Genomic DNA, 72089 nt, shown 5'->3' with positions numbered 1-72089 from the left:
CCAGGAAAAGTCCCTTGTGTAAAAGCTTGAGAACCAACCTTAAGGATAACTCGATTTTGAAGTCCTAATCTTGCCTTTGTGAGCATGGGATATATTTTGCACAACTTAGTTATCCCAATGAGACTCTGATAATATGTCCTTCTAGTAAAAGTACGTAGAGGGTGTAGCTCGGCATGCACTCTTAGACTACTATAATGTATTGCTAACGATAATACACTAAGTGTGATGTTTTTACTTGCACCACATGCATGATAACATATAGTCTGTGTCTATTACATATGCATTATAATTCTATCTGTTGTTGAATGCACCAAGTATGATGATAATGTATAACTGTATATGTTATATATTATTATATGTGTTGTTTGTGTTTGACTAGCCTGTTTGCATTCTTATTCAGTGAGCTAGAGTGAGATATTTTTCACTCCCTTTTTCTTTGTGTTGTTTCCTTATGATTGTTATAGGTGATCATCAACATAGTGTTGAAGTTGGTGATGAGGTGTAATCCTCAATGTTAGGTCACTCTGATAAGACATGTGACAATGAAAAGTAGTTAAGATTGTTTAGATTTGATTCATGTTATTTACTTAAGTAGTTTAATTTTTATTTTCGTTGTAATTTGTTATTTTCACAAGTTAGTTTATGTTATCAATGTGATTCTTTTTACCTGTGTGGAATTTGTATTCTTTTATTTATACAATGTAATTTAATTTTATATTATATTATGTGATATGGATGAAGGGTAGAGGGTATCACATATATGCATGTTTTATGAATACTTTTTTTCTCAAAGAGAAAAATTTAAATGTAATTATTTAAGCATTTTTAATTTTGTTCTCTAATTAAAATTACAATTTTATGTTGGGAATCCATATAATAATAGTATGCATTAAAAGTCAATATAGGTTATTAAAGTAATTTTCTTTTATAATTGTAAATTTTAAATTTTAATGGGAAAATAAAAAAACATATAATAATATATAATTTTTTTCCTAAATAAAAAGAGAGAAAGAAATCTCGTGGTTTCCTTGTTAAAAATGTTAAAATTTCAGATTAATAAAAATATTACTGTGAAATACAGTAGTACTTTATTATGGGGCATCAATTAAAAGTTGACCATGCCATTTCAATGATGCTATATTTGAATGAAAATACTAAAATAAATAGGAAATTTTTTTAATAAAGAAAAAATTTAAAAATTAATTTATATATATAAATGTACGAGATGCATCAAGTAAAAATAAATTTTATATAAAATAAGAAAAATAAATATTAATATATCATAACGATGAAAATTAAGATATATATATATATATATATATATATATATATATATATATATTATGTTTTTTTTTTTAAAGGTCAAGACTTCTTTAAGTAATAACGTGTTTTAAATTTTAACTTTTTATGTACAGTTATGTAAATTAAACGAATGAAATGGTTTTCTTTATTTGCATTGTCATTAAATATACACTATTAATTTATTATGTATAAAAATTAATTACATTAATGACTATCTTAAAATAATACCTTTAATAAATGCTTCTCCCTCTATTCTTATATCTAAGATATAAATATTTAATTTAATAAGATTAATAAAAATAATTAATTTAATTGATAATAATAAATTTATTTTATTTTTATAATTTTTTAAAATTATTTTTATTTTCTCCTAATTAATGTATATTGTTTCTTTTAATTTAACTGGTTAGAATACATATTTTTTGTTATTTCTCTCTTCTAATTAATATTGCTCTTTCTTATAATTAATTAAAATATATATCTTTTAAATAATTTATATTTAATATTTTTTTTACCAAATTAAGAAATCATATCTTAATTATGAGTATTTTATTTTAAAATAATTATTAATCCATTCTTATTTATAAAACTCAACTTAAAATAATTGTTTATTTCTTTATATAAGATTCGATCCCTAATTTGATAAAATACTATAAATTAAAATTAATTCTCTTAATTTTATAAAATATATTAACTATAAACTCTTTAAAAAGTATGTATTTTAATTGGTTTGAAGATTAGCAAGTATTAATTATAAAAAAGTAATAATATAAAACATTTAAATTAATTGGTTAAAACTTATAACATACTATATGAATATTAATTAGAGAAGAGAAATAATGTAAGGATAGTTTTTAAAAAAACATATAAATAAGACAAAATTTATTATTAACTAAATTAATTATTTTTATTAATCTTAGTAAATTAGGTAATTAAAATTTAAATCTTATATAAAGGAATAAATAATTATTTGATGTTGAATTTTATAAATAAAAACAAACATAATATTTAACATTTTATCTATTTTATAATAAGTATCATATTAGAATAAAAAAATATTATCATAAAATAAGTGTTATATTAACTATTCAATGTAATATTAATTATTTCTTTTTTATTTACATCCCTTAATAATAATATTACCTAGAAAATGATTGTTGTGTTGTATATTTTTGACAAAAAAATTAATTATAAATTACATTTGTAAAATCATTATTGTTTAACTGCTTAGTAATATTTTTTTTTATCTATATAAAATAATTTAGGACATTTTATTATGAAAAAAAGGAAGTAATTATTATATTCAATAATATAATAAATGTTATATTTAAAGTTAAATCTCTTTAAGCATTGGCCTTCGAGAACACAACAGTGAAGATTAAGATTACAAAATTACCCATTAGTCGTTTAGGTTATTTTTTTCAATGAGATGGCAAAGGATAAAAGTCTAAAACTGCTTTCAACCGAAATACTAGGTTGCAGGTCACCAGTCTTACCACCAGTATTAAGGGTCTTAATCTTGACCAAGCTAATGACTATTATCAAAGTATTCATTAAGAAAAATTAAAATATTCAGCGAAAATAAAAGACAAAATTTAAAGTATTTTATTAAGTATTTCTAGTTATAAAAAATGATTGAACATTTTTTTTTCACTTGTATTTCTTTAACTCTTTTTTTTTTTTTTTTTTTTTTATATTTAGATAAACATATTCCCAACGTTAAAAAACAAAATCGCAATTAATATCTTTTTCCAAAAAAAATATTGTTTCAGGAAAAAAAAAAAACTCGCAAAACACATTTTTATTTTGTATATGGTAAAAAATAAAACATATAAATGCTTCTTAAACACGTAGATATAAACTTCAAAGAATTGATGGAGTAGAGTAAGGCACGATTTCAAATTTGACAAATTTTCAGTATTCTTTCCCTTAAAATAAAAACAACATTCCCTCTTGCTCTTATTTAAACAACGTACAACTTTTTAAGAGATATACATTTTCTTTATCAAAGTTAATTAATAAAATTTCCAATAATATTTTATTAATTGTCATATCATTTTATCATGTAATCTTTAAAATTTTAAGTATGTATATCATAACAAAACATAAAATTTGCATCACTTAAATATCTTGATTAAAACTTTCACATCATGCTTTCAGAAAAAGTTTTATTAAAATAACTTATATTTATTTTGACAATTTATTTAAACAACATTAATGTGTTTCATTTATCATTTAAACAGATATTTACTTATTCCGATGCTTAAAATGTAAAAGTATTTTTGTTTCCTTATTAGATTAAACGTGATTCTTTTACCTTACTATTATGTCACGCCATATAAAATAAAAATTATTGATATTACAACTATCATGTTAAAATGAATGATTTAGTATTTTTTTTTATAGTAATGCATACAAAACCAATGCTAGAAGAAATATCATTGGTTTCTATTTTTTTACGCTAACAACATTTTTCTATAATATTTGACATTCTTAATTAATTTTCAAGATAAGTTACTCATACACAGATTATTTTTGTATTATTTCTTCTAATTCGGCTTTAATATACATTCACTTCATGTTCTAAGTTGACCTAACACTTAAAATGGTTCAAACTACCGATTGAAATCGGTTCAGTTAATGAACTGGTCTAATGATCTTCCTAGATGTCCTACTTGTATAAAGGGCAATATAATCCAACAACATAAATCACATAACTGCAATTGAGATTTGTGAAATAAAATTATTTTAAACTATTTTATTAACAAATTAATTAGCATGACGGCCTATCCGGAAAAAAAAAATATCACATAACATCCTACGAGAATTATGGAATAAAATGATTTAGAAACATTTTTTACACATGAGAATTTGCATGATCGTGAGAAAAACCACAAAATATCACGTAGTTAGTATTTAAGCACGTGCAATAAATGTATTAAATGTGTGTATATGTTTGTATATAACTAAAATTTACAATATGTTAAATATACAGATAATAATGTTAAATATACATATAAATATTATGTGCTAAATATAAAAATTATATTTAAAATTTATATAAATAAAATTTTTTAATCATATAAATTATACTTTAGATTTATGATATATAATTTATATTGTAACATAATAATATTTTTATTTATTAATCAATTATTTTTAAAATGTTAAAATTAAATACATAAATTATGATAAATAAAAAAATGAATTAGACAAAAAGTTAAAATAATTCTTACACACTTCTTTATTGAAGAAAAATTCTTAAAAATATTTTTGTACAAGATGATTGTTTGTCTTTAATATATAAAAATTGATTACAAACAAAAATTAAGAAATAAAAATGATTTTAAACCATTTCATTAACATGAAGATTTGTACGTGTTAGATCAGAGAGTTTGACATTGGGGAGTACTCTATCTATGAATAATGAGTAAACCATATAAATGAGTTTGATACTACATCTCAATCCTAAACTTTAAGACATTAGATATGTGAGTCTTTTCTCACTTATATATTACTCAACATATTTAATTATAATTAATATGAGACTCACTTCACACTTGAATTCCAACGATACGTACATTAAACAATAACATGGATAAATAAAAAAAATATAATTACTAACATAAATTAAGAAATAAAATGATCTTGAATCATTTTATATTATCCTGAGAATTTACATATTAATAAACGATAACCTAAGACACAAGTATGTAAAAGCTAGAAGAATAAAAAATAAAATAAATTTTAATCATTTTATTATCACAAGAAATTGCATGAACATGAATGTTAATAAGAAGTAAAAATTTTAACCAATACATATATTATTCTCTATTTTTTTTACTTCTTATTAATTAAGTTTTAAAGTTTTACTTCATTGTTACTAACTCATGGAGACTAAAATATTCACTCCCTTATAATGGGTGATTTTTAATCCCTATGAACTTGTGTAAAATACTTGCAATTAAGTTAATATATCAATTTGATAGTTATACTTATAATATAAAGAGGACACATTTTTTACACGTCAATGTAAACTGATAGTTATAGTTAACAAAAAAAAGTACATATAACATAGCGAGTAAAAACATTAGATATAAAAGATTAACGTGATCATCAAAATCCTTTTTACATGTACTTTCATTGTTTCATTGTTTAGAAACAAACATCAATAATCATACGAATTAACATCTTCATCCAATATTACCCTTGATAATAACAATGTATAACAACATCACTTGCTTTAAATTTAAATTCTATGGTACGACACAAAAACAATCTTTCTTCTAAATCACGAGAAAAAAAATTTAACTTAAAATTCACCTCCATAGATTTTCTAGAATGAAACGGTTAATTTGTGTATGTACTAAACAATCTTTCTTCTAAATGACGAAAAAACCCCGCAGCAGTCACAAAACATTTCCCTACCTCAAGCCATTCATTGCACACACGTAACTACTAATTATACACCACTTAAAATGTAAAACTCCTCCAACACAATTATCGTGCATTCCATGTTTTCTCCTTTTTTATCTTCATCTCATTACATGTACACGAAAAAGGAAGCTGCGCCACGCACGTGTGGTCCGCACGTGGTGATGCATGCTGACCACAGCAGACAATACCAGTACCAACCAGTAAAAGTAAACATCAACTTCACCGTTTACCGTTCCACCAAAAGAAAACTCACCGGTTAACGTCGACAAGGGTAAAACGGTAACTCCACCCCCACTTCAGAATTCACCCACCCCATTCCGAAAGAAAAAAACTTTATACATATAATACTATAATGGTATAATAAAAATATATATATATATATACACAGCTCGCAACTCACACCAACCTCAATTATACAAAACCCTGAAGAAAGACACACACAGCCATTGTTGTTTTCCATTGATTGAGCGAAAGCTTTGTTTTTTCTGCGATAATTTTCAATTGGGTGGAAGAAAGTCCCAAGCTTTTAGTGAAAGAGCAAGGATCTGAGAAGAACGATGTGTGGAGGTGCGATTATCTCCGACTTCATTCCGGCGGGGCCTGCGGGCCGCTCCCGCCGCGTCACCGCCGATATCCTGTGGCCAAATTTGAGGAACGGGAAGCGGTTCTCGAAGCCGGTGCTGGACGATGACTTCGAGGCTGGCTTCAGAGACTTCAAGGATGACTCGGAAATCGAGGAGGACGAGGAGGAGGAGGACGAGGATTTGATCATGGTCGGTGTCAAGCCCTTTGGTGGATTTTCTCACTCTGCTAATGCCTCCAAGCCTCTCTCTCGTGGTAAATACCTGATGACCCTTTCACTTGGAGTTTTACTTTCTGTGTTGTTGGTTTTCACATGCATTCCTTGCTTTGGTGTTTTGCGTTTCTTTTGGTTGTTGGGGGTGGAAAAATTGTGGCTTTCCCCCCTTTCTCATGATTGTGCCTTGTTTTTATTCTCTTTTAAAAAATTATTTTTTTAACTCAAGAATTTGGATTTTGATGTATGGTTTCCCGGGATGTTAATTTCGTTTTGGATTTTTTTGTTTTAATTTTTGGGAGTTCTGTTTATGGAGTTGGTGTGGCGAATTTTATTGAAAACGTTTTAGATCTTGTGAGTATCTTGAAGGATATTTTGTGTGATCTTCAGGAATGGTTCGTTTTTCTGGTTGAGGAAAAATTTAAGGGAATCATTTTTTGGGGCTTGGTGTCTATGTACTGTGCATGAAATTTGGGGATCCAATTGGAGTTGGTTTCAGTTACCTGTTTAGCCGTTTCAAACAAAATTGTATTTTTTTTCAAGGGTTTTTGATGTTAATTTTGTTATTTTGGTGGTGAAGCTGAACGTTTTCCCGGGGCTTAAGGGGATTGATTTTTTTTTAATTTTTTTTTTATATAAAAAATTATAGGTATGGACGTTTGATCTTTTAAAAAAAAAATTGAGGATCCTGATTTTACCTCTATTATCTGTTTCATTAATTGTTCATTATTTGATCCAATTTTGGCACTTCATTGAGTATTGCTAGTTCTTTTACATCTGTTTTGGTTATTGATCTAGTATGTGGTTTCCTGTTTGTGGGCTAAATAATGCTGCATGATTTTGATCGCTCGCTAATTAATCCATGAAATTGATATGATTGTTGTTTAATTTCACCGTGCTGTTATATTGTTATTCAAGCTTTGCATTTTTCTTCTTAATAACATGCAACTATAGCTGCCTTTTTTGTATAGGTTGGGTAATTGGATGGTAACCATATCTAACACAGTTTTTGGTAATATATGTCTATTAGTTCCTTTACTCATGTTGCTGATTTTCCTTTTACCTTGTTGTGGAGTTGTCCAATAGACCTGAATAGTTTTGGAAGAAATGGGAAAATAGATGTCAATCTTTGTATATGTGTGTTTTTGGTATGTGATATATTTATTTTTAATGATAGTGTATATCTATTTTCCCCTATTATTGATGTTATTTTCCAATTATGTTGAAGGATCAGCAAGTGTGAAATCTGCTGAATCAAAGGGGCAAGCTGAGAAGTGTGCCAAGAGAAAGAGGAAGAACCAATATCGCGGGATCCGTCAGCGTCCATGGGGAAAGTGGGCAGCTGAGATCCGGGACCCTAGAAAGGGGGTTCGTGTTTGGCTTGGAACCTTCAACACTGCTGAAGAAGCCGCAAGAGCATATGATGCTGAAGCAAGGAGGATTCGCGGCAAGAAAGCCAAGGTGAACTTCCCTGATGAGGCTGCAGGTGTTTCCTCAAAACGCTACAAGGCAAATCCAGAGGCACAGCCAATGAAGGAAAGTCTCAGCTCTGTGAAGCCAAAAATGAACTCAATGTTCAATTTTGGTGACAATCTGGAGGGCTACTACAGCCCTATGGATCAGGTGGAACAGAAGCCAATGGTTAACCAATTTGTTAACACTGCCCCATTTGCCGGAAATGGAGTTCAAGTCTCACCTGTGGTTACTCCATCTGCTGATGTTACTGCCTACTTCAGCTCTGAGCATTCAAGCAATTCGTTCGATTATTCTGACCTTGGTTGGGGTGAACAAGGCCCCAAGACTCCTGAGATCTCATCCATCCTTTCTGCTCCTTTGGAGGGTGAATCTCAGTTTGTGCAGGGTGGTGCTGATGAGAAGAAAAACACTTCTCAGGAAATGATCCCTGTGCAAAATGATTCTGCAAAGACTCTATCTGAGGAGCTTGCAGACATTGAATCTCAGCTGAAGTTCTTTGAGGCCCCTTTCCTTGATGGAAACTGGGTTGATGCTTCATTGGCGTCGTTGCTCAGCAGCGCGGATGCAACTCAGGACAACCCTATGAACCTTTGGAGCTTTGATGACCTGCCTTCCATGGCAGGAGGAGTTTTCTGAGCAACTTCTTTGTTTATGTAAATAAAGCTACAAGTCAGTGATTTTCATTCTGTTTTTATTTTTTCTCTTTCATTTTGTTTGTGTTCTTCTCTTAGTGGAAGCATCCCTGCATGTTTCTGGAAGTAGATTATTATTATTATTGTTATTATTTGTCCATTTGTATTGCTTTCAGGAATTGTGGTCGTGGTGTTGGTGATGAAGTCACAGCAAGTAACCCGCTTAAGCATATGTGGAGTTGATTATCTTGTAGCTAATGCAGTATAGGACTATATAGTTTTTTAGGTATCCTTTGTCAACTCAAAGACCTCGCTTTCAGGGGATTTTCTGCTTGATGTTCATAAGGATTATGTTATATATGGTTCTGAGACACAGTCTTGACTGCTGATATAAATTTTAACTTGGTTGTTTTCATTGTGACTTCTTTATGGTCCATGATTTATTTGGTGGATGATTTTATATTGCTGCAATTTTTTTCCCTCTGGTTTGGTTACTTGTGGCATCTTTACTAGCTATTTATGGATGTGGAAAAATTGTTTCATTTTTAACCCAATGTTTTGTAATTTGGCTTTGTTGGAGAGTTTTAGTCATCATTGGATCAAATGCGACCAAGTTTATAATCGTTTTGAGCCTAACTTGTTGAAGGTTGTTTTGTTAGCCTTTTCATTTTCTAAGACCTTTTGAATCTGAGAAGTGAAAATTGCCCACTTTCCTTGGAAACTTCAATGACTTGAGTTAAGCGGGATAAGTCTCTTTAAAGAGATAAAAAGTTTTTTTTTTTTTTTTAAATAATGTTGTGATTATTTTTTACATTTACCAATTTCAGATACAACTTTGCTTGTCGGAAGCTTAGTTTTTCCACTAGTAGTTTTGATTTTGGACCAGCTTTTCTCCATGCTACATAATTTGGACCAGTTTCAGTGTACATAAAGCTCCTTGGTTTTTCTAAAAGTACTTGATAGAATAAATAAAAGAGCAAATTATACTAATTCTATCCTTGATACTACCTTCGTTTTAAACTTTTACAATAAACTTTTTAAAAAATATTATCCAGGTTAGTTCTTTTTAATTGTTTAAAATATATCATTCGGACTCCTTTGGTACGTTACACTGTCTGTCCATGTTTTACTCACATTTTTTTAATGGAAAAATACTCGATTGATACTTTTTACATTCTATTAATCCTCTTAAGTTTTGAAATTAAATTCTATAAATACTAATCCTCTTTGATATGAAAAATATTGTACCGTGTACTTTTATAGGTTGATTATCGTAACCTCAGATGAGTTGTTGTAATTAGCTATAAATAAAACTGAAGTTGACGAGGATTTGGAAAGATAAGATCCTCAAGAGTATTATAAAAGATATTTTCTTCAGTTTTTGATTTCTCCTTCTTCCTATAAGTGCAAGGCTAGAATATTTGTTGCGTACAAGGTTGAGTAATTGCAATGTTGTCACTGCAGCAGGGACGTACTTCAGAAATTGAACTAGGTTGCTTGTGGGACTTCAGCCAGTGCCATTACTTTTCCTTGGGCAAAGGTCAAAACTTTGGGTATGTATTTTCTTTTACTGCATCAGATCTTAGCTATTTAAGAAAAGATTTTACTGCATCAGATCTTGGCTATTTAAGAAAAGAATGAATATAATGTGTTTTGATTATAAAGTAGAGATTTAAAAGATTTAAAGGTAAGATTTCAATGCTTGAGAATTTCAACTTTTTTTTTTATTTGAGAAAATCTTTTTTTCAGATGTTTTTATTTTTTAGCTATGTTTTTATTAATAATTACAAAAGTTGTTGAAATATTTTATTATTTTTCATGTTTTTAAAAAATGATAAACTTAGATGTAGATTTTTAGGAAATTTTCTATGCTGTTTTTTTTCTTCTATTAGAATCGAAGTTTTTCTTCTATAACTTGTGTTAACTTTTAATGCAATTTTTTTCCTTAAATTATCAAGGTAACATTTTTTATTTTAATTGGATAACATAAAAAAATATTTAAGAAATTACATATAATTTTTTGTGTCTTAGGAACTTAGTGAAAAAGGAAAATTATTTTTTGTCTTTGTTTTCCAAAATATAAAATATTTATCTATATTATATATAAAAGGAGTATTTTTTTTATGTGCACAATTTTTGGACAACTTGATCCCATAATTACCTTTCAAACCACTTTTGTAACTATTTTTTTTATTTAATTATTTTTATTTTTTTACTTTTCCATAAATTTCACTTTTAAAAACTTTTAAAAAAGTGCTCAAACTTTTCTTACAAGTTACAACTATATCTATCCAAAAAAATTTAACTACTCAAAACTTTTTATTATTAATAGCTCATTTTTATTTTAAAAAAATACAATGATGTATAATGTTTCCTTTTACACCAATTACTAATAAAGTAAAAGATGTTAGAAGTTTTAACAATGATAATAGTAGAGACAAGAAGAACGCTAACAATACACTCTATTTAACACACTCATTTTTATTAGTTAAAATTGATTGAAAATCACAAAATCTAGAGAGATAGTCATTAAATAAGGTATGAGATCTCCTAAATGTTATATTTTTCGATATATTTCAACTAATGAGAAAGTATTTAAAAGAGTGTGTTGCTAACATTTCTTCTAACAATAGTTGTGATGATGGTATGATATGATAACAAGTAAAAGAGTGTGAGAGATAGTATATTAAAAAAAAATGGTAGTGATAATGATAATAAAGGAAAGGAGGTAACAAAAAAGATGGTAATGATTCTCTTTATTAGTTGTTCTAGTGCCTAAAAATTGAAGAGTCTTTCATAACTAGACAAATATAACATGAATTATAGTACCTAGAGTCTTGAGCAACAATCTTTTAAAACATAACATATTATTTTAGTAAATCATCAATTTATTTCTTAAAGTATCACTCTCAATAGTATTTAAACTATATCAAAATTATATAAATTATTTTTAAAATATCTTTCTTTTCGTTCCATAATAAGTATCGTTTTAGATTGTTTTACATAAATAAAGAAAAACTAATGAATAAATTTTTTTTACAAAGTTAATCTTATAATTATTCTTTTTTTTATTTTATTTTATTTTAGAAATGATGCAATATAATAACTACTTTCTAAAGAATATTACTAGGAAATATCAATAGAAAAGAGACAATTAATACTACATTAAAAATTAATGTAATATTTATTTTAAGATTTTTTTAAACACAACACTTATTATAGGATGAATAAACTATAAATTATGATATTTTGTTCCTTAATAAAAAACTTTAAGTTAGTCTTAAATATTAGTAGTTATAAACTGTGTGATTGAGTTGATGAATATTCAATTCTTCAACAATCACTAATATAATTAGATTAGTTTGTATAGAAGATGATATTTCAAAGATTAAATCGTTAATTTTTTTAACACTATCCAAGCATATGTTTAATTTATTCACTTCCCAAGGCAACTTAATGGTAAGATGAGTCAATGGTTGCATAAAATAAAGCAGAGAGCATTTTTGAAAACCATATTCTTGGCCATTACTAGATGGAGATCACGAAGGCAGGTTTGTATAACGTTACCATCATGTGGGAGGCAGCAGTGGACATGTGACATGGTCTTCCTAAACCAATGAAATTCATCTGCCACCTTGTACTCTCCAACATTAGGTAAGGAATGGAAAGTGTCACTCACGGCTCTAACATTTAGGTTTACCCGTGTCACCAAGTTTAGGTAGACTCAGGACACTGTGACACACACATACAACACCATCCTCTTTCGGGATTGCAAATTCCACTCTACTTTGGGTTGCGTACCATGCATCTTCGTCTCTACCATTTTTTTTCCTAACTTCCTTTATACAACACACACTCCAATAACATTATTATCAACAATCAAATTATTATCATTCAACAATTTATCGCAAGTATCTCTATTTGATATAAAAAAATGAATTTTTAATAAAATTTAACAACATATATTATATATTATTATAATTTATACTTACTCATTAAGATATATCAATATATATTTAAATAAAAACAAATTTTAATGATAATTAATATTGTATCATTATTGAGTATATGACTAGAAAGACAATTTTTGAGTAGTGTGTCAATTAATGGATGTGTACCATTCGAACAAAACAAAGAATTAATGAGAGGGTCTCGTGATTGTCCTACGTGTCGTGTAACCAAAGGCATAGCAGCAGTTGGATAGGATACCCCACATTGATCAATAGTAAATGCACTCCTAAATGTTCACTTATTCTTTCTCTTTCTTATTTGGGTAGGGGTTTATGTTTGTTTTACATTAGCTTGTTTTAGTGACATGTATTAATAGCCTAGTCAAGTGCATTGACTCTTATTATGGAAATGAAAAGGAATTCGAGAGAGTTGATGAGTTGTTTTTTCCCCGAATATTTCTATATTTCTTTGTGGGCGGCTAGGGAGATTCTTGTTTTGGTGAAGACGATGGAAAATCAAACTAGAGTCTCAACGTGCTTGCATTCAATATCAATATCGTTTCGTGTGGCTAGACTAGGAAATAAATTGACCCTCGAATGACGTCAAATACAATATAGCAATACTATTATTTTGTTAACCATATTTCAGTAATCTTTCCCCAATAGGAAAAAATGTAGTATATTGTTTGGTGTGCGTTGAATACTTGAATTTATACCGTTCATGAAAATCGCCTTGAAAGTTAAGTGAAAAGTGACAATAGTACGTGATTGAAGTCCACCTATTTTAACAAATTAAAAAAGCCACAAAATAATTTTCATGTCATCTTGACAGAGAATTGAAATATGTATATATATTAAACATACATTTTTTAACGATGACATATATTTAGTTTAAAATAATGTGGACGAATGGACTTTGGGAAGCCCTGGTTTGGATAGCTTATAAGGCCCATTCTTGTTTTGCTTTCGGCACATAAGGCCCTAGTTTAATTTCACGAATTTAAATTTATAGCTTAAGAAACTAAGCTGAAAATAACTTTAAAATGATAAATTGTTTAGAAAGGCTATTGTTAGATTTTCTCTTTATCAGAAAGAGAATAATATTATTGAGATAGTGCAAGTAATATATCGAATCGAGAGACAGTTTTGTTGACATCATATAAGAAAATAACCTTTCAAACACTTTAAAATTTAAAAGTTGAACATATATCATTGTGAAAACAAAAAATATCTATCTAATGTCGAAGGGTAACTATAAGTAAAAAAAATGATGTTTGTTTAGATCCAATATTAAATGTTTTAGTATGTTTTGTAAGTACAATATTGTCAAAACCAACAAAAATATTCTCAAGGATCGGTGTCAGATAATGCTCGTGTTTAATGTTGCTTTTTGATTTATTGCATTTTTATTCATATATTTTAACACATATATTTTATTTATTGGTTCTTATATGAATAGAGTGATTTTTTTAAATACAACTCTTTACATAAAATATAGATAAATAACTATGATTTATTAGGAAAATTCTACGGTATCTATAAAAATGAAGGGTACTGGTACTCTTCCAAATAAAATAATAAACATATATAGAATTATCAAACGAAATTGAAACGAAATTTAAAGAATTAGAAATTTTGATAAAAGGTATTGATTTTAATAATATAAAGTACTAATAAAATTACAAATTATATTTATAATACATAATAAATAAAAAAAGTCAAAAGGAGATATATAATATAAGAGAAACATTAAGTATGATAAAAAAAAAAATAGATGCAGATGAAAATATTAAAAATAAAATAAAAGAAATTCTAAAAAAATTGACAGTTTTAAAATTACCACATTTCAATGGATAATGTAGAATTTCTCTTAATTATTATTTCAATCTATCAATTTAAAGAATTAACTTAAAAATTAGAATATCACATCATCACCATAAAAAAATGTCACATCTGTTGCGACGAATATCAATCCATCTTTTACGTGATGTTGAGAGAATTCTCAGAAGTGTGAGAGAGCAATAAATTAAAAAGTGGGCTTAAATATATTTTTAGTACCTTAAATTCAGGTAAATCTATTTTTAATTTTTTAAATTTAAAATTATTATTTTTAATTTTTGTAATTTTAAAAATCTTATTTTAGTTCTTATATTCAAATTTTGTTAAGAAATTTATAAAATATTATTGTATAAAATCTACTTATTGGTATCTCTATTAGTGAAAATATCACATTAAATTCGGTTGATATTGTATAACTGTCTTAATTAGTCACTTTCAAATATGTTATTGGTAATCTAAGAGACTAAAATAAAATTTTTTAAAATTACATGGACTAAAAACAACAATTTTAAATTTAAGGAACTAAAAATAAATTTATCTTAAATTTGAAGGACTAAAAACATATTTAAGTCAAAAAAGTGAGAGAATTTTCCTTTTTTTGGCAAACTTCCTTTCAATTTGTAAAGTTTAACATATTTATTATACATGATAATTTATAATTGGATGACACCGTTAACATTCATACATACTAATTTTTTAAATTAGAGTATAATAACAATCAATATGCACAAGAAAAAATTAGGACAAAAATCCAACCATTTTTTTTCCTGATTAAACGAAATCTAGTAATTGTACATTTGTACAGTAATTTAATATTGATTTTTTTTTGTTGAAAAAAACTTGTTTTTCTCTCCATGCTAATAATCAATGGAGCAAAGCTTGAAAGAGAACACCCCCCTCCCCTCCACAAATATTAGTTCTTCAACACTGAGATGCGTAAAATATGAACTAGTAGTATTTTTGGGCTTGTCTGATTCAAGTTATAGGCTAAACTCAAAATGCTTCAAGTTAATTTTCCTCTTCTCATATTTCTCTTCGATCAAATATATATTAATATTTTTATTTTATATTTTTTTTCAGCAAAGAAAGATGTGTTTAAAACAATCTCAAACTGTAAAATTATTTTGAATGTGTATTAATATTATAAGTTTATTATTAATTTAGTGAAAAAGCTTTATATTTTTGCCTTTTTTTGTTCAATGACTATTGTTGGGTTAAACGACCATTATGGGGTACTATTAGAAACTTATTACCAAAATGGGGCTGTTTTGAAACATTTTACACCTTTGGGGCTCTTTTATTGGGTGTCGCTATGACCCATAGCGACACCCATGACACGTGGCATTTTTTGGTCTGAATATGAGCCATGAACGCCATATTGGTAGAGTCGCTGTAGCTGGTGGAGACCTTCAAAGAGTCGCTATAGCCTATAGCGACTCAAATCGGCTAAAAACGAAAAAAAAAAAATTTATTTGGGGCGCTATAGCCCATAGCTCCACTCAGGCGCTATGGGCCACAACGCCTGTATTAAAAATATATCTGATATTTTTAAAATATATCTTATATTTTTAAAATTTAATTTTTTTTTTACAAATTTATAAAAAAATAACGGGTAAAAGGGAAAAAAAAGATTGAAATAAGAAAAAAATGTTAATTTTAAAAAATAAGTAATAAAATGTAAAAAATAATTAAAAAACGAAGAAAAAAAAAATTTATTTGGGGCGCTATGGCCCATAGCTCCACTCAGGCGCTATGGGCCACAGCGCCTGTGTTAAAAATATATCTAATATTTTTAAAATATATCTTATATTTTTAAAATTTAAATTTTTTTTACAAATTTATAAAAAAATAACAGGTAAAAGGGAAAAAAAGATTGAAATAAGAAAAAAATGTTAATTTTAAAAAATAAGTAATAAAATGTAAAAAATAATTTAAAAATAAATAAATAAATTATTTGGGGCGCTATGGCCCATAGCTCCACTCAGGCGCTATGGGCCACAGCGCCTGTATTAAAAATATAAAAATTTTAAAATAAATTATAAAAAAATTTGTGATAAAAGGAAAAATAAGAAATGAAATTTAAAAAAAAAATGTTAAAACTTAAGTAAGAAAAAATTAAACACTGGGCCGTTTTCGTGACTGAGAGAAGTTTGAAATTATATGTAAAAGTTCTTTTTAAATATAAAATTTTAAAAATAAATTATAAAAAAATTTCTGATAAAAGGCAAAATAATAATTGAAATTTTAAAAAAATAAATTTTAAAACTTAACTAATATAATGTGAGAAATAATTAAAAACGAAAAAATATATATATAAATTTGAGGCGCTATGACCCAGAGCGTCACCACACAGAGGCTGACACATGTCCACAGCTAATTTGAGGCGTTGCAACTCATAGCGCCTCATTAATTGACCGCCTGCGTGACCACACAGAGGCTGACACGTGTCCACAGCTAATTTGAGGCGTTGCAACTCATAGCGCCTCATTAATTGACCGCCTGCGTGACCACACAAAGGCTGACACGTGTCCACAGCTAATTTGAGGCGTTGCAACTCATAGCGCCTCACTTGGCGCGTAATAAATTCACCGCGTGCTTAGCCAATGAGACGCTGACACGTGGCACTACGGTTAAATTTTTTTTTTTTTACACTTATGTTAATTAAAAAAAATTGATTTATATTTGAAATACGTTTAATTTATTTCTGCTTAAATATTGAATTTATTTATTTTAATTCTGTTTTAATTTTATTTAATTAAAAAAAATAAGTTTATTTAAATTTTGAATTTATTTAATTTAATTCTGTTTTAATTTTATTTAATTAGAAAAAAAGTTTATTTAAATTTTTTAATTTATTTAATTTAATTCTGTTTTAATTTTATTTAATTTGAAAATAAGTTTATTTAAATTTTTTAATTTATTTAATTTAATTCTGTTTTAATTTTATTTAATTTGAAAATAAGTTTATTTAAATTTTTAATTTATTTAATTTAATTTAATTCTGTTTTAATTTTATTTAATGTAAAAAATAATTAAAAAATAAAAATAAAAAATGGGGCGCTGTGAGCCACAGCGCCACTCAGGCGTACTGGGCCACAGCGCCTGTTAAGAAAATAATGTAAAAAATAATTGAAAAATGAAAAAAAAAAATAAATGGGGCGCTGTGAGCCACAGCGCCACTTAGGCGTACTGGGCAAGCCTATAGCGACACTGGTCCAGCCCAATCAAGCCTAAAAAAAAAAAAAACCCACGTGTCATGGGTGTCGCTATGGCCCATAGCGACACCCAATAAAAGAGCCCCAAAGGTGTAAATTGTTTCAAAACAGCATTATTTTGGTAATAAATTTTAAAAAATGCGCTACAGTGGTCGTTTAGCCCTATTGTTGACTTTCAAACGTCCGAACACTGCGCATAAATGTAAAATCAACTTTTGGATTGAGAATGAAGCAAAGCTGCTATTATATGCAAGTATGGCAAGTATGGTAATTAAATAAACTTTTATTGTTTGACTTCATTCCAACTTTAATTTGGATTCGGGTTCAATTTTTTTCTCAATTTGTAAAAGAAAGAATGTAACTGGATTCATAAATATAAACTTTCGTCTATCTTTTTTTGGTACATTATTTTTTTTGGTACCTAAATTCTCAGAATCTGATAAAATCCATATGAATAAAGTTGGGTTCAGAATTTTTATCTAGTTTTTTTATAAAAAATTTGCCCCAAACCCATCTCACCTTTTTAAAATAATAAAAAAAAAAAACAGAGAGAGAAGGATGCAAAACCTACCTGCCCGCTCCCATGTGAAATTTAATTATTATATTTAATAATGTAAAAATGACACTTTGTGTACGTATTTTGTTTAAAAAATAAATGAAATTAAATATATGTGAATGGATAACGATCAAAAGATGTGACCGATTTTTAGTAGTTATTTAAAAAGTGTGAAAAAATTTAAAAATAAATTTATAGTAAAAAAAATATTTAAGAATAAGAAAAATGCTAGTAAAATACTTTCTCTTACACACTTATATATATATATATATATATATATATATATATTTTATTGGTCAAAATTTATTAAAAAATATATAATTTGATGAGACTCATATTTTATTTAATAACAATAAAATTTATGTAAAATTTTTTATATGTGATTGATATTATTTATTGACCAAAATTAAAATTTACTTAAATAATATGCATAAATGTATATTAATAAGATCTATATTAAATATAAATATATTTAATTTTAATTAAAAATATCAATTATATACAAAAAATTATATTTAAATTTTGTTCTTTTAATAAATTCTAACTAATAAAAATTGAGTATACTAAAAAAAATGTTTTGTAGTAGTAGAAAGTTTGTTGCTAGTAGTGTCCACACTTAAAAAATATATATTTATTAATACTAATGCTGAGAATGACGTTTAATGTGAAGATAATAAAGTGATTAGAGTGTTGTTTTAACATAATAATGTTTGTTGAGAAATAATTTGGCATCCGTGAAGAGTTAGAGTCCAAGAAGGTGGCGCCACGTTGATGATGTCAGAAATTGTATGACAATGACGTGACAAGATGAAGATAGGGCTCTCATCGCATCAAACAAAAGCTACGGCAGAAATCGCTCACCCCGCATTTCACTTTTCTTTTTCACATTCCCCATCTAATTTTCAATTTTTAATCATTCTAACGACTCCCATTCCCATATTCAATTCACCATGGATGGATTAAATCATTCTTTTTTTTCAATAATTATTTATTTTATTAATATTTTAGATTTTGTGATTAAAACGAGTGATATTTTAAGTGTGATTTATTTAGTTCTTCAACATAACAATTTGTTCTAATTAATATAACATGTCGTGGTCATGGCTAATTTCATACTCCAAATCCTACCCATACTTTAGTTTTCAGCCAAATGACAAATACATAAGTTAATGGAAGGTGCTTGTAATCAATTTCCTATGCTACATCACTGCCATATCAGTTCTGACCCACTTTATGGGTTGCTTAAATTTTAACAAAACAATTTTGCTAAAATTTAAGTAATAGCAAAATTCTTTTACAAACAACTTTGCTAAAATTTAAGTAACCCATAAAATAGGCTACATCTGTCACAGTGATATGACACAGAAAATTATTTATAAACAACCCAAATGTTCTTTCAAGGAATCAGTTTTGGAGTGTCCGTGCAAATGGAAAACTCACATTATTCAAGGCAATGTCTCTGTTTCTGATAACATCATCAAGTTATAGTTATACCAATCAAACCGCGTTGACTATGCCAAATTAAAATCGATGAGCACGCATATATTATTATATACTACTGTCCTTGCGTGTTGCAACAATGTCATTAGTTATATATACTTGTCAACTATGACACATTTGAGATTGCAGAAGATTTTGTGAAGATGAAGTCCACGTTGGCAAATCTATCAAGCTCTATGTTCTTCCTTGTGTTCCTCATAGCTTTTGTGTCTCGTAATCACGGAACCAAAATCAACCACAGAAGCAGCAAGCATGTTGCCCTCTTCATTTTTGGCGATTCTTTCTTAGATGCTGGCAATAACAATTACATCAATACTACAGCTCTTGACCAAGCAAATTTCTGGCCCTATGGGGAAACATACTTCAACTTCCCAACAGGAAGATTCTCTGATGGAAGGTTGATATCAGATTTCATAGGTAAGATTCGGAGATCTTATGATTCTTGTCTTGTCGATACTAGTAGAATCCAATTTGGTTGAACCAACACATTATTTTGTCCCGCATTAACATAATTAACTTCATATATATGTATACCAATGTAAATCAATTAGTACAAAATCTTTCAGCTTAACAGCAATATCAAGTTTGAATTTTGAATATGCAAATGTGTTAAATACTTGAAAATTGAGTTTTGTTGTTCACTGTGGTCATACTTGACACTAAGAGAATTGTCTCTGTTGGAAGATACCTTTATTGTATACCAAAACTTGACAAAATATGTATATATCAAACCTTATCTTCTCATTTAGCTGTCTAATTTTGACAACCTCTGCCTTTTGTAGCTGAATACGCAAACCTGCCATTGGTTCCACCATATCTACAACCTGGCATTAACCAATACTATGGTGGAGTGAATTTTGCATCTGGTGGAGCAGGTGCTCTTGTTGAAACTTTTGAAGGGTCGGTAAGTCTAAGTCCATTTCATAACTTTCATTAGTTTCACACTTTCTCTATTTGCTTTCGTAGGTGGAACTATTAAGTATGACTCTAGGGTGAAAAAGTTGCTCATACAGTAATACTATATACTAATTGGTAATTAACATGTCAAGCATCTAGGTTGCATAGCTAGCAAATCGCGATCAGACCTGGGAGAGCACTATGATTATCTTAATTGAGTAACCAATGCTTTATTTTAGTTGATTGGATGAACCTATTTTTTTGTGTCCACAATACAAGCTTCTCCAAGTGCATGTCTTGGTCAAATGTCATACATCAAGCAATTAAAACAGTAATTCAAACAGCCACTACTAGAACATGATCGTTTTTACCTTTTTTTACTTTGGAAGACACAAGTTTGCCGACCCATGAGTCATGATCCTAAATGACATTAGCACAAACCCTGTCCTGTCATTATTTCATATAAGATCAGAATCTTCTTTTATATAAAATATATATATAACGATTCCCTAAAATAAACTGTGGTGATTTTGTCAAAAAGTTATATTTCTTTTTAAGATAAATATGTTTTATTAAAAGTGAGTGCGTTTTATTTTTTCCTTCTATTTTGTTATCTTGAGATTTTATTGAAATGAAATAGGCAAGGGGAGAACAGTAACGTCGAGAACCATTAGATATTTGGTCTAACAGTGAAGAGTTGAAATACATATATGAGAATTTAGGTTCGATTTTCATTGTAGTCTTTGTACACTAAAAAGATTAGTACCCTTAAACATGACGCTTTATCTACCAAACTTTCAGGTAATACCCTTCAAAACACAAGCAAGAAACTTCAAGAAAGTAACGGCTTGGTTGAGGCACAAGTTAGGGAGTTCTGAAGCAAAATTATTGTTATCAAAGGCTGTCTATATGTTCAGCATCGGAACCAACGATTACCTTAGCCCGTTCTTGACAGATTCTCTTGTTCTTAACTCTTACTCTCATTCAGAATATGTTGGTATGGTTGTTGGAAACTTCACTTCCATTATCAAGGTACAAATTTTCCATTATTTACATGTCTGTTTAAATTTATAAAGCATGTATAGAATTATTATACATAATTAATAACATTTTGTGATTTTAAAATATTTTTTAATCATATTTTAAATTTTATTTGAATTAAAAATCCCTGGTACTTGTTAGTGTGCTATGAGTAAGTTTCACAAAATTAACTGATAAACTAGTTAATAGTTGAAAGCTGAAAATTAAAAACTAAAATTATGAACTTACAAACTCAAATGCTATATATTACATGAAATAGTATTTCATAATATATGCTACATGATATAGTAAAATAAATTATTATATCAAAAAATACTTTATTATGGTTAAACAAACTTTTAAATTAGTCAAATAAATAAAATAACTTTTTATCTTATCAAACACACTTTATATGCAATTTAGCCAAAGTAATAGACAGCGTGACAAGTACCGCTGTTGAGTGTTGACTGTAATCTCTGAAAGTTTTGGAAAAACCATGAAAATATTGTAGTCATAATTATATGACCATAAAGGAGACTTATAGTAAATATATAATTAATTTTGCTTATGGTTACTTCAAAGTCTGTTAGTTTTCAAGGATGAATACAAGTTGAAGTTCTGACCGTTATCTCTTATTTATTTTCTTAGGTTGTTTCCTTCCTATGAAATGGATGTTGTATTCCCCTTGAAACAAGGCCAAATCAAATTTTAACATGAAATCATTTCAACAAAATAATCTATAATTAAACTACTATAATTTTAGATGAAATTTATTTATGAAATTTGTTGATTGATACAAAATTTACTTATCAAATTTTCATAATTAATTTTGCTTAACATTTTGTTTTCAATCCTAAATAATAAGGTACAAACATTATATTTACCTAGTGAAAGAAAAGAAAGAAAAGGTATAACTGTGGGATGATGGAGTGGAATAGAGAAAAGAGAATATTGTGTTACAATTAATAGAAAAATGAAGGTATAAATGAGACTTTTTCTATAGAAAAGTGAGACTTTTTTCTTTGGTAATAGAAGTGAGACTATTTAAATACTAATAATATTTTATTAATTAAATACTTTTACTATTTTCTAAAAATATTTTATTAACTGAAAACATGTTTTAAAAGTATAAATTTTTTGAGAGCTTTAAGTGCTTTACTCATGGTAATCTAACCCGTTCTGTGGGTACCTGCTTGAATCTGTCCTGATTTGGATGAGAAAAACTTGTGTTTATTAGGTACGGGTTTGGGTTCGGGTTCGAGTTCGAGTTTTCCTCAATTAATAAAATCCGTGTCTCTTTCCTTATCCATAACATAACCAACTTCCCTACAATTTAACCTGTCGGTGTTCCCCAGCGATTTAAACACGAGACAGAAAAGTACAGAAAAATAAAAAGGATTATGTATTATTGGGCGAAAAGTGTAACACTCAATAATCATATTCACGTGAAAAGAAATATTTTTTTGCTGCCTAGCTACTCTACAATATCAGGCAAACAATTTTTTTTAGGTGCAGGTTTAGATGGAAGTTCAAGTCTAAGTAGCAATTTTGTAATGCATTTTTCAATATACAAATATGTTATTTACTATTATATTAGATCATCTCTGACGAAAATTTATGAAATTCTTAAACTAAAGAACATGCTCTTACTTATGCAGTTTTATTAGCAATTGATGTGAGAGTTGTTATATTAAACTTAAATAAAAAAAACGATTATTAACAATTCGTAAGATTTGATAGACAATTATAAGACACATTTTTAAGTTTTAGAATTATAATTATGGGATAAAATTTGTTGAAATTCTTGAATATTACTAAATGGTTTTATACCATTGTAGGTCTACAAAAAGTGAATGGTTACATATAGGAAATGTTAAAAATGGTTCGATTCGATAGGTTAACTTAATGGCTTAACAGTTCTAACTTCAAAAATAGTAAGAAATAATAATCGAGTCACTTGGTCGAGTCTGACAGACAATTGAGCTAAGCCTGGTTAATAATTTTCAAACCTGAAACCTATAATACTTATTTAGCCCAATCTTACTTTTTAAGATTAAAAATAAATAAAAATTAAGCCTGACTAAATTAGCCAACAAGTTAGACTAGACCATGAAATATAGAAAGAAATTTGATTCATTAATCCAATCTAATTAATTTGAGAACTCTAAAATATAACATTGTGTCAATACATCAAATGTTAGTAGAATGTATTTTGCTCTTAGCGTCCACCTTAAAAAATTCATACTACTATAGTGTTTGTTGTTTTTCTTCTTTTGTTTTCTTTTTCTTAATAATGGTGTGTAGATACAGTTCAGAATGTTTTGATGAACAAACGACATGCATAGTTATAATTTATATTGATGTTTGTAGGAAATATACAAGAGAGGGGCTAGAAAATTTGTGTTCATGACCTTGCCACCCTTGGGTTGTCTTCCAGGCACTAAAATAATCCAATCAAAGGGAAATGGTAAATGCTTACAAGAACTTTCAGACCTTGCAAATTTACACAATCGAGTTCTATCTGTGGTTCTCTTACAACTGGAGAAACGATTGAAGGACTTTAAATTTGCTCTATACGATTTCAACACTGATCTCACTCAGATGATAAATCATCCCTTGAAATATGGTGAGTCTATCATGTCGGATATGATTAAGTTGATTTTTGCCACTTTTGATTCTTAGCTAGTATTTTTATTTTTTATTTTCTATTGAGCAGAGTTATCAGTCATTATATTTGTGATTTAGCACATTAATAATTGAAAATTGTGATTATTATTTTGATGTAGGGTTGAAGGAGGGAATAATAGCATGTTGTGGAAGTGGACCATTGAGAGGAGTGTATAGCTGCGGAGGAAAAAGAGGGGAGAAGCATTTTGAATTATGTGACAAACCCAATGAATATTTGTTTTGGGACTCTTATCATCTTACAGAAAGTGCTTACAAAATATTAGCAGATCGAATGTGGGGCTATACCAACAACTCTTACAATATAGGGCCTTACACTATTAAAGATCTCTTCCAACTCCCATGATTTGTTTCTTGGTTCATTGTTTTTGCTTTCTTACAACAAAGATAAAATCTTAATCATTATATCTTGATTACGCTAATAAAGTGTGTGTATAACTTTGGTCCAATAATACTTTTTGTTTTTTACCTAATTGTAGTGTTTTGTTTTCAAGTTTGAAATACTCAATTAATTCAATCCAACAAAATATAAGTTTTTCCGTTCAAGTATCTTGAAAGTTGTGCTAACTACAAATCAAACACACATTTGATACTACATTATAATTATAAAGCTCGTGTAATTTAATGAATTGAAATTTGAATAACAAGGAAGGGAAATACGTTTATCTTGTGGTGATGGAATCTTCTTCCTAAGTTTTACTTCAAGGAAGAGGATTTGCTTTAAAGGAATATTAAACAGTAAACAGGTTAAAACACGTTAAGACAGACATGAATGTATATAGAAGGATATCACAAATACGGGAAAAAAAAATGGAAGTCAAAATTTTGGAAGGATTCTCTTGAAATGTTTGCACCTTCATATAAGGAATTATTGATGAAACCTATCAATGGTAGCATGGATGATTTGAGTTGTTTAACAATAAAATATATTTTTATATATTATATGTGATTACTTATATATATATATATATATATATATATATATATATATATATATATATATATATATATGTATGTATGTATGTATGTATGCATGTATATGTATATATTAAGATCAACCACCAACTTTTTTAAGAATTTCTAGTGAGATTACAAATATATGTATATGTAAGAGAGAAAATATGAACTATTGAAAAGATAGAAAATATATTTGTGAGTTAAATAGTTTTTGACTAAGAATTTATATCGGAGTGAAAATTAGATTAATTAGTTGCTTAAGATTGAAGTGACATGTACAAATCCATTTAAAGAAATAAAGTGAAATTCTCTTAAAGAGTGTATTGGATTGGAATTTTAAAGAATTTTAAAATGTTTTTCTTATTATAAAAAAGTTTTGTGGTACTTAATCATTTTTTTAATATAAAAAGTCATGTAGTGTTCTTACCAAAATCTTACAAGTGCTTCAATAGCTAGAAGACATCCTTGTTAGCCCAATGTTCACGGTGGGAGAGGACACTTACAAAGATATTCTAATGCCTAAGTTAGAGAGGAGTTTAAGTTAAGAATTAGGTTAAGTTAGAATCATATCTAATGTTCCTTTATATGTACGTTAATCGTGTAATTTAAGGAGATGATCTTGTGTGATAGTTATGAGGTATCCTTGTGATTGCGTATGTGATTTATTTATTGTATGGAGATACTCTTTCCTCGATTTTTGTATTTCGAGATTCTTGGAAGTGTACTAATTTTGTCATCAATATGGTATTAATGTTGTTATTAGACTGTTTAGCCCTAAACTCGTCACATGTTTGTGGTGAGTGTTTTGCTTGAGCTCAACTCGATATGATCGAGCTAAATGGCCTAGCTCGGCTTAGTATGTCCGAGTTAAGTATTACAGGTAGTATTCAATTAAGTAATTACAATTTTTTAGGAATACATTAAAATATAGTGGATTCAAATTTTGTGAGACTTTTTAGTAAAATTTATGTATAATTTACTCATCCAAGAATCTTACCAAAATTATTGAGATTTCAAATAATTTTTTTTTCTCTTCCTTACTTATGTTGCTTCTCTCTCTGATCTTTTCTTTTCTCTCTCTTTCTCCTCTTTCTCCTCTCTCTCTTCCCTAATAGATTCTTTTCTCTATCTCTCTTCATATTTTCTCTATCTCATATTCTCTTCTTTTTTGTTCATCTCTCTCATTTTTTTCTTCTTCTCTCTATTTTTCTCCTATTTTTTTTTTATCTATAAATATTTTTATTACATTTTTATCTATCAATATTGTTGTATAACTTATCAATATTTGTGTTTTTAATTATTAAATATTTAAAATTACTTTTGAATTATTAAATATTATATATTTTAAAATTTTAAAATTATTAAAATTTAACAAATAATTATTTTTCAATAAAATTTAAAATTGAAATATTAAAATTTTAAACATATATTAAAAATAGGTTTTCACAAATCTACTAGTACTAGTGCAAAAATTGGATTTAAAATCGAAGTTTTAAGATCGACAAAGTAACCGATCTTAAAAGTGACGCGGTGGCAATTTTGTAAATAACATAACACTTTTAAGATCAGTTAAAATTTAACCGATCTTAAAAGTACTTTTAAGATCGGTTATTTTACGACTAATTTTAAAAGTATCGTCAGAAATCTTTTATATTCCCCTCCATTCTCATTCTCTTTAATATTTCCCTCTATTCCTTTTTTACTCTCTAACACTCTCATTTTCTAAAGTTTCCAATAAGATAAATTTCGTTGTCGTTTTCATTTTCGTCTTCTCATGTTCTTCTTGTGTCTCTTTTCGTTTTCTCATGCTTTTCTCATCTTTATTTTCGTTGTAGGTTCAGTTTGGGAAATTTCGAACCTGGAACGGGCCGTTCTGCAAGGAGAACGGGCCGTTCTCCATGGAGAACGGGCCATTCTACAAGGAGAACGACTCGTACTCCATGGAGAACGGCCCGTTCTGAAAGTTAACTAGCCTGGAACGGCCCGTTCCAGTTTAATTTTTTTCACCGTCCAGACTTTTAAGATCGGTTATAAAACAACCGATCTTAAAAGTTAACTTTTAAAATCGGTTGTTTAACCGATTTTAAAAGTATAACTTTTAAAATCGGCTCTTTTAAAATTGGTTACGGAACCGATTTTAAAAGTTAAAAATAACCGATTTTAAAAGTCTTTTTTCCACTAGTGTAATTAATGAATATCATAAATTTAAACATTTATATAGAGGAATGTATGTAGAAAAATTTTACTTAAAAGAACATAATCTAAAATTAATTATTTATTAAAAGAATTAAAAAAAGAATTAATTTTATTTTATTTTATTTATTTGGGAAACTTCACTTAACTTTGTAGTAGAAAATTTCATGTGTTATTGGGCTTTTTTCTTAGGTAATGTGTGATTGGGTTACTTTTTGAAAACTTGATTTTAAATAAAATTAATGTTGATTGAAATTACTTTAAAATGAAGTAATTTGAGTTTAAATAATTATAATTTAAAAATAAATTAATAACAAAATCTATACTAATAATAAAGAAAATTAATTCATTTTGCATACACATTTCTTTTACCTATTTTACCCTTAATAATTGCTAATAAAACTTCTATAAAACTGTCATAAATATAAAAACAGCAAAACTGTAAAAAATAAATAAATAAATAATGATTATTTCCTCGGTTTTTCTACAGAGTGACATAGCGCCTTTTTCCTTGTCATAATTCTTTTTAATGTAATGTAAAATCTTTCTAAAGTTTTTTCAATTTAAAATTAATTTCGAATCAAAAATCAATTTCATAAGATGAAACTAATCATGCAAATGTTATTATTTTGTTTATATTTTTTTTGTATGCTGCAAACTTATTTTCCTTGTTATCATTTATAAAAGAAAATGCATTTACAGAAAACCTAACAATCAAATCAAACTAAAAAAAATAAGAGTAAGAGAGGATTGGCCCAAAAAGGATGCAAAAAGGAAAATTACCCAGGCCGAACTTCATCATACGCGGGTGTTTCTTTGCATACAGAAAAAAGTAAATGAATTCAGATAATACAGTGAGATGGGAAATGTCAATGAGACGACTCTTGAAAGTAGGAATGGCAAATATATTCGTACCTGCGGGTAATACCTGAACCTGTCCCGACTTTGACGGGGAATACCCGGTTTGACTGGGTACGGGTACGGGTAAAACTCGATATATTAAATCGGGTACGGGTACGGGTATGTACTTACCTACCCCGTACGCGTACCCGTACCCGTCACCGTTCTCATTTTTAATTTAATACTCACTTTCAATTTAATTATATTAAAAAAATTTAATATTTTTTATGTGTAATTATTTATTATAATATGAGATAAAGAAATAACATAATTATAATTATAATATAATATAAAAAAAATGTTAAAATATTATTTTTTTTTACAAAAAATAAAAAATAAAAAAATTAACGGGTACGGGTACGGGTATACCCGATACCCGACGGGGACGAGGATGGGGATGAAAATCTATACCCGACAGGTATGGGGACGGGGACGGGGATGGGTTTAACTTGCGGGGACGAGAACGGGTATCATGAAACCCGTACTCGACCCGCCCCGTTGCCATCCCTACTTGAAAGTGAGAAATTATTAAGTAATTTTCGACTGCTTTGAATTTATGGTGCTAGTTCTAGCTAATACATAGGTGACACATTCAAAAAAAAAATTATTTACGAGAAAATTAATCATATTTGACTTTTCCATATATAAGCATATAAAGTTTACATTTCAAAATTTAATTAAAATCTTTTTGTTGTCCAAATTTTATGTTGAAAAATATTTTCAAATGAATAGTGTAGCCTAAAGACTAGTTTGCACGTAGTTAGTACTATTAATAGCGAGTTACACAGGGTGGAGCTTGTTGGAACGTGAAACAAGAAAGAGAGAAAGTACGTAAACGTGAAGAGAGAGGATATTACATGAACGTGCAGAGAGAAAATTACGTTTGCATGTGTATATCACTTTATTACAAATGGGTCTATTTATATGATTCTGAATTACATTTCAACACTCCCTCTTAATTCAGATTTTCTCAACATCACGAACTTTCAACTTATCTCTTAAAACTCGAAAATTCAGATTTTCTCAACATCACGAACTTTCAACTTATCTCTTAAAACTCGAAACCTTTCTCCCTTCGTAGCTTTAGTGAACACGTCTGTCACTTGATCCTGAGTGTTGCAGTACACAAGCTCCAACTTCCCTTCATTCACTTTGTCTCTCAAGTAATGGAACTTGGTTTCAATATGTTTACTTCTTCCGTGAGTTACCGGGTTCTTTGACAGGCTTATCGCTGACTTGTTGTCGATGAACAACAAAACTCCTTCATCACGCTTCTGCTTCAACTCAATTAGCAGTTGGTCTAACCATGCAGCCTGACATGCACACATGGCAGCAACTATATACTCCGCTTCGCAAGTGGACAAAGACACCATGGATTCCTTCTTCGAGCTCCACGAGATAGGCCCTCCTTCAACAAAGAATACAAAACCAGCTGTACTCTTACGATCATCCTTGTCTGCCCCCCAGTCCGCATCCGTGAACCCAGCAACCTCAATTTCGTCAGTCGTGGTGTTGTTCTGTGGGAACAAGATACCACTTGACATGGTTCCTTTGACGTACCTGAGGATCCGTTTAGCAGCAAGAAGATGAGGTGCCCTGGGATTCTGCATAAATCGTGACACAACTCCGACAGAAAATTCTATGTCCGGACGTGTGTGACAAAGGTATCGTAAAGATCCCACAATTTTCTTATACACAGTTCCATCAACAGGTTCTTTGGTCCCTTCCTTCTCCAAAATCAAACCGGTCTCAGATGGAGTAGACGCTGGATTGCAGTTCAACATATTGAATCTTTTCAACACTTCCATTGCATACCGCTTCTGATGCATCACCAATCCTTCTTTTACCTTTACGAATTCAAATCCTAGGAAGTACGACAACTTTCCTAGGTCTGTCATTTCAAACTCATGCATCAATTCTCTCTTAATGACCTCAACATCTCCAATATGATTTCCTGTAATTAGAAGATCATCCACGTACAAACACACTATGACCAAGTGTTGTTTTTGGCGAACATATACTCCAAATTCACAAGTGCATTTGATGAATCCAAGCTGCAACATGTATGCGTCAATCCTTTGATTCCATGCTCTCGGTGCTTGCTTGAGTCCATAGAGAGCTCTCTTCAGTTTGTACACCTTAGCTTCTTGTTCTCTAATTTCGAACCCAGGAGGCTGTGATACATAAACTTCTTCGTCTAGAGGTCCATTCAAAAAGGCAGATTTTACGTCCAACTGATACATGATCCATCCTTTTGAATTGGCAATGGCGACCACGGTTCTTATCGTTTCAATCCGAGCCACTGGTGCAAACACCTCCTTATAGTCGATGTCAGGTTTTTGAAGAAAGCCACGTACCACTAACCTCTCTTTATGCTTCACTACCTTTCCTGTGGGATCGGTTTTGGTCTTAAAGACCCACCTTAGACTTATTGGTCTCTTGGCCTTTGGAAGAGTCACTAGTTCCCACACTTGGTTCTTCTCAATGGATCGAAGCTCATCCTTCATCGCATCAACCCATTTGCTGTTCAAAATGGCTTCTTCAAAGGTGACTGGTTCAGTTTCAGAGAATAGAGCAAAGTGAACAAGATCTCCGTCTTCATTTACATCGGCATCAGAAATCATTTCAAAACCTTTGAGTCTCCCTGGAATACGAGTATCTCTTTGAGATCTTCTAAGAGCATTGGACGTACATGCTCCTCCCGATTCTTCCTTTTGATCTTCATTAGTTTCGGCGTCCATGGACTCAATGATTACCTGACTATATTGTTCATCCTTGTTTGACTCCGAGTCCCATCCCTTTGACTCATCAAACATCACGTCCCTACTCACCACAATTTGCTTGCTAATGGGATTGAACAACTTGTATCCACCTGTTGGATGATATCCCAGCAGTATCATCTTCTCACCTTTGTCGTCTAGCTTTCTTCTCAATTATTCAGCTACGTGTTTGTAACCTATTGATCCAAACACTCTTAGGTGGCTCACGTCTGGCTTGTTGTTCGACCAAACCTCTTCTGGAGTAACTCCCTCCAGCCTCTTCGAAGGGCATCTGTTTAGAATGTAAGCAGCGGTTGACGCAGCCTCCCCCCACAAATACTTAGGCAATTGTTTCGCTTTTAACATGCTACGTACCATGTTCATGATGGTTCGGTTCTTTCTTTCAGCAGTTCCAGTGTGTTGCGGTGTGTATGGAGGCGTAACTTGATGCTCGATTCCTTCCTTTTCACAAAACCTCTCAAATTCTCTGGACGTATATTCACCTCCACCGTCGGTCCTCAATACTTTGATCAACTGGCCACTGCTTCGTTCCACCATGGCTTTGAATTTTTGAAACACTTCTAACACTTCACTTTTTCTTTTGATCAAATATACCCATAGCTTTCTAGAGAAGTCGTCTATGAAAGAAATGAAATATCTATTACCTCCAAGGGACTCAATTTGAATAGGACCGCAAACATCAGAGTAGACGACTTGTAGCCTTTCTTTAGTTTTGGATGAAATCTGCTGTTGAAAGGAGTTCCTCGGCTGTTTAGACTCCATGAAATCACTACACACTTCATTGGGTGGAGATATATGGGGTAAGCCTCGCACCATGTCTTTGGATTTCAGGTTCTGTAAATCTCTGAAGTTGAGGTGTCCAAGACGGTAATGCCAAAGCCATTCCTCCTTCTTTACCGCAACTGCAAGACATTCTTGACCTACTACATCAATCTCTACTTTGAAGGTCCGGTTCTTCGTAAGGGGTGACTTCAGTATCAGGTGATTTTGCTTATCGTACACCCTAAGCATCTTATTTTCCAATCTAGAGGTGTATCCTTTCTCCAGTAATTGGCCTAGGCTTAACAGATTGCTCTTCATTCCTGGGACGAATAGGACATTTGTAATGAGAACTTGGTCACCATTCTTCTTCTTTACCGTGATCTTTCCAACCCCTTCTGCCGTTAGAACACGAGCATCTGCGAACTTCACATTACTTTTAATTGATTCGTCAAGGCTTGCGAACCAGTCCTTCCTTCCCTTCATGTGTGTTGAGCATCCCGTGTCAAGATACCAACTATTATCTTCTAGACCTTCTACTTGGACAATGGTTGCCATTAACAGAACTTGTTCTGAGTCGTTGTCCTCCTCATGAGCCATTTGGGCTTCGTCTCTTCTTGGATTATAGTGCCTGCAATACTTGGCAATATGACCCATCTTATTACAATTGTAACACTTTACCTTTTTTATGTCAGAATTACGTCCTTTCCCTTTCTGAGGTGCAGCTTTATGCTTGCTGTCTTGAATCTCGTTCGCGTCCTCACTATTCACTTCTTGCCTCCATTTTCCTTTGTTCTTGGGTTTCTTCTTGAACGTCGGATTTATGTTAGTCTGTGCCTGGAGAGCTTGGTCATTCTTTCTCTCCTATCCCCTTTCGATCAACCTTAGTTCGTGTGACTCTAAAGAGCCTTGAAGCTCATCAAGACTCATGTCTTCAAGGTTCTTTGACTCTTCTATTGCCACTACTATGTGATCAAACTTCATGGGTAGTGTGCGTAGCACCTTCTCAATCACCTGTAACTCAGCCATCTTTTCTCCAAGGCCCTTCATCGTGTTCACCATCGTTTGAACACGAGTGATGTAGTCAACCACTGTCTCGTTGCTTTCCATTGATAGAAGCTCGTATTGACGTCGCAGCGTTTGAAGCCTCACCTTCTTGGTCTTTGTTGCACCACTGTGGACCCTTTCAAGAATCTCCCAGGCCTCCTTGGATGTCTCTGCTTTCGAGATTTTTTCAAAATTTGCTGCATCAATGCTTTGATGCAAGATGTACAGGGCCTTGCAATCTTTCCTTTCGATCTCCTTATCTTCAGCCTTTTGGGCTTCTGTTCCACCTGCACCAGCCAACTTGCAACCTTCTTCAACAAGGTTCCATACCCCTTGAAACCTCAAGATCACTCTTATCTGAATTTTCCAATTATCATAATTCTTCGTCATGAGAATTGGAAGATTGGTGGGGATCGAAGTGAGTGAAGTAGCCATAAATTTCTATGGCGGTCGACCCTTCGAACCTGCGCTCTGATACCAGATGTTGGAACGTGAAACAAGAAAGAGAGAAAGTACGTAAACGTGAAGAGAGAGGATATTACGTGAACGTGCAAAGAGAAAATTACGTTTGCATGTGTATATCACTTTATTACAAATGGGTCTATTTATATGATTCTGAATTACATTTCAACAGAGCTAACCAAAACCATGAGGATCTTAGGTTTATTCTATGTTTTTTTTTGCAATAAAAGAAAGAAATTAAAAACACTTGTAAGTTGTTATAGAAGTAAAGTTTTGAACCTCAATACTAGATTCTGTATTCGAAAGTGAGTGTCACCATTATATATATAATATACATATACAACAAAATAAAAGTAAAGTTTTGAAGAGGACAAAACAAAATTGAATAACTAGAGCACCATATGGTTCAACCTAAATTCACTATCTTTCAACTTGTTGACTAGTAAACGATAATTTTTTTTGAGGAAGGAGAGGTGTAGACGACTAAAACTTGAACATGGACTCATCTTATTATGTCATGGCAAACATAAGATGATAAGAAAATGGAAGATTAATGTAGACATTTATACCTAATTAATGACTTAAACGTTAAATCTGCTAGCGGTCTTTGATTATACCAAATCTTGGAGGTCCAGTTTTTTTTGTAATACAACGTGGAAGAAAAAAAAAAAGAGTCAAAATGTTACATCTTTAAGAACAAAGTTCCCACTCTATATCAGCTGTAAGAATAGAACTTATAGTTATAGTTGCAGGCACGGACTCTACCATTACCAATTCATTTCCACAATGAGGTTCCAATTTTGAGAAGAAATCTTATCCAATTTGATAATGTATAAATTATTTCTAAATTTAATTACAATTTATTCCCTATAATTTAATTAACTTTATTTTTAGTCTTTATATATAAAAATATTTTATTTTAATTTTTATACATATCATTTTAATTTCCTTTTAACTCTTATAATTTTATAAATTTTCTTTTAATTTCTAGAAAATTAAATGACAAAGACTAAAAAAATAAATGATACATATAGAAACTAAAATGAAATATTTTTAACTATATGGACTAAAATATAAAGTTAATCAAACTATAGGATAAATTAAACCATATTTTTATATATAGCAGCCACTACCTGATGATAAACTTGTTAGAATTTTTCTATATAAATTTTTGTGAGTTACAATCAATTGTGATTTTTGTTTTTTCAAAAAATGAATTAATATTATGATTCACTTTAGGTTACTCAAGCCCATAATTAATATGATCAAATGTTAATGAGTTTTAGACACCTAATTCTAATATGTGTGAAACACAGCTTAATTTCTAGGTCCATGATGAGAGGTGCGTAAGGTTAAATAAATAGTGTAACCAAGTCTCCTTTACTATCACGACATATAATTATTCTCTAGATTTTCCTAATTGAAAACCTAAAATATTAAAATGTTTGATCAGATAAATGAAGATTTAACTTCTCAATTTCAAAATTCCATAGTAAATTTTTAGAAGTACATCTAATTACATCTTCGGCATGTAAGTAGATATTGTAGTGTTTTAAAATCATATAAAATATAATTATTATTTATTTATTTATTTATATTTGGTATCGAATCTGACTTTATATGTTTTAGGATCTAATTAAGTATTATTATATCTTTTGTTATTTTTTCTTCTTTCTCGAAACATGATAATATGTTAAAAATTGAATTTCAACATATATAATAATCACTCCTATGGTCACTTGAATTATGGTTGTGGTTCATTATACGTACCTTTCTCTATAATTTCAATTGAATGTGCTTAAATCAGGTTATTTGTTTTATCAATTATGAAATTGTATTGGGTATTTGCCAATTGAAGGAAAATATCTTCTGCTCATGATATTAATTCTTACATAGTGCGAAAGTGATTTTTAAAAGTATTTTAATTGCTTTGGTTGTGAATGGATCACGCTACTTGCTATTAATTTTAGTTATTATATTGTTATATTAATTTCAATTGAATGTTTGCTATTGTTAGCCATTAGGTTCGTGGGTGCATTTTGTTGCATTTTTTAAAATTCAATTGTGGTGGGTTTAATTTACACTTGTTGATTTCTTTTATGATTTATTAAATTGTTATTGCTTACGTAATTGTCATTGTTTTATCTTATTTAGTCAATAGTTGGATATGTTTGTTTTGCAATTCACATTAATGCAATTATTAGCAAGATTTGTTATGAAAAACAAAATTATTATAAGGGCGATAAAATTTTGGCTAAAAATAGATCCAAGATCTCATGTTAGTGGTGGTATGCTTATAACCACTCAATCAACGCGTGTTATTTCAATATAAATATGATGTATATGACTTCGTGTTTAGAATGTATACCTTTTAAGGTTTTAAGGTTGTAATAGTTTGCGTGTTTAGTTTTTTTTCTTCCTGCTACTATGATTTTTATAGTAGACATTTGTGTATTTCTCTAAAATATAGTTATTAGATACTATTTAAGTTCAAAACATGTTGGGATTACTTCTAATATCAATAAATAAATACAATAATATTTTAAGATCATTTTATATAATTTTTAATCCACTTAATTTTTCTTCTTAGGCCTTCCTAAGTCTACACTTGTGTAACATGGAGTTTTTATAAGATTCTATGTTGGATGTAATCTATACGACATAAAATATGACACGAAGACAGTCATAAATATGATAAAATTATCTATAATATGTGTGACTTTACCTGACATAAAGAAAACATTTATGTTAGGTGTAATTATACCCATCATAGAATGTCTTAGTGAAGTTAACTGTTAAGTTGACCCTAATCTTTCTATGACAAGTATAATTACACATGTCATAAAATGTGTTGGTTTTTATGATGGGTGCAATTACATATGTTATAGGAAATATTTTTTATGTTGTGTAAAGCCACAATTGACATATAAAGCATGTTCGTAAGACTAAGAATGCTTAAATCATGCACATTGTTCACTTTCATCTTTATGATCAAAACAAACTCACTATTTCTACCTTGCTTCGTTCTCTTCGATGATCCATCCCTACTTCATAGTGTTCTTGTTTTTCCTTCTCTGTCAATGCATTCTGGCTACTACCATTGTTGAATCCCAACCTAATTTTTTTTTTTTAGTTTTTAGACGATTTATTTCACTTCCATTCTAAAGTCTCATTGATGTTGGAAATGCACAATTACCAAACTAATCCTCTGCCAATGGTTTTGAAAAAGTTCATGGAATCACCACCGATATTTTGCTCAAAACATCGAAAAAAGAAAAGGTTTTCATAATCAGAGTTGGATACGGGAGTCGATTATGTATAGGAAAGGTGTTAGGCACCCCACAACGCTTAAAATTAAATATTAGTGAGGGCGACTAAACTAATATAAATTTATTGTACATTTTTCTTCATCCCTACACTTGTCTTTACATTCTTGCAAATCTGATTATGTGTTTAATGTTGTATGACATGAAACATGAATATTACATATATGACTAATTGAATATGATATTGCATGTATAAGATAATCTCAACAACATATCCTATATATGATCATATATCAATATACTTAATTGAAAAGCCTTAGAAAAGTTTTTAAACCAAAAAGATTTAGAGAGAAAATTTTTAATATCCAACTCACCCCCCCCCCCCCCTTTTGGATAAGTCATCTTTTCTAACAACATATTAATCAATTTATTTGAATTTATATATTTTAAATTTTCAATTCAAAAGGTATATTTATAACTAATGAAAATAATAAATTTTTAATATATATATATATTATAAAAATTATATTTAACAATAATTGGCATGTAAAATCATTTAAGCATTTAATAATTTTATTGGATAGTTTTTTATTTAATTTGCACCACTAATAGATCAAATGATTGTCAATATTTTTTTTCATTTTCTCAAGTTAGTGATGAATTTCTCAACTTTTTGATAGAAGTAATTTTTTATGATAATTCATGGGAAACATATGTTGAAAAAAAAACATTCTTTTTATAAATAAAAAAAAAAAAAAAACTTCCGCTACAAATCTATCAGTAATATTTGTCAGAGATTTCAATTTTTTTGACAAACATAAATCTGTCGAAAAAATTTACCGATAAACTTTACTTATCTATAGATTCATAATTTATTGATAATATTCATCCATGAAATCAATTCTAAAAGATATTGATCTATTGAAAAATATTTATTGGTAATGAACCTTTTTCTTGTAATGACTGCATATTTTAAAAAAAATGTGAATTTTGCCAAAGAATATAAAAACAAAATGAGACAATATAACAATTTATATCATGTTAAAGTGAGACAATTAAATATTTAACAAGCTTTTATTAAGGTTGGTGTTTTTTTTTATACAATTTTTAATATTTTTCTAGAGTAGTAATGTCTTTCTCGTTTTTCATATTAATCTTTCAATGTAATTGAGTTATTTCAAGGTTAAATTCACTAAAACAGAAACTAACGTGGAGCATAGAAGCTAAAGGAAAGAACTTTGTTATAAAAAGAAAATATCTACTCTATCATTACTCATAATATTTTACCATTAAAGAATCACAACAAGCTACAAAGAAGATGAAGATAAATATTGTGATTTGCAGTCATTGATATTTTTTATTGATGCCTCTAAGGTCTAGAGAGATATAAATTTATAACACATTAAAATCTACTAAGGATGACATTATAAGTGTCATTATCCTATATTAAGAAATTAAAGTAAAACTAATATTAATAAATAAATACGAAAATATTTTAAGAACATCCTATATTATTTTTAAACCACTTGTTTTTTCTTCTTTTGTGTTTCTCTAGAACCATCCTATCATTACAATTGAGTTGAGTGAGAACTTTGTCCTTAAAGTTCATCATAGAAGAAATACGAGCCATAGATCATATTGATGATGAATGGATGAGATATACTAGAGAAGAAAAATTTGAGTGACATTGATATCATAAAAGGAATAGATAAGTGGGAATTAGGAAAAATATATGTATTGTTTTTTGTGTGATGAAAAGGGACTTTTGTGTTATGTAAAAAAAAAAAAAGGAAAGGTAAAAATATTGTAATAAGTTTGGAAGAGTGTGATGTATTGGCAGGGGATTTACGTGGTTAAATGGGTAATTGGACAATGGGACCAGTGGTGATATGTGTAAAATGGATTGATAGGTGAGAAGGATGGGAATGCAAACATTGGATTCCATTGTATTAGATTTTTGGGGGTGAAAAAGTAATTGAGGCTAAACTTTGAGACATAGTGGCAGTACGTGGGTGATGAGCAAAACTATTTGGTACGTAGGTGCTAGAGATGCGTGGTGGAGATTTTGTGATCGTAGCATCGAACGGTGGTACTTGCTTGCTGGAAGAATGATGCTTGCACATCAATCTTCCAAAAAAGGGGCTTGCGGGGGTTTGGGGAAAGGTTGGGAGATGAAGGAAATTGAAATGCTGGGTTAGAGTTGGTAAGAAAATTATTAGGTGACGTGGAACAGCCAAAATTAGGAATGAATCATAGGACGAGATGAGATGAGAATGACTTTCATTATCATCTATTGTCTTTATTCTCACATTCTATACTTATTTTTGTTTTTGTATCCAGATTTGTGTTTTCATCTTATCATAGAAAATTTAGTCTCACATTGGTTCAGCCCAAACTCATTTTCACATAGCTTAGTAGCTTAGTCCCACATTGGGCACATTATATATTTTTCATTTTTCACTCTCCTATATAAAGGAAGTTGTATTACCTCTTTCTATATGAAAAATTCAAATTAATTTCAACAAGTTTTATACAAAATGTTTCCAGTTTATATTTTAGATTTTCTGTTATGGTATCAATTTCAACAAGTTTTATGGCTAGGGGGAATAACAATTTCAATGGAGGAGGAGGTGCAGGATCATTTGTCACGTTTCCACAAAATCCAGCACTTGATCCTTTGAGTATGTATTACATACATCCTGGTGAGAATCCTTCCATGTCTTTAACTACTCCTCTACTTTCGGTCAAGAACTATCATAGTTGGGTGAGAGCCATGAAACTTCACTCATATCCAAAAATAAATTCAAATTCGTCAATGGCACAATGCCAATGCCTACCAGTTTTGATCCCAACTTTGATGCTTGGGAGAGGTGTAACAATCTTGTTTTGTCTTGGATTTTTAATCTTGTGGAACTACAAATAGCACAAAGCGTTGTATATTTGGAGAATGCAGCTACTGCTTGGAAATGGCTAAAGACTCGCTTTGCTCAAGGAGACAGAGTGAGGATCTTTGAGCTACAACAAGAATGAGCATCAATGAAGCAAGGTAGTAACTCAGTGACACAGTACTTCACAGATATCACCATCTTGTGGGAAGAACTTGACAACTACAGGCCTCTTCCTGACTGCACATGTGTTGTTGCATGCCTCTGTGAGACAGGTAAAAATGGTAAAATATACAAAAATGAAGACTACATAATGAAATTTCTTAGTGGCTTGAATGATGAGTTTGAGGTTGTAAAAAATCAAATCCTCATGATGGAGCCATTTCCAGATATAGACAAGACTTATTCACTTGTTATTCAACATGAGAGAAGGCTCAACTCTAGTTCTAGTGGCAATATAGAGGAAACACAAGTTTTCATCAATGCAACAGAAAGCAAAAGGCCTTTTGGTAGAGGTAAAGGAGGTTATAATGGTTCTGCTGGCAGAGGAAACTTCAAAATTTGTAGCTATTGTGGGAAGACAGGACATATAGTGGAAGTCTGTTATAAGAAGCACAATTATCTAGGAGGCTCTAGAGGGAAGAATTATAGTTCAACAACAGACAATAAAGGGTGATGATGCATCAGATCATGTGTCCTTGACTAAAGAGAAGTATCAAAACATCATGCATTTGCTTCAACAACCAAACATCTCTGGTAATACCTTAAACACTCAAATAGCAGCCATAAGTTCCACCCATTCTATGCCTGAAAAATCACAAACCACCTCCAATTCAAGTAAGTCATTTGTCTTTTCTCTTCATACCAGTAAACATAATGTTTGGATATTGGATTCTGGAGTATCAGATCATATATGCTCAGATAAATCACTCTTCACTTCCTTAGAACCTCTCATTGATCATTCTATTACTGTTAAACTCCCTAATGGGAACACAGTTGTGCCTTCACACATTGGCCAAATTCATTTCAACCATAAATTGATTCTGTCACATGTGCTTTACTTGCCAAATTTTTCTTTTAACCTCATTATTTCATGCAAGTTTCCAAGCATCAAACACAAGCTAACCTAGCAGAAGCTACATCCAGTTCTTTTCCTAATACAACTTTAAATTTGTGGCACTTTAGGCTAGGACATATTTCTTTTTCAAAAATGAATCAAATGATTGCTTTGTATCCATACTTGCAGAATTCTAATAAAATACATATATGTGACATTTGTCACTTTGCTAGACAAAGAAGACTCCCTTATTCAGATAGTTTACATAATGCATCCAAACCTTTTGATTTATTACATCTAGATGTTTGGGGGCCCTTTAAAACCAAATCCATACAGAATCATAAATATTTCCTAACCATTCTGGATGATTATAGTAGGTATCTGTGGGTGATTTTTTTAAAACACAAATCTGAAACAGAAGTTCATCTTAGAAGTTTTACTCAAATGGTAGAAACTCAGTTCAATACTACTATCAAAACAATTCAGACAGATAATGGTTCTGAATTCTTTCTTGCTTCCTTTTATAGGGACAAAGGAATCATACATCAAACTACTTGTGTAGAGACCCCCCAACAGAATGGGAGGGTTGAAAGAAGGCACCAACACATTTTAAATGTTGCTAGGAGCCTTCTTTTTCAAGCAAACTTACCTAAAACTTTTTGGAGCTTAGATGTTGGTCATGCTATTCATTTAATCAATTGAATTCCTACGGATCAATTGGGAGGACACTCTCCTCATCAACTTTTATATGATGAACAATCTGACTTGTCAAACCTTAAGGTTTTTGGGTGTTTGTGTTACATTTCAACTCTTGTTGCTCATAGATCCAAATTTGATCATAGAAGTCATAAATGCATTTTTGTTGGTTATAAATCTCATACCAAAGGTTTTCTGGTTTATGATATGCATACAAAGCAATTGTTTGTTTCCAGGAATGTTGTATTTGAAGATTTTTTTTTTCCTTGTTCTTTAAGTGCCACAACATCAACAAATAAACATCCTTTGCTTATCTGCATTCCAGTACCTCACACTAATCCTTCTCCTATAGATTTTGCTAACCCCATAACTCCACTTTCTCCATTAGACAATAATCCTCCTTCCGACCATTCACAATCAAACACCTCACTCATACCCTTTTCCTCTCCAACATTTAATTTACCTTCTGCACCACCTGTCAGAAAATCCACTAGACACAAAACCAAACCATCCTACTTGCAAGACTATCAATGTAATTCATCCATCATTCCTCAGCAGCATCAGTCAAGTATTTTCTATCCTATTCACTATTTTGTTTCTCTTGCTAGTTTATCCCCTTCACATGCCATTTACAGCTCTTCTCTTGACCATCATCATGAGCCTACCTCTTACCACGAAGCCAGTAAGCATGATTGTTGGAAGCAAGCCATGGCTGCAAAGATCACTGCTCTTGAGCTCAATGGCACTTGGCCCTTGGTGCCTCTCCCACCTGGAGTTATTCCTATAGGAAACAAATGGGTATACAAAATAAAAAAGGAAATCTAATGGCAGCATTGAGAGATATAAAGCAAGGCTGGTTTCTAAGGGTTACCATCAAGTGGAAGGGCTTGATTATTTGGATACTTTTTCACCAGTGGCAAAACTCACAACAGTCAGGGTCATTTTAGCTTTGGCAGCCTCACATAGTTGGCATCTTCACTAGCTAGATGTAAATAATGCTTTTCTCCATGGTGACCTCCATGAAGACATTTACATGACCATTCCACAAGGTTTGACAGTACCTTCTTCAAACTTGGTTTGTAAACTAACTAAGTCTCTCTATGGCTTAAAGCAGGCAAGCAGGCAATGGTTGGAGAAGCTCTATATTTTTCTTCTTAAACTTGGTTTCCAGCAAGCAGCTGCTGATCACACCTTGTTTCTTAAATTTGATGTCTCTTGTTTCACTAGGTTGTTAATCTATGTGGATGATGTAATTCCTTTTGGCAACTCTTTTGATACATTCCTTGCTATCAAAAATCAATTACATACAACCTTTGGAATTAAGGACTTGGGAATTCTCAAGTATTTTCTGGGCTTAGAGGTTGCACACTCTTCTACTGGCATTACCCTTTCACAAAGGAGGTATTGCTTGGACTTATTGCAGGACTCTTCTCTCTTGGACTGCAAACCAACAACTACACCATTGGATCCTGCTATCAGACTTCACCAAGACAATGATCAATCCTTTTCTGATGTTTCCTCTTATAGAAGGCTTGTGGGCGTCTTTTGTAGTTAACTTCCACTTGCCCAGATATTGCCTTTGCCACTCAACAGGTGAGCCAGTTCATAAGTTCCCCTACTTTGTCTCATCACAAGGCTGCTGTGAGAATTCTTAGATATCTTAAACGTGCTCCTGGATTGGGGTTGTTCTTTCCACGGGATTCTTTCCTTCAACTACGAGGCTTCTCAGATGCTGACTGGGGTGGTTGTGTTGTGTGGATTCCCGTAGGTCTATTTCAGGGCATTGTTTCTTCATTGGCAACTCTCTCATCAGCTGGAAATCTAAGAAGCAGTTAGTCGCTTGTTCTTCTGCTGAAGCAGAATATAGAGCCTTAACCTCAACAACTTGTGAAATCCAATGGCTCCAATTCCTCCTTGATGACTTGTAGATTACTCCTCACAAATCCCCTATACTTTTCTGTGATAACTAGAGTGCTTTACACATTGCACATAATCCTGTCTTCCATGAGCGTACAAAACCCCTTGAGATTGATTATCACTTGGTTCGTGAGAAGGTTCAAGCAAGCTTGCTCAGACTTTTGCCCATCTCCTCTCAAGATCAGCTGGCAGACTTCTTTACTAAGGCTTTACTTCCCAAGACTTTCCTCTATCTCCTATCCAAGCTTGGAGTGTTAGATATTTTCCACCCTCCAACTTGCGGGGGGTATCAAAGAAAACTTAGTTCCACATTGGTTCAGCCCAAGCTCATTTTCACATAGCTTAGTAGCTTAGTCCCACATTGGGCACATTACACATTTTTCATTTTTCACTCTCCTATATAAAGGAAGTTGTATCACCTCTTTCTATATGAAAAATTCAAATTAATTTCAACAAGTTTATACAAAATGTTTCCAGTTTATATTTTAGATTTTCTGTTACATCTTACTTCTTATTAAGGTATACTCGTATCCATCTTATATCCATTTAAATATTAATTATATTAGCTAAATTTCATTTGACACATAAATTTAATATAGAGTAAAAATCATATAAATATAAAGTAACTTTTAAAAAACTAAATTAAGTTTCTATAAATTTAAAATTAGTTCGAGTATGAGACAAGTAAGTGTATATTTATTCTTATTTCTATATCTGATTTAATAATCAGATATTACTCATGTCTGTATTCGGTCAAATCAAATATTTCCCATCAAAATTGAAAATAATTCAAGTATTATCTACATATATGAATTTACTTATCATTCCTAACTAAAAGGAGGGGCACTAGGAGGTTGGAAAACCGTGGCACTAGTGAAAAAAATTGATCTATAGTGTGTAAGAGGTGATCGTGACGAAAATCTTCCGTTGATGACTCTCTATCTTCTTGATCATACTATTTAGTAGTTGTGAGATGGTTTGAAGGGGTCTTCCATGGGGATCGAAGTGGGTGTGGGAGAGAAGTATACACCAATTGCTAGGAAGAAAATATCTATCCTATAACTACCAATATTCTATCATTAAAGAACTATAAGAAGATATAAAGAAGATAAGGATAAATATTGTAATGACCCGCCGTGGCCGTCACACTACGAAACAACACTACACACTATTGGAATATATATATATATTAAAATAGTATAATAAAATATTTACAACACAAGTTGCTAATCAAGCAACCAACAACAATCAGTTATATACAACAAAGTATGTTACTATAAGGTAGCCTACAAAAAAAATTATATTCATCTCCAGGCACCTCCTGTGGCCTTTAGCAGCTATCTCATAGCCTATCCCTGCCCTACTCCCATACAACGTATGATCATCGTAGTCCAAACCACATGGAAACATCCAAGGGTAAGCTAGAGACAATAAACAACTCATAAATATCAAATATGAAACACAACTATATAATCATCTTCACATCCAACACAAAAGATAAACAACACATATATTATACATCTTAACATCATTTCAACTTGATTCCACATATCAACGTTGTATCAACACTTCAACGCAAATATTGTACAAACCATTGAAATAGTTATCAAATTCATCATAACAACAACCAACACATGTGTTTCACACCTCTCAACAACACATGTTTAAAACAACTTACAACATGTAACAAGTCCCACATCGGGGAGGTCTCCTCACCAAGGAGTCCTTATAAGGCGGGAGGTTCTCCAACCTCTTGGGCCGGCTTTTGAGGGATGGTTCCCCTCCTTAGCCTTATGCTCGTTACAATGGTGCTTTCATTGAGAGACAGCCAAATCGAGAAGGGCTACCCACGGAGGGTTCTGACCGGCAAGGGCCGAGTGAAGTACCGGTGAGTGAAGTACCGTGGAGTGCAGCCATCGAGGACGCTGGCTTTCGAAGGGGGTGGTAATGTAACAAGTCCCACATCGGGGAGGTCTCCTTACCAGGGAGGCCTTATAAGGCGGGAGGTTCTCCAACCTCTTGGGCCGGCTTTTGAGGGATGGTTCCCCTCCTTAGTCTTATGCTCGTTACAATGGTGCTTTCGTTGAGAGCCAGCCAAATCGAGAAGGGCTACCCACGGAGGGTTCTGACCATCGGAGGGTTCTGACCGGCAAGAAGGCCGAGTGAAGTACCGGTGAGTGAAGTACCGTGGAGTGCAGTCATCGAGGACGCTGGCTTTTCGAAGGGGGTGGTAATGTAACAAGTCCCACATTGGGGAGGTCTCCTCACCAAGGAGTCCTTATAAGGCGGGAGGTTCTCCAACCTCTTGGGCCGGCTTTTGAGGGATGGTTCCCCTCCTTAGCCTTATGCTCGTTACACAACACAGGTAATCTAGCGACACTAGCATCATCATCAACTTGTATACAATTAAGCAACTTACAACATAACATCACTATCATCATCCTCAACAGGATCAACATACAACACAATCACAGCTTAACAACACAACAACATAGATACAACTCTTATCAACAACAAATCAACTCATCAACAACTTATGCATCGTAACGCATTTCAACTCGGAGATCTCCTACAACGTGGTGAGTAGTCTAAGTGGCTAGGTCCTACCGAACCGATAACACAGCAAATTTGGATATCAATCCACAACACGATAATGGTTTCTCAGACTTTGCCACTTAAACAAGGAAGTATAGTACTCGGTTAGGAACTAAGTTCCCGACTTCGTACTTTACTCAAATTGGCCGCTTGTAATCGGTATAGCTCGGCCTTGCCCCTATACCGTGGTCACTTTGTAATCGGTATAGCTCGACCTTGCCCCTATACCGTGGTCACTTTGTACACATGTGCCTCGACCTTGCCCACACACGGGACCAACTAAGTCCTAAAGGAGAACAATACAATGTCCACTCCAAGGGACAACTTTCCAAGGAGGGTTTTCAACAAATTGGGCTTTCATAGCACCACAACTATCTCAATCCGCACAATGGGATGAGCAACTTCGAAAACATCTCTTATAGTCCTAGTGATCAACAACTTATCATCACAACTGAATCAGCTTACAACTCAACAGCACAGCTCAGCTTAACAACTTAAACAACACACAACTTTCAACTCATCATCTCAATCAACTTTTAACTTAAACAACATGATATATCAGCACAACAACTCATCAACGTTGTTTAACAACACATTTTAACAACACAACATCTCATTTCAACTTTAAACAACACAATCAACTCAACAGCTTATTAGCTCAACTCATAATTTACAACTCAATCATCATAAAATAATATTTTTTTTAACACATGGCACAACATGCAACTTTATAGCAACATACAACTCTTCTCTAACAACTTGACAACACAGTCTACTAATAACATCTCATCATATTTCACAACATAAACATGTCCACACATAACATATAGTAACCTTATCAACTTAATTTCAACTAGCTTCAACAATATCATAGATCAACACACAACTTGTAAACAACTTCACAACTTAACTACAACATGCATCTTATTTACATCTCATTTTCATCATGAAAGCATCACCAACAACATCATTAATAAATATTTAATCATATATTAGCAACACACAATATTTTCATCACATAACACAACTCATACTACATATTTACAACCCATGTATATATCATGCCAACTTACACACCCAAACAATACTAATCAACCTAAGCACCCAAATGAGTTCTCAACTCACATACAACCAACAACTTTACAATCTAGCTTCCCTTACCTGAAGATTGACTTTAAAAGCCAAGAATCTGAAAGGAAGAAGAAGAAGAAGAAGAAATATCCTCCAAAAACAGTTTTCTAGTCCAGAGTCTTTCTTTCTATAATTTCTCTCTAAAACCTCCATTTTCCTCAACTGCCCACAACCTCTATTTATAAAAGTCTAAACTGGCTAGAATGGCCCGTTCCAAATTCGGAACGACCCGTTCTGGAATCCTTCATCATGTGTAAAATCACATGCAGAACGGCCTGTTCTGAAACCAGAACGGCCCATTCTAACACGTCTAGAACGGCCTGTTCTAAAATCGGAACGGCCTGTTCTAGAGTTGAATTTAACTCACAATGATCATTTTGGAACGGCCTGTTCCAGTCCAAGATTCACAGGCCTATTTAGTAGTTTGGAACGGCCCGTTCCAGTTTGAGAACGACCCGTTCTAGGCTACTAAATCACCCTTGTTTTAGTGGTTTGGAACGACCCGTTCCAATCTGGAAACGCTCCGTTCCAGTCTACTAACTACGTTACAAATATTGATATTTTCATTGATTGATATTTTTTTATTAATATCTCTTAAATAAAGATACAAATTTATAATCTAATATTTATTAAGAATGATTTTATAAATGTCATTATCTTATTTTACAAAATTAAAATAAAATATTAATAGATGAATACAATACAGTATTTTAAAACCATCTTACATAATTTTTAAGTCATTTATTTTTTCTTCTTTTGAGATTCTGCCTATCCTATCACTTTGACCGATTAATTTTTGGAGAAAACGACTAATGTTTCTGTTAGTCTGATGTTAGATACCTAGAGCGAAGTCAAGCACGTATTTGGTAATAGAGTATATCAAATGTTTCGGTTCGCACGTTTATGGAATTATTAAATTATGATATTGTAAATCAATAGAGAAACAAATGAAGGATGTGCAGAAAATTCACATAAAGTATATTTAAGGCGTCAGAGATGAAGTTAGCAACAGGATTTGGCTTCCACTATATTCTTTGCAATTTTTTAGCTAATCTCCTTGGCATTCAATGTTGGAATAGTAAGTATTCTTAATTAGTCGATACTTACACGCAATATCTTGAAAAATGTTACTTTAAAAAGATACGATAACTTTTTTTGTAAAATTAAAATTGAGGAGGAAGAGGATTATGAAAAAGTGATGAAAGTGAATTTATATATCCGACGTTGGTTATGGTAGACAAATTTATTATATTATAAGTGAACAGTAATTATTTTTATTTATTTTTTAGTTAGATTATTTAAGATTATCAAAGTGTTTTTTTTATAAAAAAAAAATCTATTTGGACTTAACTCAATAGTTACTACTTGCTCTTCACTCCGACGACAATGGACTCGCTGCAAAATAAAAACAGGCAAGAGTATTGGTGGTGGTGATGAGGATATTCATCCAATCGTCAGAGTTAAAGTTAGAAAAGTTGAAGGGGGCAATAGCTATAAGAGAATGGAAGGGAGGGTCCAGATAGTCGAGTGAAGTTTATATTTTTTTTTTGGACAAATTGATTATTTATCATCACAAAATTAAATTAATACATTAATAAATTTTTATTATCAAATAAATATGAACTATTAAATTTAATTATTTATATATCTAATAATATTTTTTATTTTTCGATAAACTACATAAAAATCACATTTTATTTTGTTGATCACTCCTCCAAATTGATTAAACCCGAATCAGAATTTTCTTGTTTGCTCAAGACAGGGACGGAGCCAGGATTTCAATACTGGGGGGCCGAGAATAAATAATATATAATTTATAATAAATGAAAATTAAAGTATCAAAAGCATATTATCTGACAAAACTAGATAATAATTAACATAATTTAATAAAAATTATTTCTCATATTTACATTTGATAAATATATCGAACATATTGCAAGATCAAGTTATTCAAGTATGTACCTTTATTTCTTAAGTTGTGCCCGTCGTTGTTTCATGAAGTAAAAATCATCAATTATCATATCAGTTGTAAATCTTCGTGCAATCTCCTTCTCAATATAAACAATCATGTAGTCAGTAAGAAAACCATCTTCCATCTTGTTACGCAAACTTGTTTTTATAATCTTCATAGCTGAAAAAGCACGTTCTGTAGTTGCTGTTGACACGGGCAGAGTAAGAACAAGTCGTATCAATCGATCAATTAAAGGATAAACATTTGATTTGCCAACCTCTACTAGTTTTTGACATAATTCACCAAGAGTTGACAAATTATGAAATTTGGGATCCTTTGGCACATCAAACTCATAATGTTGCAATTCATATTCCATATGAATCATTTCTTGGTCAGAAAAATCTGAAGAGTAAAATTTCTTAGCTAGACTACAAATATCACAAGCATTAAATGATTTGAATGCATCTTTAGGATCCAAAGCTACACTCAACATAAGAAGTTCAGTTGATTGCTCGCTGAATCTACTATTCAATTCTTTCAATTGATAATCTATCGCTGCAGTAAATATATCTACACGATAATGATGCTCAACTGTCACAGAATCCTTTTTAAGCCGAGTTCGAATTATGTCAGAGTAAGTAGCACTCATATCAGGAATTGGTACACCTCGGCTATTGCAAAAAGAGTTAACATTTTCTAAAAGAGAATCCCAACCAAAATCCCTTAACTTTTGAATTAGTGACTTTGTGCTAGAAACCAAACACATAGCATTCACAATGTCTTGATTCTTTTGCTGCAAAGCTTGACAAAGCTTGTCTGTGATTCCCATAATTTCTTTCATAACATGTAAAATGAAAACAAATTCAAAAGACATCAATACTCTGAAAGCATAAGTAGCATCACCTCGTTGAGAGCCAGTTCCATTAACCACCAAATTGTTGGGGGGGCCGTGGCACCCGTAGGTCCCCCCTTGGCTCCGTCCTTGGCTCAAGAAATCACAACTCAAAAAGGAAAAATGGCTGCCAGTTTTCTCATTTATAAGAATTACCGCTCTTTGAAATACCTACACGCGTAATTTATCCTTTTACAGCATCGAGTCCACGAAGCCCATTATCATACGCATTTGACGACATTGTCCATGATACATTGTAATTTGAAAATTTTGTTTGACCTTGAGGTAAATTGTAAATGTTGGCAAATGCTAATAAGGATTTTTAAATAAATTATAATATTTTTCTTTTTGAAAAGAGATATATTGTATAAAATATTAAAAATACTTAATATTTATTTATATATAAAAAAATGAAGAATCTACTTATTTTAAGAATAACTTCTGTTTAACTTATTTCACTTGATAATCTTTTTATAAATATAAAATTTTATTAATTTAATAATTGATACTGAAGTTACAATTAAATCGATTATGTATATGAAATTTTATATAATTTAAAAATTATTTGTTAGTTTTTCAATCAAATTGTTTAATTTTAACTTACAATATAATAAATTCCACATAGCTTATTATGCTAGTTTTGTGTAAAATTTGACATATGCATAGTCATCAAAATGATATCACATTATTAGTGGACGTGTTGGTAAATTTTATATTAATTTAAAAAGGTATTGAGAGAAATCCATGTAAAAAACTTAGTTCTAAAAATAAGTTTATCGTCTTCTAGTTTTAAATATTTAACAAATATATTTAGCATTTCTTAACTAATTTATGTAGGAAATTTATATTTTCTCATATGATAATTATTTCTATTTAGCATATTGTATTTTATGATATTAAATTAAATGAGTCTTTTACAACTAAAATGATGTAATATATGAGTTTAATATATAAACTAATATATACCCTTATTGAAATTTTTACGTAAATAATATTTTTTTTAAAAAAAATTACAAAAATGACACTTGTGCAAGTTTATTTACAGGAATAGAACGGTTTACTGTTCAAGCTCGGAATTCGGTTCCCCGGGAACCGAATTCTGAGCTTCAAAATTTTTTTTTCTTTTTAGAATCCGGTTCCCGGGAAATCGAATTCTGAGTTATTTTAAATTTTTTTTTTCGTGTTTGTGGCCCATTTTGGGCAAATGTTGGAAGTGGAACGGCCTGTTCCTGAAGCAGAACGGGCCGTTCTGCTTAAAGAAACAGAGTTTTTTTTTTTGGGCAAATGTTGGAAGTGGAACGGCCTGTTCTTTAAGCAGAACGGTCCGTTCTGCTTCCGGAACGGGCCGTTCCATTTCCAACATTTGCCCAAAATGAGCCACAAACACGAAAAAAAAAATTTTAAAATAACTCAGAATTCGATTTCCCGGGAACCGAATTCTAAAAAGAAAAAAAAATTTGAAGCTCAGAATTCGGTTCCCGGGGAACCGAATTCCAAGCATGAACAGTAAACTGTTCTATTCCTGTAAATAAACTTGCACAGGTGTTATTTTTGTAATTTTTCTTTTAAAAAATATTATTTCCGTAAAAATTTCTACCCTTATTATCTCTTATTTTCAACTAAAGTTAAAACGTCCTATCAAAGAATCAAAAGTCTTAATTAGAATAACCATACAATCTTCGACTTTTCTTATTTGTGACTGCTACAAATATATATGTCACACTCACACCAATACATGGCCTATATAAGAATTGGCAACACAATACTTAGATTTGTATGTGAAGAGTGAATTTGTAATATGGCCAGTTTAAGGGTCTTTGTTATGTTTATTATCTTCCTTAGCTCCTTTATTCTCAACATTCATCACTCTTGTTCTCTAAGCAGTACATGTTTGCCGGAAAACCACAGAGCCCTATTCATATTTGGAGACTCGGTATTTGATAATGGAAACAATGACTACATCAATGCCACCACATTTTTCCAATCCAACTTTCCACCATATGGAGAAACTTTCTTTAAGTACCCCTCTGGAAGATTTTCTAATGGACGTGTAGTTCCTGATTTTGTTGGTATACTTTTTCACTTCGTTTTTGAAGCAATATATTATGTGAAAAATAAGTGATATATCAACCGTATAAAATAATTTTATATTTTCATTTAATTATAAATCATCATTTATGATAAATTGTTAATTTTTATGCACATATCATAAACTCGTTATTTGATTTGATTTTGCCAGACAAAGTGATGCTTTTAGGTTAATTTTTTATATTTATTTTGATGAGTGGATGCATGTTTACAGCTGAGTATGCAGAATTGCCTCTTATTCCGCCATACTTGCATCCTGGATACCATGATGAATACATTTATGGGGTGAATTTTGCATCTGCTGGAGCTGGAGCTTTGAGTGAAACTAATCAAGGACTGGTACTGCTTGATTAATTTTTTATTTATTTATGATATTAATTCTTAATTGATGCTACCTAGATCGTTATATTGATATTCTAAAGAGAGAGATAAAATCTCGAGTGTCTGATCCGATGTATAAGAAAAAGAATCTCGAAGTTGTGTATGTTACTGTCATGATTATATTAACTATGTTATTTAAATAAAGATTTTCTAAATATCTTGGTGTATGTTACTTTAATGACTAAACTTTCGTACAGCACATTCCAATTAATTACTTGGATGAGTTGAATCTTTGGTATTCATGTAAACTTTTGTACTCCGTTAGGTGATTGATTTGAAAACTCAAGCACTGTACTTCGCCAAAGTTAGCAAGCAATTGAGGAAGAAAGTAGGAGAAGAGAAAGCCATGAAACTGTTGTCCACAGCTGTCTATATATTTTCCATTGGAGGCAATGATTATGCATCCCCTTTCTATACAAACTCCAATAATACCACTGTGGTCATTCCATATTCTCAACAAAATTTTGTAGACTTTGTCATTGGCAACATTACAACAACAATTAAAGTAGGTTTAGTTGATCCTTTATCCCCCTCAATAGCATTACTTTTTTTGGTTCTCACATGTCAGTAATTAATTTTGAGAAATGATATTTCACACAGGAAATTTACGTTGAAGGTGGAAGAAAATTTGGGTTTATAAATTTGGGTCCTCTTAATTGCCTTCCACTTCTAAGGAGATCTATAAATGGTACAACAATTGATGCATGTCTTAAAGGAGAAGCTTCGACACTTGCAAGGCTACACAATAATGCTTTTCCCGAAATACTTCAAAACCTAGAAAAACAACTAAAGGGATTCAAATACTCGATTCTTAACTTCCACGACGTGCTGCTAAAATTAATGAAGTACCCTTCAAAATATGGTATATGCATGAGCCTTAATCTGTATATATATGACATTATTTTTCAAAAAAAAAAAAAGGGAAATTTCATCTTTATTGCTATGTTATGATTTCATTTTTTTTTTTTTTTTTTTAAGGTTTCAAAGAGGGGAATGCAGCTTGTTGTGGAGGTGGTCCCTTTAGAGGTGATTATAGTTGTGGAGGGAAAAGGGGGATTGAAGAATATGAACTATGCAACAATGTTAATGAGCATGTGTTCTTTGATTCTCTTCATCCAACAGAGAGTGCTGCTGAACATTTCGCAAAGCTAATGTGGAGTGGTAACAGGGATGTCGTTGACTCTTACAATCTGAAGCAATTGTTCCTCGTTTGATATCTAGCCGCTTAGATTTAATTCTTTGCCGAATAAAACTGATGTAACAAATTCATTAGGGATTTGTTGTTTGATGTACATATGGTTGTATATGTACACTTTGCCATATAAATAAATAAATAAATAGCATAATAAAATTGTAAGTAGAAGTCAAATATGATCCATTGATTGAAATACCAAAATTGTTTCTCTTCCATATATATGTACCAAAAACTGAAATAATCACGTTGCAAGTTTGAACATTACTTGTAGGCATGACAATCTAACCCGTCCTCATGGGTATCCGCCCAAACATGCCCCAATTTAGATGGAAAAAACTCGTATTTATCGATTTCGGGTTCGGGTTCGGGTTTTTCCCGATTGATAAAATCGGGGCGGGGACGGGATGTTAATACTCATCTCGCCCCCGCCCCACCCCCGCCCCCGCCCTGCTTAATAATATAATTAAAAAATTATTTATATATATATAAACCAAAATTAGAAATATTTATATATAAAAATCTATATTTTTTTAAAATTGTTTATATTTATTTAAAAAAAAAAAAAGAAAAAAAAATAGGAGCGAGGGCGAGAGCGGGGTAGGGAAACCTGAACCCCGCCGGGGACGAGGATGGAGACATAGATTTTACCCCGACGAGTATCGAGGACGGGAATAGGGGAGGTTTAAATTTACGGGACGGGAGCGGGGGCGGGGAATGTAAAACTCGCTCCCGCCCCGCCCCGTTGCCATGCTTAGGGAATTGGAACCGAAGTGAGATTAATAACTAGCTGCGAAGCCTAGAGTATACCGTATAAAACTAGTTGTAAATTTAATAATGAAAAAAAATTAGAGGAATTGAATTTTTTTATTATGAAATGGTAGACCAAAGTGAAGTGAGGTCAAATACAAAGACGGCTTTGAACTTTGAAAATTGAAATTAAACTTCTGCTCAAGGGCATAGTTCAAATTAAACACGGCTGTTTGCGAATTGATCTGATCCAACTTTGTAGTAGAAAATTTCATGTGTGATTTTTAGTTTTTGTAAAATTGATTTTAAATAAAATTATTTTCAAAGTGAAGTAATTTCTTTTCAAAATATTTTTATTTAAAAATAAATTAATAATAAAATTTAGTATTTTTTTATCTAATGTAAAAACTTTCTAAAGTTGTTTTAATTTAAAATTAGTTTTAATCTAAAATTAATTTCTTAACATGAATGTTATTGCTATTTTTTGTCTGCTGCCAAATTATTTTTCTTTTTAATATTTTCTTTTACTATCATTAATAAAAAAGAAAAGGCATTTATTAGGTGAACTATACATAGAAGCCAAAAGAAAGGACTGTGACTGAGATGCTCTCTACTTAATTAATTGGGTTTTTGATCAAAGTGGGGTCGTTGACCCACTTATTTACGTAAATGGGACTGTTTTGAAGTTATTTACGCCTTTGGGGCTGTTTATAACGGTGTCGCTATGGCCCATAGCGACACCATTAACACGTGGCTTTTTTTTTTTTGGCCATGTGATGGCTGGAAAGAGCCACACAAGTGTCGCTATGGGCTGGACCAACACAAATTCTGGGCCAACAAAAATGGTGTAGCCCATAGCGACACCACTTAAGAAAAAAAAACTAAAATAATTTAAATGTAATCTAAAAATAATAAACTGAGTTTACTTATTATATATTTTAAAAAAAATAGTTAATTAAAAACGTAATTTTGAAAAATATATTTAACTATTTATGTAAGTGGAGCTATGGCCTATAGCGACACTAAGTCGCTATAGCCCACAGCGCCACTAATTAATTTGTTTTTTTTTTTTAATTATTAACTTAATTTGTTTGAAAAATTTTTTATTTTATATTAGCAGTTAAATATTAATTTTTAATTATAAAGTTAATTTTTCTGTAATATCTTTTATTTTCATAATATATTTTTTTCATTTAAATTATTTAAAGGTGGCGCTGTGGCCTATAGCGACACTAAGTCGCTATAGCCCACAGCGCTACTAATTAATTTGTTTTTTTTTTTAAATTATTAACTTAATTTGTTTGAAAATTTGTTTATTTTATATTAGCAGTTAAATATTAATTTTTAATTATAAAGTTAATTTTTCTGTAATATCTTTTATTTTCATAATATATTTTTTTCATTTAAATTATTTAAAGGTGGCGCTGTGGCCTATAGCGACACTAAGTCGCTATAGCCCACAGCGCCACTAATTAATTTGTTTTTTTTTTTTAAATTATTAACTTAATTTGTTTGAAAATTTGTTTATTTTATATTAGCAGTTAAATATTAATTTTTAATTATAAAGTTAATTTTTCTGTAATATCTTTTATTTTCATAATATATTTTTTTCATTTAAATTATTTAAAGGTGGCGTTGTGGCCTATAGCGACACTGTGTCGCTATGGCCCACAGCGCCACTAATTAATTTCCTTTTTTTTAAATTATTAACTTAATTTGTTTGAAAATTTGTTTATTTTATATTAGCAGTTAAATATTAATTTTGTAATTATAAACTTAATTTTTCTGTAATTTCTTTTATTTTCTATATATATTTTTGTCATTTAAATTATTTAAAAGTGGCGTTGTGGCCTATAGCGACACAGTGTCGCTATGGCCCACAGCGCCACTATCACTATATATACCCCCCTCACAGCTACGTTTTTTTCACAAGTGAAATCATATATTTATCAGTTACGTTTTGGTCTGATTTAAATCTCTGAGCCAGTTACGTTTGTTTTTGATTCGGTGAGTATAATTTTGTTTTTGTTAAGATATAAATAGTAGGTATTTGCATTAATTAATTTTTTTTTGTTGTAGATATTATGGATCAAATGATTGCTTATATTTACACTGGAAAGATGTATGAAGGTGCTGAAGGTATAACATTTGATGGACCAAGAAAAGGAATGTATATTAAACGAGGTATCACTTTGGATATATTAAAGAGAAGGATTCACAACAAATTTAATCTTAACTCAAATCAAGTGATATTATCTGTAAGTTACAGATTTTTAGTTTCACAAGGTGATAACAACATATATTCTTCATTGGAATTGAGTGACGATGATGATGTACAATGCATGATAGAAGCATTTTAGAGCCAGAATGTGATGCCAATAATGGAATTATATGCTGAAATAAGTATGCAAGAATCTTCTACTTTTTCATTAGAAAATTTGTCAATTGAACGATCACCTTTGATCACAAGAGATGAAGATGAAGATGACGAAGAATAGGTGGGAATGGAGAAGACAGAATGGTAGGGAATCGTTCCCATGCCCATAACTGCAATAAAAGTGTAAATCCACCACAACTTGGCGTTTTGTAATTAGTAGAGGTGCATAAATTGCGATACAAATATCCAAGCACAGCAGCACCCCATGCATACGTCTTAATGGTCTGAAAGTCACCTAAGAACGCCAACCACCTCAATGAGACATAGCTAGAAGATCTATCAGGAAACAGAGCCCTCCTATAAAGCGTAGTATCCAAGCTCGAGCATAAGGAAGCAACTGATGTACCTCCTGTACATCATCTGCAATGTCATTAAAATATGTTGCCAACCAAGATAATTTCACCCGATGTCCTTTAATTTCTGACTCGGGTGGAACAACACCTAAAAAATCATGAGCTGCATAAAATATAACAAATTATTTACCGATTTTTAGTATTATAAAACACAATTACTAAAAAAAATTTAAATGTTAAAGTATAGTTATTTTAGTACCTAATTCGAATATATTAGCACTGCCTCGACTTAACAGTGTTTCACCGTCAACTGGAAGACCAACAATCATACCAACATCTTGGAGAGTAATTGTGCATTCTCCAAATGGCATATGAAATGTGTGTGTTTCTGGTCTCCATCGTTCTACCAGAGTAGTTAATAAACCAGGACTAACTTTGATATAACTCAACCGAGCAATCCATCCAAATTCAGCCTGGTCTATTAACGGAACTATTTGATGTGGAATTCCGTCAATTCCATTCCGTGTTGGAGCAGCATGTCGTGCTAATAATCTCCTATCTTCTTCTCTATTCCAAACATGTTGTGAAACATGTATGGACTGCAATGACAATAAATCATCCTCAACAGGTCCACAACTCACACGCATAGATGTAGAAGATGATGCCATCTATAACAAAATTTAACAGCACATTATTTCATCCATTATATAAAATATAAATAAACTAATATAACAACTTAAATTAATTCAAAATTTAAATATCATTATTTTTTAAATAAATATAACTTACACAAATTATTTAATTCTATTTAAAATTCAAATAATTTTTTTTAAATAAATTAAAATAAAACGTTTTTCAGTTAAATGAATTTTTATTTTAAATTAAATTCTTTTGTATATAAATATATTTTAAACAGAATTAAAATAAATCAATTCAAATTTTAAATATCATTATTTTTAAAATAAATATAAATTACACAGAAATAATTTAATTCAATTTACAATTTAAATAATTTTTTTAAAATAATTTTAAATAACACGTTATTAAACTAAATTAATTTTTATTTTAAATTAAATTCTTTTCTCCAAAAATATAAATTAAACAGAATTCAAATAAATCAATTCAAAATTTAAATTCATTAATTTTAAAATAAATATAACTAACACAGAAATTATTTAATTCTATTTAAAATTCAAATAATTTTTTTTAAATAAATTTAAATAAAACGTTTTTCAATTAAATGAATTTTTATTTTAAAATTAAATTCTTTTCTATATAAATATATTTTAAACATAAATAAAATAAATCAATTCAAATTTTAAATATCATTATTTTTAAAATAAATATAAATTACACAAAAATAATTTAATTCAATTTAAAAATTAAATAATTGTTTTTAAATAAATTTAAATAACACGTAATTAAATTTTTTGAATTTCTTTTAATTAATTTCTTTTCTATTTAAATATATTTTTAACATAATTAAAATAATTCAATTCAAAATTTAAATATCATTATTTCTAAATTCAATATAAATTACACAGAAATAATTTAAAATGAATAATTACACAACTATGTCAAATGACGTAGCCCACAACGACTTTCAAATAATTACACACAAAAAATATAAATTTCTAATTAAATTACAGTAACTATAAAAATTAATAAATTTAAATAAATTATAAATTAAAGAAAATAATAAACATTAAAATACCTGAAAGCTTAAATAAATCTGGAACTCTGGAGAAATTCACAAAATAAAAATTACCCTGAAATAAAAATAAAAATATCTAAACATTAAACAAAATTTAAAAGTAAGTAAATAATTTTTAAATAAATTAAACAGATAAATAAAAATAAAAAAAAACTTGCCTGATGGAGACTCTCGTGCAACTCTGGAAACAAAAATGAGGGGGGGACCATCTGAGGGTAAAAACCCTTATATAGGCATTTTTTTATTTGTTTTTACTATACAAAGCCACGTGTCCAATTACTACTGGTTAAATCAGCAGTAATTTGACACGTGGCCACTGTAATTAATTTCTCAACCACCACCTGTGTTGCTATGGCCTACAGCGCCCCAGTGTCGCTGTAGGCCACAGCGCCACATTTTTTTTTTAATTATTCAAAAAATAGTTTTTTATCAACTTTTATTTTATTTACGCATATCATAAAAATATATATTTATATATTTAGCTATTTCTGATTTTTCTTTATTTTATACATTTTTAATTTTCTATTTACGTTTTTTAATTTTTAAAATATGTGACGCTGTGGCCTACAGCGTCACTATATTTATGTTTTTTTTTAAATTATTAAATAAATTGTTTTTAATCACATTTTTATTTATTTAGGAATATCATACAAATATGTACTTATAAATATTTACCTATTTCTCATTTTTCTTTATTTTATACATTTTTTTTTGTATTTATGTTTTTTATTTTTAAAATAAGTGCCGCTGTGGCCTACAGCGCCACTATATTTCTGATTTTTTAAAAAAAAATTTAATTATTAAAAAAAATTTAAATTCTTTTTTATCACATTTTAATTATTAAAAATATTTTTTTAAAACTGGTGCCGTATAACTTATTTTTTTATCACATTTTAATTATTAAAATTAATTTTTTATTAACTGGCGCTGTGGCCTACAGCGCCACTAGATTTCTAGTTTTTTTTTTAAATTATTAAATAATTTATTTTTTATGACATTTTAATTATTAAAATTAATTGTTTTTTTTATATATGTGGCGCTTTAGGCTGTAGGTTCTGTTTCCTTTTTTTTTTTAAATTATAACTTGTTTTCTTTATCACATTTTAATTATTAAAATTAATTTTTTATTAACTGGCGCTGTGGCCTACAGCGCCACTATATTTCTATTTTTTTTTAAATTATTAAATAATTTGTTTTTTATCACATTTTAATTATTAAAAATAATTGTTTTTTTATATATGTGGCGCTTTAGGCTACAACGACTTTATTGAAGCTGTTTTGTGGCGCTATAGGCTGTAGCGACACTATTAATATGGCTTTCATGGCTTTCCTGAAGTTTATAAAATTCCACGTGGCACTGGTATCGCTATGGGCCATAGCGACACCGTTGTAAAGAGCCCCAAAGGCGTAAATAAATTCAAAACAGCCCTATTTACGTAAATAACTTGGTCAACGACCCTACTTTGGTCAAAAAGCCTAATTAATTTTTTGAGAAAACGACTATTGTTTAGTTAGTCTCATGTTAGACATCTAAAGTGAAATCAATCACGTATTTTGATAATATATAGAGTAACAAATGAAGGATGTGAAGAAAATTCACATAAAGTATATTTAAGATGTTAAAGTTAGCGGCATTTAGCTTCCACTATATTGTTAGCAATTTTGTAGCTAATTTCCTTGATTATTAATTTTTTCTTACTATTAGATTTTCTCTTATTATATACAACTTTTTATATAAATTTTGTATAAAAATTTATAACAAACATTATTTTTACGAATTTTTCTGCAAAATTTTATCAACAAGTAATACTTTCGTGGATAATATGATTTTGCTAATTTTAAAATTCGCAGGAAATTTTCCTGCAAAATTTCTTGCAAAAAAAATTTGCAAAAAAGTTTCTTGCAAAATAAAATTTGCAGGAAAGTTTCCTGTGAATTTTTTTGCAAGAAATTTTACAGGAAAATTTCTTTAAAAAAGATAAAAAAAAATTACTATAAATTCTATTAATAATTCTGAAGTATTAAGAAATTTGCTCCCAGGCTTCTAACATGTGATACATAACCTTTTAAACTCTTAAATTGTAAATTATAAGTCTAACACTCAACCATACAAATCAACTTGTAAGGTAAGTATTGTCCCAACTTATATACTCTTTAATTATTTTATTTTCAATCGATGTGGAACTTGAAGTTTTCTTTAAATATTAATTAGATCATGTTTTTAGAAAAATGATTAATTCATTATATTGAACAAAAAAGTTATATTATTATAAATTATTTTAACTCTTAAGATATTCAATATTCTAAAAAAAAATAGGTTTTATTAAATAATTTTATTTTAAAAACTATCATTAAATTAAAACTCATCATCATTAATTTATTCATTTAATTAAAATAAACATTTAATTTACTAATATTTTAAATTAAAATTAATTTTTATGAAATATTTATAAATAATTTAGTAAAATAATATTTTATTAAGTAAATACTTTAAATTTTAAATTTTTTATAAATTATCATTAAATTAAAACTTATTATCATTAATTTATCATATTTATAAAACTTTATATATTTAATTTAATTAAAAATAAAAATAAAATGAATTATAATGATATATTTATAAATAATTTAGTAAAATAACATTTTTTTAATTAAAAATCTTTTAATTATTAAACTTATAAATTTAAACATTTTTTTCCTGCAGATTTTCCTACCAATTTTAATCCGTAGAAAAAGTTACTTGTGAAATTTTTCTGCTACTTAGTAAATATTACTTGCAAATTTATTTTTACAAGAAAATCTACAAGAAACAAAATAAAATTCTTACAACATTTTCTGCAAATTTTTACCATGAAAAAAAAATTCTATAATCCTTAAAATTGTAGCAAAATTTGTAAAAATTTCTTGTAGATTATTTTTTATAAAAATTTATAAGAAATATATGTAAATTATATTTTACAAATAAATTCGTAAAAAAATTATGAAATTATTATTGTAAAAAATTTCTGCAAATATTTTTTTAAGAAAATTTATAAAATAAAAAAAATGACACATTTCTATAAATGTGCCATAGAATAGCGTTGTCGTGATAACAGATTGTAATGTAAATTAAGGTTTTAAGGAGGGGAAAATGTGGGTTGGATAATCATATACGACCATGTCTGTTTTTAGCTTCACTTACAAACCTATTTGGAATTATCTATAAGTAGTTTTTTTATCGGAAGAAGTTGTATTTAATACTCCACTGAAGAATTTGGAATTTGATAAAGCAATTTTAATATGTGCATCCAATGTTGGAATTGAAATATTCATCAATAGTCGATACTTACACGTAGTCTTGAAAAATGTTACTTTAAAAAGATACGAACAACAAAGCAGCTGCAACATCTGCATCAAGCAATTAATTACAATTAATGGTTTAGAGTCACAACTTAATCTCAATGATTATCTAATTACATGATTAAAGTGATGTGATTGAGAAAAAAAATTATATTACGATAACTTTAGGCTTATATAACAAGATAAATAAATGTCTAAGAAATTAATCTTAAACATATTTGGTAGAAGAAAAGTTTAATCATGATTCTTAAAAATTACAAATTTTCATAATCCTGATTTTTTTAAAATAATTAATTTTTTTTAATTATTTATAATAGTGTCTAAGGGGTATATTGGATTAGGATTTTAAAGAATTTTTTTAGTTAAAAAAAATCTTGCGGATTTTAAAAGACTTTGCAGGATTTTCATGACTTTTAAGATTTTGCAGGATTTTACAAGACTTAAAATCAGGATTTTAATGGATTTTGCAAGACTTTTAAATCATGATTTTAATGGATTCTGTGGGATTTTGTAGAGTTTTGACATTTGATAAAATTTTAAAAAAAATCATACATTCAAATTTAAAAAAAGTCAAAGACAAAAAAAAAAATAATGTCTAGATAAATAATAATAATAATTCTTCATAATATCCTATCCTCTTTTTATAGCATCCACTATCAATTGTAACAATTCATCGAAATCCTCCTTGGTCCAAGCTTCATAGTTTTCTTTCTCTTTTCCTTTTTCTTTATTATTTCCTTGTGAATCTCCCATTTGAATTACTAAAACAATATATGTTGAAAACTAGTTATATAAATAATTATGGATAAGAGACAAAATCAATAAAATTATATTATTATTTTTAGAAGCACACCAATCATACAAGATCGAATATATCTTGGCTATCCAAATGAATCAAATATATACCTCAGTCATTATAAAAAAAACATGTAAAAATGAAAATATAGAAACATAAGATAATTTTTTATATAAAAAAAATCAGTATATTCGATATTGAGAAAATATTTAGATATATAATTTTTTTTATATAAACGGAATTATTTAGATATAGAGAATATATATATATATATATATATATATATATATATATTATTTTAGTTATATATTATATGATAATTTTTAACGATATTTATAAATGTAAATTATTTTAACAAATATTTTAACAATATTTTCTTTTTTAAAAAATAAGCTAATGAAGGCATAAATCCTAAATCCTAAAAAATTAGATACTGCAATGTCTTATGTTAATTTTCTTTTTTTAAAATATAAAAAAAATCTTAATTTCAAAATATAAAAATAAAAAGAAAAATTCATAGTAAAAAAAATAAAATAATTGTTGAGTCATAAAAGAAGGAGAGATAAGAGTACCAAATTCAAGGGAAGGAAAGAGTTTGTAGTTTTTATGCTGAGAGGATTCTTCCCCAAACTAAGATCCATTTTCATCTCATTCTACTCACAGAAATCCTAACAAATTCATCTCATATATATATATATATATATATATATATATATATATATATATATATATATATATTGCAGAGATTATAATATCAATTTCATCTTTCACCTTTTTCTTTTCTTGACGTGTGTTACAAAAAAAATTACCACTTAAAAGTTGAAATTTCAAGCATTTTTTTGTGTTATATAAAGGAACAAATTCAACAACATAGAATCAAATAAAGCAAGTCAATTAAAGAGAACGAACAGAAAAATAGAGCAAGTCAATGACACTATTATTTACATATCAGAGTTTCACAAAATAGGGGAATGGGATGAGAACAGTACTACAATATTATATATGAATAATAAACAATAGTGTAGTATTATTAGTAGAGAAAAAATGCAGAAGACAGGAGCATAAAAAAAAAGATGAAAAATTTACTTGAAAATTCTTGAAATACCTGAAAAATCACTTCAAACAATCCTTCAAAATCCGATGGGTTTGGATGAGATTGTTTTATGAATATGGTATTTATAGATAACACTAGAAAGTCCTTCAAAATCTCTCTCACACAACAATCTTTTAAAATCCTTATATTTTTGAATACCAATGGATTATTTTTATGTTGTAAAAAATCTCAAATAAATACCAGTGGATTTTAATGGACTCTTTAAAAAATCTTGAAAATCCATATTGAATACCACTGGATTGTTTTTAAGTGACATAAAATCCTGATTGAATACTAATGAACTTTTTTACTCAAAAAAAGTCTTTTAAAATCCTACGAAATCCTAAACCAATACACCCCCTTAAAATTATTTATACAGGATTCTTGAGAATTAAAAATTTTTATTTTTAGTTATAATAATATATTTTTAGATATACAAATATTTTAAAAATATATATTTTATTAAAATAACCTTATTAAATTTATTTATTTATTCAAAATTTTATTATAAATATGACATTAAATTATTTTATATAATTGAAAATTTGTAGTTAAAATTATTTAATACAAAATTAAACAAAAGAAATAAATAAATAAAAATGATATTTTATAATTAAGAAAGATAAAAATATATTATTTTTTTATTAGAAAAAATAAATATTATTTTTTTATTAGAAAAAATAAGTATGGACAAATATTATTAAACTGTAAAAATAAAATACTATAATAATATTATTAAAATAGATAAAGTTAATAAATAATGAAATACAAGAAAAAATGAGAAATAGAAATACGAGAGAGGGGGGAAAGGGGGAAGAGAAAATGATAGAGATACTTTAAAAAAAATGAATCTAAAAAAAAATATATATATATATATTTCTCCTTAATTTAGAAAAATTGGATTCTCAATCCTTATGAGAATGTTTTTTTGAAAAAGTGAGTCAAAATTAATTTTTGAAAAGTTATATCTTCCAAGAATTTCTTTTAAATAATTATGAAATATGAGAAATCATTAAAAAAAAAGTATTAAGTATACTAAATGCTCGTTACTCCTTATAATTTGCATTCATGTGTGCAATGAAAGTTCTAATCAGGTTATTCTAATTAAAATGACATTTTTTTTAACAAAATTATTAAATTTAATAAATTTAACATATATAGTAGTTTATAAATTGATGAGATTACAAATCAGTACATCTATTATTTATTCATGTATAAGTTAAAAAAAAATAATAATAAATTGGATGCAATCATCCGTATATAGACTGTATTTTCTTCTCAATTTTAAAATTATACTCTCCTTAATTAATTAGTTTAATATATTTATTTAGTTCATTTTTATTCATAACCTTCACTTCAGGATCAATATTTTTCTTTTCTTGTTAGTGTTGGTACGGTTAACAATTAATATTTAATTTTCACTGTTGACATTAAGGATGAAAATTATAAGTAAAATTTCAAAGTCCATAATATAAGTGTTCAATATCATTTTATTTACTAAAATACAAATATGTCATTTTCTTGCAAATTTTTCTGAAAAAAATATTTGCAGAAATTTTTTGCGAATTTTCTTGCAATAATAATTTTACAATTTTTTTTACGAATTTATTTGTGAAAAATAATTTACAGATATTTCTTACAAACTTTTTTTATGAAAAATAATCTACAAGAAATATTTTCAAATTTTGCTACAATTTTTTTCCATGGTAAAAATTTGCAGAAAATATTGTAAAAATTTTATTTTGTTTCTTGCAAGTTTTCCTACAAAAATAAATTCGCAAGTAATGTTTACTAAATGTTAAAAAAAATTGTAGGTAACTTTTCCTAGGAATTTTTCTGCCAATTTTAATCGGCAGGAAAAATAAAAAAAAAATATTTAAATTTATAAGTTTAATATTTTAAAAAAACTTCAAATCCCATATTGATTGAAAATAAAATAATTAAAGAGTATATAAGTTGGGACAACACTTACCTTACAAGTTGATTTGTAGGAACAACATTTCCTACGAATTTTTAAGAAAAATCGCATGTAATAAGAGAAATCTTAATAATAAACGATGTTTTTAAAATTAATTTTATTCATTTTTCGTTATAAACTTTTAATTCAAATTGAATCTTATAGTTTTGATTTTAGGTGACTAATGCAAAATTAAAAGATGTTTTCCATGTTATAATTTATACAAAAACATTTTCTCTCTCTTTATTATATTTTTTTTTTTTAAGATAGAAAAGATTAAAAGTCATGACGAAGATTGAATCTAAGTCTCATACTTCTAATTATCTCAACTCCTTCTTATATAATCACTAGACTAATTCTAGTGGTTTCTTTATTATATTATTTATTACATCTTATTAAGTTTTTTTCTTTTTCATTCTTTCAGTTTTAAAATTTGTTACACTATTTAACCGATTTACAAATTTGATTTATATATTAATAATTTTTAATTTAACAGTTAAATTATTAAAATTTAACGTAAAATAAGAATTATTTATTGAAATAAGTCTAAGTAGACTTGGTCCTCAAATAATTAAATATATATATATATATATATATATATATATATATATATATATATGAAAAAGGATTTAATCGCAATATATATATATATATATATATATATAATTATATTTAATTTTTGTTTATATTAAAATAATATTTAATTCACGAAAGTTATGTTATATAAGTATAAATTATTTCTTGATTGTTAGTTTTGTAACTAGTAAGTACCCAAAAAAATAATTATGTTGTAACTTGTCGCAAGCTAGCTGTTATTTGCATATAGAGGCTATATAAATGAAGCAAGAAAAGCAGCAAAAGAATATAAGAAGAGAAACCAGCAGCAGAAACAAAATAATAATATTTAGCAACGTATATAGTTTGTTATAGTAAAGAATGGGAAGAGTACGCAGAATTAATATTAATCTATGGAGTGGTTGTTTGGTATTGGTATTGTTAAACATAACAAGCATAGACAAGGGTGATGCTGAGTTGAAAATGGAGAAAGAAGAGAAGGCCATGTTCGTGTTTGGGGATTCAATTTTTGACCCTGGAAACATTGTATATGTGAAAGGCCGTGAAAAGTGGTTGGAATCACTTCACTGGCCTTATGGAGAAACATACTTCAAACATCCCACTGGAAGATTCTCAGATGGCCGCATAGTCCCTGATTTCATAGGTCACTTATATTATATATATATCTTTTATTTCTTTCTACGTTTTTTTGCTATTCATATTATATATCTGCATGTAAATATCCTTCTTCTGCAGCTACTTTGGCAGGGTTGCCTATGCTTTCACCATATCTGCAACCACACCCTACTCCATTTACTTATGGTGCTAACTTCGCTGCTGGTGGAGTCGGTGTTATCGTTGGTCAGGTATACCACATGTATATATCATTTACTTTTAGATGTTTACATTGTTTTCTCATTAGAATAAGACTTTCATCTCAATAATTACATAATTATTTAATATAAATCTTTATTACATGAATTATTGAACTATAATTTTAATTTTAATTAGAGAATAACACAAAGTTGCAGTTGTATATCTAATTAAGTTTTGTCCATATAGTAATTAAAATCAAAATTTAAAAGTAGTGTTATAAAAAATTGATTTGGATTAATCAACGTAAGGAATCAATATTATCAAGAACCGGTGATATGATGTATGTTTGAATTGGTGGCGAGTTAAATTCACTATGATTTTTTTAAATAACAAATAGTTATTTTTAGTAGTGAATTTTTTAGTGATTTTGAATTAATTCATTATGATTTTTTAGTACCAAATCAAATACACTAATATATAGTTGTTCCGAGTAGTCATTGAGTTAAAAATATATAATTTAATAATGCAATTAGATTAAAATTGATTTTCTACCACCAAATCAACCAACACATTAATTATTTTTTTATAAAAATATAATTTAATAATGCAATAATTAATTATATATGTCATAACTTATATAATTAAAATTTTCTCTTAGATAGTTTTTAAGCCGTCTATCTTAAAATCATTTTCATGTGTAAATATATTTTATAAAGCCATTGTTCTCGTACACAAGATCTTTACAGTTGTCTTTCCCACATATCAATCTATAAGATTTGTTTTGACATGAATAGGTAAAATGTACTTTGTTGTTTTCAGATTAATCTTCCAACACAATTGAATTATCTCAAGCAAGTAGTGAAGTCACTGAAACAGGAACTAGGAGACAGAGGAGCCAAGAGAATTTTGGAAAAAGCTGTTTACTTGTTCAGTTTTGGTGGCAACGACTACCTTAACTTTCACAGCCAAAACCCCAACAGTACTAAGTCAGAGAGGAGGATATACATTGACCTTGTGATTGGCAACCTCACTAATGGCATCAAGGTGAACTAAAATATCCCTATCCTACTTTTATTCATCGGAATCAAAATCCCTTTGTTATATTCTTTTGTCACATAAATTGTAATATTAATGTCTGATATAGTATGAATGGATTTTTAACTTGTTAGTTGCATTTAATTTAATCACAGGCTGTATATAGTGTAGGAGGCAGGAAATTTGCATATCTAAACATAATGCCTATAGGTTGTGCACCGATCAGCAGAGTAGTGAGTAGTGGTGCTTGTGAACAAGAGTTGATGGAAATGGCAAGAGAACACAACAAAGCTTTCTCCAAAGCTCTTAAGAAGTTAGAGAGGGAGCTACCAGGATTTAGATACTCAATATTTGATTATTATAAATCAATTATAGACAGAATAAAGCATCCATATAAATATGGTAGGTATTTAACTGATTAGCATTTCTATTGCCAATTAATGTTTGCTTTCTATGATTAAGATTAAACTTTTTAAAATGAAGGACTTAAGGAGAGTAAGACAGCATGTTGTGGTGTTGGTCCCTTCAGGCGTAGTGGTTGCGGAGAAAACCGGACATTTGAGGTATGCAGTGAACCGTTTGAATATTTATGGTTTGATCAAGGGCATCCAACTGAAAAGGTGAATCTCCAAATAGCTGATCTCATATGGAGTGGTCCACCAAATCTATGTGCACCTTACAATGTCAAGACGTTATTCGGATATTAATAGTATTTGTAATTTTTATCATATACTATATATGTTTAATTAATTAGATATTAAGGGACTCAATAATGTAATGCATCAAACCATTAGCTAATTGCCATCAAGATATTTCATATGGAACTACTCCCGCTATTGTGCTCTCATATTTTTAATTTAAATTAAAGTTTGCATAAAATAAAAATAAAAAACCATGGCTCGGAGTTTCGGGACTTACAATATCAACCAATATTACTTGAAAAAAAAATTGGAGATAGAAACGAAAATAGTTGGAGAGACTAATGAAAAAAGTTATAAAACTGATTGTTAGTAAAAGATCGAGAAAATATATATATAAATATGATGGAGAAGGTAGGAGGAGTGAATGGAGTTCTTCTCCTTAACTTTTTCTAGGCACGGATCTTCTTCAAAGGAGGTGGAATTCGAAGCTCAAGAACACTTGAATGAGGATGAATCTCGGATGGAAAGAGGCTTAAGCCTTGAGATGGAAGTATCCAAGCTTAAGGTTCAAGGGAAAACTCACTTCAAAGAGGAGGAAAACCTAAGAGGAATCCTAAAAGTGTAGCTCTCTCTTCTCACAGTGACTTTTAAGGAAATTTGGCTGAATAAGCTCTCAAATTTCATTAATCTCAAAAGTGAATACAATAGGTGAAGGAGGGAACATTTAAGCATCCGAAAATAGGAGGACACTTGGCGCCACATGTGAGGCCACCATATTGGCGCCAAGATTTGAATTCAAATTTGAATTTGAATTCAAATCTTGTCACACATGTGTATGACCGGTCCCATGAGTGCTAGGTGTATTTAAGTTTGATTTAGTGTGCATTTAGGGTTGAATTTGAGTCACACATGTTCAGCCAAGGTAGCATTATCCATGTGACTCAAAATGCAACTTAAATGCATGCTAAATTAAACCTAATTTTGCCTAATTCACTTAAACTAATAATCCCTTAAATCCTAATCTAATGACATAAATACAATGGTCAATGAAATACAATGAATAGGAAAAATTACAAGAAAGAGAATGAACCCAATATTGGGTATTAAAAACCCAAAGCTCATGGAGCCCAATTACAAGCCCAAAGTTCACAAACCCTAATCTATGGTCAAAATATAAGACCAAAATATAGTAACTTCCTACTCTATGAATTTGCAATATAACATAAAAAGAATGGTCATATCAAAGTAAGCCCAAGAGAAGTTTGATTTGGGCCCTTCAAGCCCATGAGGCCCATTAGGCCTTGACTGACTCAATCCTCCAAGTCTAGCCCACTCCTCTTAGATCTTGTAGTGTGTCACCTCTTGCATTCCAAAGTATGATTCCATCAAATATATATATATATATATATATATATATATATATATATATATATGAGGGGAGTTATAATTACACCGATGCAACTTTTACTAAGTATTAGACCGCTCAATAACTTTATATTAAATGTGAATTTTATAAATCCAATTGTTAGATTGAAAGTTCATATCACTTTATACGTATATATCAAATTTTGTTAAAATTGAACAAGAACTTAAAAGTAAGCAAAACTTTCATATTTTAGTATATTTTGAAATGAATATAATACTTTAATTTTGTTTTATAAAAATAAAGTATTAAATCATCTTGGATTAATATAAAATTTTGTGTATATAATCTAAGAGTAAGAAACTTTTAATCTAACGGTTAGATTTACAAAATTCACATTTAATATAAAGTTATTTAACGATATAATACTTGGTAAAAGTTACATCAGTGTAATTATAACCCCTATATATATATATATATATCAGAACTTAAACTTAAGTATTTTTAATAAATTATTATATAAGTTAAATAATAATTTTTGAAAATCATTCATAAAATATTTTATAAATTTATTCAAATATTCTCATAAAAATTTATAAAATACAGTAAAATAATAATCATTTATAGAATAAAATAAATAAAAATAACATACATTTTTTTCTAGCCTATTTATCATTAAGTCAACTTTCATCGTTCAACTTGAATATATTTTAGTCTATGAAATAGTTTTTATTATGAATTCTAAAATAGCAAAAAGATCTTTATATTTTTAAATTTTAAAATCACTTATTTTTTAATTATAGTAAAATAAGTAAATTTTAATTTTTTTTCTTTAATTCGTATCCTTCAAAAAAAATTAAAATTATTATTTTTTGATGTCTAACATTTATAAATAAAATTACCGCGATCTATATCTAAGACGGAAGGAATATAGCATATTAAAACGTAGGGCCTTTGGATTGTATAGCAGTGGAGAGAGCGGTGAGTAACCTATTCAGCACAGCACCGACGACGCGTGTCCATTTACATGCGAACCCTTCCTATATACGTGTAGATCATGCACAACTTCAATTTAATGCGTTAGAATGAGAATTGGACGAAGAGGTGTGAAATAAATAATACATTGCCATTTTTCTAAACAATATTATAATAATAATAATAATAATAATTTGTACATATTATAAAAGAAATATATTTTAATAAAATGAACAATTATATTCCTTAAATATAAAATAAATTATACCTTTTTTATAATATTTATCTATAAATAATTATTAGAAAGATAAAGTGCCTCAATCTTTTAATAATAATAATATGTTGTAGTAATAACATGTGTAATTGGCTTAATTTACACAAAGATAACTGAATCTATAAATTTCTCAATAATAGTCTAGTCTTTTTAATTTTAGCCGAGTATATTGTCAGTAGTCGAGACTCGAGAATAGGTATTTTTTGCTCACACAAATTTAGAGATAGAAATCCTAACTATATATTAGGGTAGATAATTATAGGCTAAAAACCTATTTTGGTTCCTTATAATCTTTTTTGTTTTAATTTAATTTTTTATTAATTTTTTATCTCAATTTGGTCTCAAATTAATTAATTGATTTCAATTTAGTCCCAAATTAATTAATTGGTTTCAATATGGGACTTTCCGTCCAAATTGCTTTAATGGTGTTAATTTTTGGCCACGTGGACGCCACGTAGATGCATACGTGGATGTCACGTGGATGAGAATTTTTTTGAAAACACCTGGACCCAGAACGGCCCGTTCTGAAACCGGAACGGGCCGTTCTGGTGCACTTTTGGTGTGTTAATTTTGCATCCGGAACGGCCCATTCCAGGT

General features: G+C 29.6%; 7 protein-coding genes across 8 annotated transcripts; 5 read left to right on the top strand and 2 right to left on the bottom strand.

Moving 5' to 3' along the window:
- Nucleotides 1-6127: 6127 nt before the first annotated feature.
- Nucleotides 6128-9058, top strand: LOC109808007 (ethylene-responsive transcription factor RAP2-12). 2 transcript variants are annotated; one of them, XM_020370793.3, is made up of 3 exons: nucleotides 6128-6576; nucleotides 7770-8680; nucleotides 8820-9058. In XM_020370793.3, exons 1-2 carry the CDS (start codon nucleotides 6297-6299, stop codon nucleotides 8645-8647), a joined length of 1158 nt encoding a protein of 385 aa, XP_020226382.1. In that variant the 5' UTR covers nucleotides 6128-6296; the 3' UTR covers nucleotides 8648-8680; nucleotides 8820-9058. The 2 variants fall into 2 exon arrangements, with proteins under 2 accessions (XP_020226382.1, XP_020226381.1); XM_020370792.3 differs by having other exon boundaries at nucleotides 7764-8680.
- Nucleotides 9059-19623: 10565 nt separating this feature from the next.
- GLIP5 (GDSL-motif lipase 5) lies at nucleotides 19624-24778 on the top strand. Its single transcript, XM_020371966.3, has 5 exons — nucleotides 19624-20120; nucleotides 20486-20607; nucleotides 21402-21632; nucleotides 23991-24246; nucleotides 24407-24778. Exons 1-5 carry the CDS (start codon nucleotides 19847-19849, stop codon nucleotides 24649-24651), a joined length of 1128 nt encoding a protein of 375 aa, XP_020227555.2. The 5' UTR covers nucleotides 19624-19846; the 3' UTR covers nucleotides 24652-24778.
- Nucleotides 24779-32758: 7980 nt separating this feature from the next.
- LOC109806886 (uncharacterized) lies at nucleotides 32759-33331 on the bottom strand. The gene has a single exon (XM_020369420.2). It carries the CDS (start codon nucleotides 33329-33331, stop codon nucleotides 32759-32761), a length of 573 nt encoding a protein of 190 aa, XP_020225009.2.
- Nucleotides 33332-39705: 6374 nt separating this feature from the next.
- Nucleotides 39706-40230, top strand: LOC145957807 (uncharacterized). The gene has a single exon (XM_083074212.1). It carries the CDS (start codon nucleotides 39706-39708, stop codon nucleotides 40228-40230), a length of 525 nt encoding a protein of 174 aa, XP_082930338.1.
- Nucleotides 40231-48914: 8684 nt separating this feature from the next.
- Nucleotides 48915-49730, bottom strand: LOC145957806 (uncharacterized). The gene has a single exon (XM_083074211.1). The coding sequence runs from the start codon at nucleotides 49728-49730 to the stop codon at nucleotides 48915-48917; it is 816 nt and encodes a 271-aa protein (XP_082930337.1).
- Nucleotides 49731-51551: 1821 nt separating this feature from the next.
- On the top strand, nucleotides 51552-53672 carry LOC109809474 (GDSL esterase/lipase 5). Its single transcript, XM_020372801.3, has 5 exons — nucleotides 51552-51862; nucleotides 52096-52220; nucleotides 52528-52767; nucleotides 52863-53124; nucleotides 53241-53672. Exons 1-5 carry the CDS (start codon nucleotides 51592-51594, stop codon nucleotides 53474-53476), a joined length of 1134 nt encoding a protein of 377 aa, XP_020228390.1. The 5' UTR covers nucleotides 51552-51591; the 3' UTR covers nucleotides 53477-53672.
- A 13015-nt stretch (nucleotides 53673-66687) lies between these two features.
- On the top strand, nucleotides 66688-69063 carry LOC109809106 (GDSL esterase/lipase 1). The gene is made up of 5 exons (XM_020372334.2): nucleotides 66688-67052; nucleotides 67145-67254; nucleotides 68024-68248; nucleotides 68395-68641; nucleotides 68723-69063. The coding sequence occupies exons 1-5, from the start codon at nucleotides 66770-66772 to the stop codon at nucleotides 68944-68946; spliced, it is 1089 nt and encodes a 362-aa protein (XP_020227923.1). The 5' UTR covers nucleotides 66688-66769; the 3' UTR covers nucleotides 68947-69063.
- The last annotated feature ends 3026 nt before the right edge of the window (nucleotides 69064-72089 follow it).

This window comes from Cajanus cajan, chromosome 5 (assembly GCF_000230855.2).
Source record: "Cajanus cajan strain Asha chromosome 5, NIPB_CcT2T_4, whole genome shotgun sequence".
NCBI lineage: Eukaryota > Viridiplantae > Streptophyta > Magnoliopsida > Fabales > Fabaceae > Cajanus > Cajanus cajan.
The sequence above is the reverse complement of the archived record's forward strand: the minus strand, read 5'-3'. Positions and strand labels throughout refer to the sequence as shown.

Bases quoted from the DNA above. Each gene is read 5' to 3' on its own strand.
- LOC109808007 (XM_020370792.3), top strand. From the start codon at position 6,297: ATGTGTGGAGGTGCGATTATCTCCGACTTCATTCCGGCGGGGCCTGCG. The intron at 6,577-7,763 runs GTAAATACCTGA...ATTATGTTGAAG, and splicing joins CTCCAAGCCTCTCTCTCGTG to GATCAGCAAGTGTGAAATCT.
- GLIP5 (XM_020371966.3), top strand. From the start codon at position 19,847: ATGAAGTCCACGTTGGCAAATCTATCAAGCTCTATGTTCTTCCTTGTG. The intron at 20,121-20,485 runs GTAAGATTCGGA...TGCCTTTTGTAG, and splicing joins GTTGATATCAGATTTCATAG to CTGAATACGCAAACCTGCCA. The intron at 24,247-24,406 runs GTGAGTCTATCA...ATTTTGATGTAG, and splicing joins AAATCATCCCTTGAAATATG to GGTTGAAGGAGGGAATAATA.
- LOC109806886 (XM_020369420.2), bottom strand. From the start codon at position 33,331: ATGACGAAGAATTATGATAATTGGAAAATTCAGATAAGAGTGATCTTG.
- LOC145957807 (XM_083074212.1), top strand. From the start codon at position 39,706: ATGAAGCAAGGTAGTAACTCAGTGACACAGTACTTCACAGATATCACC.
- LOC145957806 (XM_083074211.1), bottom strand. From the start codon at position 49,730: ATGGGAATCACAGACAAGCTTTGTCAAGCTTTGCAGCAAAAGAATCAA.
- LOC109809474 (XM_020372801.3), top strand. From the start codon at position 51,592: ATGGCCAGTTTAAGGGTCTTTGTTATGTTTATTATCTTCCTTAGCTCC. The intron at 51,863-52,095 runs GTATACTTTTTC...GCATGTTTACAG, and splicing joins TGTAGTTCCTGATTTTGTTG to CTGAGTATGCAGAATTGCCT. The intron at 52,221-52,527 runs GTACTGCTTGAT...GTACTCCGTTAG, and splicing joins GTGAAACTAATCAAGGACTG to GTGATTGATTTGAAAACTCA.
- LOC109809106 (XM_020372334.2), top strand. From the start codon at position 66,770: ATGGGAAGAGTACGCAGAATTAATATTAATCTATGGAGTGGTTGTTTG. The intron at 67,255-68,023 runs GTATACCACATG...TGTTGTTTTCAG, and splicing joins TCGGTGTTATCGTTGGTCAG to ATTAATCTTCCAACACAATT. The intron at 68,642-68,722 runs GTAGGTATTTAA...TTTAAAATGAAG, and splicing joins AAAGCATCCATATAAATATG to GACTTAAGGAGAGTAAGACA.